This window comes from Coturnix japonica, chromosome 2, assembly GCF_054131305.1.
Source record: "Coturnix japonica strain WE chromosome 2, WE-NBRP24, whole genome shotgun sequence".
Taxonomy (NCBI): Eukaryota; Metazoa; Chordata; class Aves; order Galliformes; family Phasianidae; genus Coturnix; species Coturnix japonica.
The window spans coordinates 43,186,378-43,258,466 of NC_140664.1; the positions used below are offsets into that span (position 1 = coordinate 43,186,378).

General features: G+C 39.7%; 1 protein-coding gene and 1 long non-coding RNA gene across 5 annotated transcripts; one reads left to right on the forward strand and one right to left on the reverse strand.

The window, feature by feature from the left end:
* Positions 1 to 796: 796 nt before the first annotated feature.
* Positions 797 to 46,125, reverse strand: YES1 (YES proto-oncogene 1, Src family tyrosine kinase). 4 transcript variants are annotated; one of them, XM_015855336.3, is made up of 12 exons: positions 45,940 to 46,125; positions 13,540 to 13,812; positions 10,636 to 10,735; positions 9,655 to 9,753; positions 7,477 to 7,580; positions 6,946 to 7,095; positions 6,621 to 6,776; positions 6,170 to 6,349; positions 5,112 to 5,188; positions 4,614 to 4,767; positions 3,875 to 4,006; positions 797 to 3,103 (listed from the first exon to the last, which is right to left on the reverse strand). In XM_015855336.3, the coding sequence occupies exons 2-12, from the start codon at positions 13,802 to 13,804 to the stop codon at positions 2,895 to 2,897; spliced, it is 1,626 nt and encodes a 541-aa protein (XP_015710822.1). In that variant the 5' UTR covers positions 13,805 to 13,812; positions 45,940 to 46,125; the 3' UTR covers positions 797 to 2,894. The 4 variants fall into 4 exon arrangements, with proteins under 4 accessions (XP_015710822.1, XP_085395750.1, XP_085395748.1 ...); XM_085539624.1 differs by lacking the exon at positions 45,940 to 46,125 and adding an exon at positions 45,628 to 45,875; XM_085539622.1 differs by lacking the exon at positions 45,940 to 46,125 and adding an exon at positions 44,283 to 44,508.
* A 166-nt stretch (positions 46,126 to 46,291) lies between these two features.
* Positions 46,292 to 59,199, forward strand: LOC107310043 (uncharacterized). The gene is made up of 2 exons (XR_001553446.3): positions 46,292 to 46,402; positions 58,677 to 59,199. It is a non-coding gene; the product is annotated as an uncharacterized LOC107310043 (long non-coding RNA).
* Positions 59,200 to 72,089: the final 12,890 nt, after the last annotated feature.

Below are 72,089 nucleotides of genomic sequence, written 5' to 3' on the forward strand. Positions count from 1 at the left end.
AAAGAGCAGACATGGTAACGGTGGGACGGACAACAGGGAGATTACCAGAAATTACAGTTGTTACCATCAAAATAGAAAACATTAATTACATTACAGGACATACTTAAAATATACAGTAAATGTTGCAGGTCACAGAATCGGTATAAATGTTCTTAGTGCTCTGTTATGAGTCATTACTGAAACGAAACCAGCTGCTGACAGCACCAGCTGCCTCATCTATGGTGGCACTGCACGTGAACTTCAGCATCTGTGATCCAAGTTGTACTGGCCTATGAGACAGATAACATTCAATGAAATTGAGATGAAACACCAGCTACCACAAGAACAGACTTATAAAATTCCCTGAAAGAATTGCGCAGGAGCCACCAGAGGCTGCCAACAGCAGATAAAAGAGGGGGGAGAGGCCCCTGCCCCACAGCCCAGCTGCCAGTTGGGAGCCCACTTTGGAAGTTCTCTCCTGAGAACCCCAAGCCTGTCTGTCCATCCAGCTGTTATATGAGACTTAAAATACGTCCAAACAAAATTGTTCTGGCCAATTCCTGCCAAGGACTTCTGAACTGTACTAGAAAATATCTCCCATTTGACACCAATAGTTCATAACACATCGCAAAGTCAGCATCTTTAAAGTACACTAGAACAGTTGACAGAGGTTAAAAATACATCCCAAAGTCATCGAGACAGCTACAGCTTCTAAGTTCAGCGTCCCCTTTTATCCCACTCCTTTCCCCTCAATACGAAGACCACTCTGCTTCTGTTCCCCCCCTCTTGATGTCTCCTCCCCTCCCAAATAAGCAGATGCAATCAAGGAGAAATTTATTTCGAACCAATTCTGCAAAACAGTTCAACAATGCCATACTTTATAAAAATACTTAGTTACATAATTAGACTTATTACTATTTTTTATATAAAAAGTGTGAACGTGAGTTTTAAATTCTGTTAGGGTTAAGAACCACATCATCAAGATCTTCAGGTGAAACAAATAAGTTTTCATAAACATACAAACTCTTTTGGAGAAGCCTTATAATACACAACCATTTACAATGAACGCGTTCATTAAGTTAGTGTTTTATTCCTTTACTATACAAGTGTTATTACAAGGAACTGTTCCATTCTGTAATTAAAATCCAAACAACGCCAGTGTCATTCCTGGCATTTTTGTTATCACTGTATTAATACATAAACTCACATAATTGTGTTATTTATTTTAAAATACTTAGAAAAATTAAAATTCCATCATATATATATATATTTAATTTTTTGTTGGTTTTCGTGGTTTGTTTTTTTTTTGTTTCTTTGTTTTGTTTTTCTTACATAAAGCCCTTTTAAAACGTGATAACCACAGATGTGCAGGTGACGAGCGATGACGACGGAGAATGAAAAACGATGGCACCGTTCTTACACGGATCTGTTTGGTAGCTGGATTCAACTGAGTATAAACTCATTTAGTACCAGAACTACATCACCAGCTTCTCTGAAGATCATTTTTGTTGGATAGCTTTATAATGCTAATATAAATTCAAACCTGACCGTTACGTATGAGTTTAGTGTTTCAAAATTAAAGGATATAAGCTCGACAAGAAATTCAAAAACGTCATGCAAGTCGCTGGATAAAAGACACGATGTTATTGCTTGATATGTCAGTAGCCAAAGAAAATGAATTTGGATGTAGTGTGGAGCTGGGCCGACTGCCAGCAGATTTCAATGTTGCTATATTCGGACAATATTAAATACATTTTCTCCCTTTAGCTTTTAAGTTTTCACATTTTCTTTTGTTTATTTTTAGTTAAATAATTCGGCAGGAAGGGCGCTAAGAGGGAAGAGCAACTGTGTCTAGGGTGTCTTAATAGTCGAGAAAAGCAAAAGTGCAATCAAATCCCTGAACTAGTGACAACTAACGTTTGTGGCACCCACCCTTACTAAGACACATGAGCCACATACAACAGTACCAAATCTGTCTCTGCAAAAAGGACTAAGAAGTGTCCATTTACCAGCTCCAGCCTAGCTCTCGCGGTGAGCTTTGTTCAGGTAGTCTTTCTACTTAGGAGCTCACTGTAGGATTGGAACTTCCAATTTTTAAAGGATTTTCTTCCCCGATTGTATCACATAATTTCAAGTCCAAATATCTCCACTTTATCACATATTTTTATAAAATATGACCTCATTTTCTAGTTACCTTCATTATTCTTAATTAGCTATGCAGAAAGAAAAAAAGAATCTCTCATGCTACTTTCCAGTTATAATAATACAAGTATTAGCACAGTGCGTTATGCTAATTTCACTATTGAGGTGTACCATTCAGATCAAGTTTGTCACTCATTGTTCCAATTTCTCTTTTAAACTGCCTACCCTCATTCAGTCCATGCAAGAGGAAGCTTGAAGATCAAGACTAAGCATCAAATATGGTTGTACCATATTTGGTGGGGGGGCACATAATTTTGGACACAGGAAGTTTGATAGAACTGGAATGGAATTGCTTGGTCCCACAAAGTTCTTCTGCTTTAAAAACATCCTCCCTCGAGATCACTTTAATTCCAGACAATTCCCTCTTTCATCAGATGATTAAATGTTGGACAAATAAAGGATATGAAACGTTGTTTTTTTCTGCTACCGTTCACACCAACACTCATTTTACTACCTCACGTTTTCAGTAAGCTTCCTTTTGGACCCTGAAACAAGTTGGGAAATAGGAAATAAAATACAGACATGTCATTGGTAAATTAGATTATAACACCTGAAAAGTGGTTTTGTGCAACTGTATTATGAAATTCCAGTTTGTCATTAAGAGCATGCAAAGTAGCGAAGATTTTCTTTCCTTTGATTCCTTACAGACCTCCGGAATTCTTTGCAAGTCTTTTACATTTGGCAGATTTGTGCATGTTATATAGACTTCTGGCTTATAAATTGTCCCCAGGCTGGTACTGTGGTTCTGTAGCAGTAAAGTAGTCCTCCAGGAAAGACTGTATATATTCAAATGTTGGTCTCTCATCAGGGTCCTTCTTCCAACATAGTTTCATTAACTCATGGAGAGATTCCGGGCAGCCCTGTGGGCAAGGCATCCTATATCCACGTTCCACTTGTTCCAGAACTTCCCGATTCACCATTCCTAATAAAAAGAAAGCATCTTAACTTTGAATGACATTATACAAAGAACAGATAGACAAGGTTTTTCAAGGGTACCGCAATATTGTTCACCATGCGCATGTGAATCTATTATATCAGCACTTGAATGAATTTTTTTAAATCTTGGATTAAATACATTTCCTAATAAATATTTCACTGCACTGGATAATTCCTCACTACTTGGTTCTCCAGTTTTATAGTTACTTGTCTGTTTTGTTATAGAACATTTACCAGCATCTTGGGCTCGTTCTTTCAAAAAGAAAGACTTAAGCACAAATACCTTTTGCCTCCCTTGGGTTCTATTCCATTTGGAATAAGGCCAAGAAAAAGGCATTATATGCCTAGCATGACTTCCTTACAATTCTACTCATGGCAAAATATCCAGTAGGGCACGTTACATACGTTTAGGTTTGAAAAATTGGTCTGGTACGTTCTCTCTAGGATGTTTACTGGGAAACTATAAAGTGGAAATGTCAAGAACAGATAGGTAGGAAAACATAAGAACACCCACTAATCTGAAAAGAACTATCAGTCACATTCACAAATGCTATCACTTTAAAATACTTCAAAAATCATATAACAGTCACCCTGTAAATAAAACAAGTATCTTTGTGAACAAAGGAACCAGTGAAGCGTGACCAGGTTTTTACCTCTGCTTATCTACTGTGGGCTCTGGATGGAAGTAAGAAAAGTCCAAAAAGGTAATTTGAGAAGCACAGAATACCACAAAGAGAAGATAACATTTTCCTCTTACCTGGATACGGCACTCTCCCCTTTGTTACCAGCTCCGTCAGTAAAATTCCAAACGACCACACGTCTGACTTGATTGTAAACCGACCATACAACGCTGCTTCTGGAGCGGTCCATTTAATTGGAAACTTAGCTCCTGCAAACATTAAAAAGACAGATATCTGACTTCCCCTTTCTTCACGCATCATTTGCTTACGCTTTAAAATATTTTAAATACAAGAGTACTGCTCTCAAGTATTTTTTACAGTTTGCTTTGTTGGCCAAATTCAACGCGGTTAAGTGAAGGGTAGTTAAACACTGGAATAGGCTCCCCAGGGAGGTTGTTGAGTCGCCATCCCTGGATGTGTTTAAGAGCCGTTTGGATGTGGTGCTCAGAGATATGATTTAGCAGAGGGTTGTTAGTTAGGGTACTATGGTTAGGCTGCAGTTGGACTTGATGATCTTTGAGGTCTTTTCTAACCTGAGTAATTCTATGATTTCAAATGGGAAATCAAACTGGAGCAGTCTATAACTTTTGGAAGCAGGTAAAACCTCTGAGATTCGTAAATACGGTTCAAAATGTGGGGTAATTTTCAGAAAGCAAAAACCTGCACTTAGGCAGAATGACATCCAAAAATAGCTGCAAAAGGACACATGATCTTTATTCATACAGACAGAATATAATGACCTTCTGCTAAATGTAATAGTTCTAAATAATCTTAAGGTAACTGGACTTACTTATTCAGTAAATAAATCAGACTTACCTTGCCTTGCAGTGTATTCATTGTCCTCTATTAACCTTGCTAGACCAAAGTCTGCTATTTTACATACAAGATTGTCTCCTACAAGAATGTTGGCTGCCCGGAGATCCCTGTGGATGTAGTTCATTCTTTCAATGTAAGCCATGCCATCAGCAATCTTAAAAATAAAGTTTTATTAAAGTTACTTCTCAGGACTGCGTACATTTATCCCAAGCATTAAACTATATCCTGTTATTTAGTTCCATTCTCACTGTGTAAGTACAGGAAGCAGAGCATAACAAGAACTTGCTGCACTGGTAAGCACCTGCCTGGATCTCCATTATCTAATTTCTAACTTTGGTGATTTCTTTTCAATGAATTGCAAAGTTACAACAGAAAATCTAAGAAAGAACAGCATACAATAGTCAGAGCGTTCAATATTTATACTTAGTTGGTATCTGATATAGCTTTAAGTCTCCTCTCTAAATACAAAAGACAGTTTTCTTGTCTTATATGAAGTACCTGAGCAGCCATGTCCACCAGCTGTGGGAGTTTTAAGAACTTCCCTTCTCCTTCTTTCAGGAAGTCTAGTAAGCTGCCTGTAAAAGACAACACAATTCAGTGAAGAACTACAGAAAAGCACACATTAACCTGACCTGAAAACACAGACATGAGGCTTTTTTCTCCCCTAGGCGTTAGTTAATGCATTCAGCTCCCAGTACCTGAGTTTGAAAAACCCTCATTTCCCAGAACACAACTCAATGAGTATGTCTCCAGTTGACTGTGCCCTGGTACTCACTGCAAGTTATGGCCAAGCATTTTGATATTTATTTTAGTAATACTGCCATTTGAGGACTATATGCCTGAGGATTTTTGCCTGATATTCCTGGTATCCTGCTTCTTCTTACTTCTGATATGCTTATAGTGCTTATTTCCACACTCAGCCTGAATCTCTAAGTCTCCATGTCAGGAGCAGGGGAAAGGGAAAAAGAGCAAGGGAAGAAGGGTGAAGGACTGAAATCAAGGATACGTAAAGGCTAGATTCTGCTATTTTAAAAAGCCAACCTTAAAAATATATATATTATTATAGAAAAGAAAACCAAAATGAATAAACAAAATTAAACAAAAAACAAAAACAAACAAAAAACAAAACAAAAAGAAAAACAAACAAACAACAACAACAAAAAAAAAACCAACACAGAAATCAACTGATTCTGTTGTCATTCATGAGCACAACCTATCTACAAGGCAAGCATGTTAGTTAAAGCGGTACTCCCAGCTACCACACCCAATTTAAATGTACCAGGCACTACTCACTAAAAATAAAGGGAAAAAAACTATCAACCATGTACTTGGAAGATGAGCAAGGGTGACACAGATGTGCAGAAAAATCATGTCTCCACCCATGATCTAAATCAGAACTGCTTCAAGTAGGTCAACCGTTGCTCATTTTAATTTAATCAGAATTATCATTTATACTTCAGCTTCTTTAAACCTAACATTAATTAAACATATCATTTGTTGCTGCAATCTTAAATAATCTTCTAAATGTACCGTATTTGGACCACTCTGTCACACACCTTTTGTCATGAATTCAGTGACTATGTAGATTGGTTCCTCAGAAACAACGGCATACAGTGGAACAAGCTTGTCATGTCGTAATTTCTTCATGATCTGAGCCTCCTGAAGAAAAGCTTCAGGCATCATTGTACCAGGTTTAAGTGTCTTGATTGCTACTTTTGTGGTTCCATTCCAGGTTCCTAGAGAAGCGAATAAAATATTACTCCCCACTACAAAATTAGGGATTTTCTCCTAGAAGTTTTGGGTTTTTTCTTCTGTTTTTTTATGTAACAGAATAATCAAAATCATTAACTGCATTGAACATTATTCTTAACTTTTTGTGTCTAAATTTAATTGGCATCTTTTTTCTTCGGTTATTTATGATATCATATTTAAAGATTCTGAAAATGACTTGAAATACTACTAAAACATTCACAGAGATAACTGAAAGGTATCACGTTAAGCTCTTACCCATCCATACTTCACCAAAACATCCTTGGCCCAACTTAACTTCCAGCCTCAAAGACTCTCTAGGAATTTCCCAGGCATCTTTTGCTAGTCCCTGTGTTTGTGGTTTCACTGTGGGACACACAGTTGTTAGCTTATGACACAGTCCATCAGCATGCTCTGGAAAATGGAAAAAATAAGCTTCAGAGATAAACAGTTGTAATGCTACAGCAAATGTAACATCCTCATGTTGATAAAAGAACTATTACATTTACTGTTAATTTGAAAAATGGGCTACACGTGATGTTTTTCTTCCTCATCATATGTCCAAGGCAGAATTTAGGCTTACCTCTGTAGTGCTTCACCAGCTTCTGTAGAGATTCAAATTGTGCTCTGGTTGTGATATAGTATCCACCATTGTCAAGTTTTCTGATTTTGTAGTGTTTCACATTATCACCTCTGACCTCATCCCAGTCACGTATGGAAAGGGAGTAAGCACCTAGAAAATAAGTCATGTGCTGCTTCACCAAAAATGTAAAAGCACGGAATCATACACCCATAGAATAGGCTGGGTTGGAAGGCACCTCAAAGCCCACCCAGTCGCACCCTGCGCCATGGGCAGGGCCACCCCCCAGCAGCTCAGCTGCCCAGGGCCCCATCCAACCTGGCCTTGAGGGTCTCCAGGGATGGGGCACCACAGCTTCTATGGGCAGCTGTGCCAGCGCCTCACCTCCACAAAGCACAAGCAACACATCTCCCCCAGTGTTGTTATAGAATTATGTGTGTGCACATGTGTATGTATAACAGATATAAATATGGCCATCCTGCTCACCTTTGCAGGGGTGGGAGAAGAAGAAGAGACAGACAGTGATACACATACCTTTAGTGGTTTCGCTCTCTCTTACTAAGAAAATACCACGCTGGTTCCCAGGATTTAAAAGTAGTCTTTCTGCATCCTTCCTTCCCATTTTACCAAAATACCACCTAGAAGTCAAAGGAAATATGTCTAAATAAAATCTGCCCATACTTCAATAGTCATAAGGTCTGGAAATCTCAAGCACTGACCAGACTACTAATAATACAAAGCAGTTACAGATGAACAAAAGTAATGATATCCATATAATCAGAAGATTAAAATGACCTATTTCTACACGACTAATTTCTGTTGTTAGCAAAATACTTAAGAGGCTTCTGTCTGAAAATATTTTGTATGGTTCAACAATAGGTATAAACAACATTAATCACTGGAAGGAATACACTCCTTATGGTAAAGAAGTTCATAGGTCAAACTAAATCAGATGGCAGTGAAATTGTTGGTAGTATTCTCAAAACATTGCAGCAACCCCATATGTTTTCTTTAAGAAATTTCAGCCATATGTTAAAGAACAGCATTTAACACAGAGGAGGTGTGTGGCAATATCATGGGATTACAGGTTCATTCAGACTGGAAGAGTCAATGGGGTATCTCTGGTGCAGCCTCTCATTGCAGGCAGTGCAGCTGTGAGATCAGACCTGGATGCTGGGAGTTGTCCAGTCCCCTTGAAAACCCTAAAAGACAGATACTACACGGTGTCCAGGCCCTGTGACTCTGATAGGCTGCCTATCCTCAAGGTGAAAGGCTTTATCTTACTTTCAGTTGGAACCTCCCCATTGTACCTTCAGCTGTGCCTCATCCTTCAGTAGAGGGAGCACTTTTTTCTGACATTCATGTAGAAACACTCCTGCAGTAGTGAACGTACTTCCTCCATCTTTGTTGTGTCCTTCTAATATTGACAAATACACAGATGTTTTAACACACCTGCTGTTTTTCTTGCCTAAATTCTTTCAGAAAAGGGATTTCTACACCCCAAAGAGTTGACCAACAGACAGCATAGACCATTTTAATGTCTAGACTTCGCAATAAAACATTTCCTAAATATATTTTGATTATGTGTCTTGGAAGTCATAGAATGGCGTAAAGTGTAAATTTCCAACATTTTAATTTGGGACTGTTGTAGCATCAAACAGATCCAGCATTATAAGTGTTGGAAGTTGGCAAAAATGTAGGTAAGAAGGGATCATTTTGCTGACACGCAATCAGAATGGCCTGTGTGATCACTTAGGGATTTAAAACATATCTTTACATTTTATTGTGTTTTCAATTTGACTGCTGAAGTTGACCTGCATATTTAGAATTGATCAAGAGACTATACATATACCTGAGACAACCTGGACGTAAAAAGCAAATCTGAATCCCACTAATTACTTCACATGAAAATGCCTCTTCCCAGCACTATGTAAATTTACAAATTATACTCTAAAGTGTTATTTTATAAAATAATAGTGGGATTAACTTGTTCTTTTATGTGCTTTAAACGTTTATAGTATAGCAGCATTCAAAAGCCACAAGGATAATATAGATCCTATCTCAAGCAGCTTGCAATATCAAAGTCCTCAGGCTTAGGAAAGACCACTTAAAGAAAATCCTTCAATTATAAGAGCAGATGAAATGCAAGGGCCTGCATTGTATATAATAACAGCAGGCCTTTTTTAAATAGCAAAGGCCCAGGTGAGAGCAGCAGCAACATGCCATGCTCTCAGCTTGAAATTCAGGAAACATCCTGGAAATTGGGCAGTTTTCCCAGAAGTGCAGTAGAAAATACAAAAGAGCCCAGATAACGTATCAGGGAATTGCTTATTGGCAGAACTATGCCAGTGTAGCACATGAAAGGCCTAGAGTAGAGGATGCGCAAACCCTTAATTAAAGACCATGCATTTTTGCTCTTCATGAAATACAGAGCATATCTTCCAGTTCTCGTCTTCATTGCTGCACTGTTCCATCCTTTCTCCCTTAGCTACACATAGCAAGCAAGCATAAAGCATTTGCAGAAGCAGCCACCTCACATCTACTAACACTTATACCTTTGACAACACCCACATAGCATTCCTATCCTTTAATTAGTGGTATAATTCTACTTCACCCTTAAATGCTACGTGCAGTAACTGAAGTGAACGTTATTACAGGGCACTAAATGCAGAATAGATAATAAGAACAGATTGACAGGATGCAATGTCTTACTCTTCCGCTTGAATGGAGTCTGCAGGAGCTACATAATTGCTTGGGATGTAGCCTGTTTTTCCTGTAGCAATGGATCTTGCTTCCCACCAGTCGCCTTCCCTGCAATGTAAGATCGATTACCTCTTCCACACATGAGCAATACATCAGTCCTAAACTGCTGAAGCATCTTCACATAATATTGCATTCTAATTGAGAACGCAACAACTATAATTTGCGCTGCAGCTGAACATATTTCTTCTTTTCACTATAAACAATGTGAGTGCCTTGCCTTTTAGAGGAAATTTTAAAGGGTTTTTTTGTTGTTTAAAGTAAGGAATTTATATATACAAAATGCAAACTTGCAACAAAACATTTTACAGTGGAGATGTATGACAGACTTCCCAGTTCTCCAGTCTTAATCTGCCTCAGTCCTATCATTTTGCCTGTATGATGACAGTAAGCAACACTCAAAGCTAATAAAGTGAGCTAATAAAATTAGAGACCTGGATGAGTGAAAACTGCTCTGTCTATGTATTAGAATACTGACATCAGCTTTTGGCTGTGCTGAATCTTCACGGTGAAAAAATACTTTCCCCTTTTCTAGGTTTCTATAAATCAGGGCATAAGATCAGAATAGTGCTGCAACTAAACCAGAAAATCAAACATGCATCCCTGATGGATGTGGAAACCTGTAACACTCAGAGCATGACAGACTGTGCTTTCCCCCCTCTGCTATTCTTCACTGTAGAAGGGAATGAAAGGATGCAGCTTTGGGATTCCCTAGACACTACATCTTGACATCTGCCCCCAAACATGACCTCAGCCCCAAAGCATCATCTAACCAGTATCACTATTTCAGCCCCCATCTGTGTCGAGTCTCTCATTCAAGAAAAAAATTCCAACCACTCTTTACTGAAACATGACACTTAGATTTCAAGGAGTGCTGAGGATCTATTTATTCCCAGCAACACCCCAGAGAAGCTTGTGAACAAGAACACTTACGTGTTGTTTATTATCTGGAACCGTTCACCTTTCTTAAATGAAAGGTCATCTGTAGTTCTAGCTTCATAATCATATAAGGCCACGAATACAGTAACACCACCTTGAAAAAGAAAATAAAAACAAAAAGATACAGCTTTAATGCTGCAGAACTTGATTTAAGTACCGCCCTTTGAAAACAACTCATCAATTTTAATTCAGAAACAACTGAAGGCTTCGGGTTCAAACTGCTGGGAGTCTCCAAAAACTTCAAAACAAACTGCACAATATCTGGAAAGATACTAATATAGAAACAAGAGAAATATCCATTTCTCCTGAAAGTGTAACACTAATTAGAATAATGAACCAAAGCATTCAGGTGCAAGTCATTAAATAAGAAAACCATCATTGATTATCAGTGTTTGTGCATTCCTTACTATTTTTCAAGAAACAATTGATAAAACTCGCATACAATCCTTCCCAAAATTTGATTTCAACACTTTGGGTACCGTACAAACCATTTTCACTCAGAAATGTGATTTATTCTGTAGTGCAGAACAGTAAAATGCTTCAGGTGAACAGCACCAGCACAGGATATTTTAAACAAGGAGACACAACTCAAATGAATTTTGAAGTCTCTTGTTGATGTTTTCTTAGTGAATCACCAACTCACTTGTTCAAGCTTCGTGAATCACCAACTCAAGCTACCTGGGGTCAAAACACTTCTCCTTCAAGAGGATCCTCTCATTAGAGCAGAGTTTTCACTCTCTAATCAAGGACTGGCTCTGGAGAGAACTTTCCTTTGCTGTTCAGTAGGAGAACTAGAGGGCAGGAGTGCAAACACAGCTTCAAATACGTCCATTTTCTGTTCTCAGTTTCACTGCAGTTCTGTGAATTTGTAATGTCTGATGACAATAGAATGGATAGTACAGGAGCAGAGTGGATTTAACTCAGATTTCTTTTCCAGTTCTGCTCCAGAGGACTAAAGATGGTCCAACTCTTTTTCAGCATCACTACAGCTATGATGACAACAGTATCATCCTTTTGTAAGATATCACTGATGGACTGGGTAAGGACTATGGACACTTACGACATGTTTGACATGTTTTCTCTCACAAAACAAAGGGCCTCAGATCCTGACTCAGTGTTTATTTGTGACAAACACTGAAAGCTTACAGCCAGATGAAGTTTCCCATTTAATCCATTCAAAAAACCACGCAATTCTCATTGATCTAAAAATGAGAAGTGGATTTATTGAACAACTGCTGGTGCATTTTTGTTTAAAAAGTGTTTGTGTTTGAGGATGAACAGCTTCCTGGTTTTACAGAGCAAGGAGGAACAGTTATATAAACAGTATCTTTTTACCTGACCATAAAATGATGGGGGCAAGTCAACCTGCCCAAATCCACACCTATGAGGTTCAAGACCTATTTTTCATGAGAAATCTCTCCTATTGAATCTGAGCCAAGACATCACATGCTTAATGACAAGGATCAACAGGGACAGGCAAGAGATCAGCCCTTCTGATCTTGGCAGAAAAGGATTTACAGTAGCTGAGGGGGTAGCATTCCTGGTGTCTGCTAATACCCAGGAGGGCCTGCACATAGTGCAAGAGATTCCAACGTGAACAAAGAACCCGGTCAAATGAGAGGCAATACACAGAGGTTTCTTAAAAGAGATGAAGATTTCTGTAAGCACACAAAACTTTACTTGGTAGAGCTAATGAACAAAAAGAAAGGCTGCCATCACTTCACTTTTGCATGTGCTCATCCAACACCGGGTTTCAGATGGGTTTAAAAAATCTGAGATGGGATGGTTACTCATTTTCACTATTTGTTTTTTACTGAATTTCCAAAAAGGAACATGAGGTAATCAGCACCTGACAGTTCACATTTGCTTTTCTGAATTTCTTAATGTCGAAGCCACAGCAGATTTTTATAGACCTCAAATTAGTTGTGTTTAAAAGCTTTCAAATTCCACGGTAGTGAAGTAAATATTTAAACAGTGTAATTGTGCTAACACTAGAGTTTTGTGGGAAAACTAGAAGGCTGATACAGAATTATCTGCCACATTTTGTGAAGTGCCCATACAAGGTTTCTTCTCCTCTTTTCTGAACCTCCCAAATAAAAGAAAATCAGTTTCCTCTCAAAAAGATCCAGCAAAAGTAAGTGAACTACTGGGATCAGCCACGTGCACAGGAACAATCTTTTTTTATGTTTTAGGGTTTTTATAGAAAGGCACATTTGTGACATCAAATATGTATATTGCTTTAAAATGCTGCATCTTCAGAGACTATATGTCAGCCAAGACAGCCTCTGCATTTTGTAAATTCTACTTTTTTTCAACTTAGACTTTAATATGACCATCAACAGAGAGAATTCTGCTTTTATTTAACACATCTTGTTTGTCTATCAGATTACACAGCACATACTGATAACCTGATTATCTTTGTAATTGAACAGATTCCACACTGCCTTGATGCAAATAACTCACAGTTAATAAAAATAGTCTGAAAGTCAGTTTAAATCACAGTATGAGTTTCCTAAATTTGAGATGCTTTTCATTTTGCCTCTTTCTCTAAATGTGTACAGCCATTGTTCCATGCGCATCCCATCAAGAACAATGAATGTCTAATAATTTTATCACCTATTCCCATTATCTCCTTTAACACGTCAAACACCTCTGTGTTACGGTCCTAAAAAACACAAAAGCCAAAAAACCCAGCCCCCAAGCTCCATTCACTAGTAGGTATTGGCTGAATTATTATCTCAGTAGAAAAGATAATGAAAACCAAAAGGCAATTTATTTTAAATTCCCACTTCTGTGTGGCAAGGGGTAGTAGCATTCTTTTCATCTTCTTATTTTTAAATATGACTGTGAAGCTTACAAATGAATAATAGTACGAGAAGAATCGTATGTAATACTCACCTGTTAAAGTACTAGGATATGGACTTGGCACAGCTGAAAATGAAGATGATGCTCCTCCAAAGGGTGTCATTCCTGAGGGCCCTCCAAAAGGAGTCATGGAATGACTGTTAAAATTAACTGCTGATCCCTTTATTGCCGGTGACTGTGTTGCTTGGCTGGAGTCTGACCCGTAATGGCTGACGTGGGAACTAATAGGTTCTGGAGTGTTATCAGTCCTGTATTTCATGGCTGGACCTTTATCTTCTTTGCTTTTAATGCACCCCATGGTTGCTTCTGTGAAAATGAGAGGAAAAAATGAGTTCATCTGGATGCTTCATCTTCTGATAGTTAAACACAGAAGATTCCCTACCACAATTGCTGAGAACACTCATTTACTGTAAAAAAAAAAAACACAACACCAACAAAACAATAAAAATCTCCACCAATTGCTATTGCCTGCAGATTACAGATTCCAATGAAAAAGGTTTCTGGAATAAGATCTAAGCTATTCCCAGACTAGAGAGGATGCTATTATTTTTTCCTACCACAACACAGACAAACAACGCATTCGGGTTTTTCTTCCACCCATCCCATCTCCATCTCCTTGCCGGACACGGTAAACAAACAAACAGGCAAAAACCAAACAGCCGGGAAACAGAGGAGGAAGACACTGAAAACTTCTCCACCAGGAAAGTTGGGAAAGACTAGGAATTCCAAACAGAGGTGTCTGTACTTGTCAAAGTACAGAGCCATATAAGACATGATGTGAAGGAAACAAGTGGTGCATCTCTGCTTGCTTTTTTAAGCAATAAAGACCTGTGCTGCGGGTGGCTTTACAACTAAGAATATCTTTAAAGACAGATGTAGGGAAGCCTCCATCCATTTTCAGCTCCCCTAATGCAATTCACAAATGAACCGTTACAATCATTGCTGCAGGACAGGATTAAGTTCCAGAGTTGAAACAGAATTAGAAGAATGTTTACAATAGTAATTACAACATCCAGCAGCTTGGAAACTGAACTGCACTCTGAATGGTGCCATCTTATGGCCCTGAGAGCCCAAGATGGCCACAAACTTCCATTACAGGCAGACTATGAGAGCTGTTTACTGCAGGAACACCTCTTACCTGCTGACAACCATCAGAGAGGAGAGAGTCACAAGCAATTATAATTACCACATCTTAAGAAGTCACCACCTGTCACTTATCAGGTGGTGACAACTGATAGCAGGCATTTTCTAGCTTGCTCCAGCTGGGAAACAAATCAGAACAAGTAGAGGAGCCCGTTTCAGATGTAACACTAGCCCGATGTGAAAATTCCTAAGTTCTTAAGGGGAAAATAGCACCATAACACCCCAAAAACCTACTTTAACTTCAGCATCTCCATACTAATTCAACAATTGCATTGATTCTTTAACTATAAGTTAGGAAAACTGTTTCCAATTGCAAATCAATCCACACACCCCTCTCCTTTCAGTCCTGTCTTATCTTGTTAACTATTAGATATAGAAATCTGTATTTCCTTAGGAGTCTCAAATCAGAGTTCTTGGAAATAAAAACATCCACAGCTATTGATGTACCATACAATAGTTAAAATTAACAATATTCACTCGTCATTTCAGTACTATAATGCCCGACAGACGATTACTGGTGTGGAAACAAGAAGCAAGAAAATTAAGTAACTGCATTTTTACAAATCTCATCTCAGAGAAGGCACACCTTATTCAGTTGTTTACTACATCTCATGTTATTTCTGGCAACTTATTTTATCAACAACTCATCACTATCAATAGGATTCAAATACACATGTGAGGAATGCACCCCGTCAACACAGAATCATTAAGGTTGGAAAATACCTCTAAGATCATCCAGTCCAACCATCAACCCACCACCACCGATATCACCCAATAACCACATCCCTCAGTGCCACATCCACGCGGTTCCTGAACACCTCCAGGGTTGGTGACTCCACCACCTCCCTGGGCAGCCTGTGCCAATGCTTCCAAAATCCTTTGGAAAAGAGGTTTTTCCTAATATCCAGCCTAAACCTCCCCTGGTACGACTTGAGGCCATTACCTCTTGACCTATGACTGTATTACTGTGTACCTGAGAGAAAAAGCCTTCAATCTATAGTAGAAATGCTAGTTATTGACAATGCAAGTGGATCAAACACACAAAACACATCCTTTTCCACTGCAAAACAGATGCTGTAACTTGAAGCACAATTTTCTGGCCACTTTGCTGCTTTTTGTGAACTCCTGCCTTACTCTGAGGCCTATTTCTTTGATTCTCTTTAAACAACTGTAGTCAAAGTTTTGTTATGAACAATAAATATGAGTCCAAAACCCCTGTGAAAATAAGTTTGCTAACAGCAGTGATTCCCTACCTTTGGTTAAAAATTAAGCATCATGAGTGATTCAAAAGTACTTATGTTAATAAGTAGATTAGAAGGAAAAAGTAAGAACATTCAACCACTTCCATCACAAACGTTTCCTCTGTCATTTCTGGTATTTGGTTAACTTGTAACAGACTGATAAGACTTGAAAGAAGCAATTTTTCCAGACCCATGGTAATTGACAATGCCACCAGATGACGCAATTATAACTAATATCACCTGTTATGTGGCTAGCAGCAAAAAGTTTCCATTGGTGAACTTCACTGCAGTAAAAGTCCTTACTGAAGATGATGAATTCATTCTAGAGAAATATAGTTTGCCTCTCTTAAGGTAATCTTCTTTCTGGGGTTAAAGAGATTAACAGCAGAGATTCAATCAGCTCTTCAAGGAGGCATTCAGAAACAGGCAGACAAAAACTTAAACATTCTTCTACTCTGATAACTGCATGCCCACAAAACAAAATTGCAGAAGCACAACACTTAGCTTTTGAAAGTCGAAAGCATAGGCGGAAAATTCCAATAAAGACTGTGTTTGAATTTAAGTGTAGGAAAGACAAGGAAGATAACGTAAGGGTGAGCAGCAGGGAAGAGAAAAATGACTGCCCACACCATTGGAAGGGAAAAAAAAAGGGGGTTATTACTACTTAGTCCTGCAATATATTACTGGATCAAAGAAAAAATCCTAAGCAGCTGGTAGTGATGCTGGATTTGGTTATTGTGGTACTGCATTTGTTATTAAAAATTCTCATAACTCAAATAACTTACAACTATTTTCATCACCCTTTGATCAGCAACAAAACGTTCAAGAACAACTTTCTGCCATAACATTCATGGATCTTTCCGAAGCACCAAACTCATTTTAGAAATGGACATAAAGATGAGAAGTTCTTGTTGGCTTTGCAGAAGTCAGTCTACTGACTGAAACAAGCGCTGACCAAAGTAAGTCACTCAGAATCCACAGATCCATTCCCATTAGTTAAGTGATTGTAGATCACAGAACAACTTTGGTAGCTTATTCTTCCTTTGAAACAAATACTTTCCTGTTGTATGTGATTAATGCGCTAGCATGTTTGGTGGGGTGGTTAGGAGTTGGCTTGTTGGAGGACTATCAGGAAGCCATGCTCCGAATGGCATGGAGTAAAACCACAGATGTCTTTCCCTGCTTTCTAGATAGAAGCTATCCTGTAGCAGAACATTTCCAAGAGGTAGTAGCTAAAATGATTACTGGATGAAGGTTAGCAGGATGCCCACAAGAATTAAGAGAACAATAAGCATACTCAAGAAAGAAACTGTCATCAAATAAGTGATTAGGGACATTATCTTGATTTGTGACATTTGGAGAAGTCATAGAAAAGGGCAAAAGTTCATCATGGTTCAGTACTCTACAAACCCTGCAGACAATGATACAGGCACCTTCAGAAGCCCTCTGTCAAACACAGCTACAAGAGTCTTCTTATTCTTCCAACTCAGTTTTAGAGCAGAGCACTAGATCATGTGGAGAACACTGTTCAAAGCATCAAAAACTATGGTTTATAAGGTGTTTTTTTTTTCTGCTTTCATTTCAGAAGGATGACTTACCCAGCCTAAGAAAAGCGAGCTTTCCCTCAAAAGACACAATATCTTATGATACTGACAAACTGTTCCCTTGGGGTGTATCTAGCCTGGTCCACCCCTTCCAGAGACTTTGGTACGACGTGGGAATCTGCTTCTTTGTCAAATGTCTTTACTCTTTATGGTTGATAGATATGGAAGTTACTTATTCAGTGGTTCCTTGTGACACTGCTTCTCAAAGTACTTCATGGAAGGTCTCTTAATGGCATGAAGGAACATCACATGGATAATGAACCAACAACGCAACATGCCTCAGAACTGTGTAGTCTTCCTGTTCTCCCATATTCTACCCATTGGAATCAGGAGTTTGAAGGGCAGAGGTTGGGCTCAGAAACCCTGAGGACCTTATGCTGAGATAGCCTCATGGTTCTTTCACTTATTGTCACTGATTTAATAAAAAAAACTCCACCAGGGAAAAAAAAACCAAACAACACCCAAACCAATAAAACAACAACAAAAAAACAATTTTTCCTCTTGGAGCAAAACTGAAGGCATTCTGATCTCTTTTATTATGATCCATCACTTACTTCCTCAGATATCCTCTGGAGATTTCACCACAGTGTAAGGCAGCTGCACAGAGAGGTTCCAGTCTGCCCCAAAGGAAAAGATGCTCTAGGGAGTTGTTCTTTCTAGGTTCTAAATCCAAGTAAAATCTCTTTCTAGAGGAATAAAGCAAGACTGTAAATATCTTTACACCTAAAACAGAGAAACAAACAACCCTATGCTATGTAATCTGTAAAAGAATTTGAGATTCACAAACTGTCAATACCAGAAAACTGAAGATTCCCACTGCTACTTTATTTCTCAGCATTAGCAACAAAGTTTCTACTGATTAAACTAGCATGTTCACTACCGAAATGTGAAAAATGCTTTGCAAAGAAGGGTCCTCTTATATTTCAAACAGTTCTGATTTGAAGTTATTAAAATTTCATGCAGTAATGATTACAAGATATTCTGCAGAAAGTTCACTAATGGATCTATTAGCTAACAGCTGACTATTTGCTTAAACAAGTGCAGAGCTGACTCCGTATGTCACTGGAGACACTCAACCAGTGCTGGTTCTTTGTATACCAGGCAAACAATGCAGGGCATTCAACAGACAGGTGGTTTCAGATGGTAGTATCTAAAACTCATTAATTAGAAATGACATAGACCAAAAGAAAGGAAGATGACCAGAAAAGAAGCTTCTGGTCAACACTGTGGGGGAGTTGGACTAGATGACCTTTAAAGGTCCCTTCCAACTCTATGGATTCTATGATTCTATGATTCTACTATAACATCTAACTAATTAATTCCCTTCATCTTTAAAAAGATGCTCCGGTATGAAAATATATCGATGATTTATTTTATTTTTTAATACAAAGCAATTTGCCAGGTTCGTAAAGGAAAATGAACTAAAGAATGACCCCAACTCTCTTGTGTTCTTTGCACAGCATACACAATTTTCATTCTCAAATTATGTACTTCTTACCGTGCAATAGTTTATCTTTTATGGGCTGTCATAACTTGCAACATTTCCTTATTTCACAACCTATGACATTTAAAAAGATGATGTTCCACTGGATTCAGTTTTATAATTAGCAATAACATTAGCATAACGAGACCTTAGAGAGTCTGTATGATTATGCATTTAAAGTGCAACTGACATGACCTTGTAATTAATGATCTAATAAGAAGCGAAAAGTGAAGATAAAGAAAGAAGTATAAAAAAAAAGGCACTGAAGCAACGACTTAGGTTATTTGAAATTCGGTGTTTGCTAAGCTTCTAAGTGTAATTCTACCCAGAAAAATAACTATTAGACCTTAGGCGGCTCACGTGCTATAATATGTTTAAAGAAATACTGTCCTGTATAGCCATTATAATTTTTTTTTTTTTTTTGAAATCCTAATGCTTCTACAGATCAAATCATGTTTTCAGTGGTGACTATAAATATGTATCTATACTGGGTTAGATGTGGGAGACTTAACCAGATGTATCAGACTTCCAAGATACTATCAGTGAAGGACACCGAGGGTTTCATAGAATCATAGAATCACCAAGGTTGGAAAAGACCTAAAAGATCATCCAGTCCAACCATTCACCTATTACCAATAGCTCCCACTAAACCATGTCCCTCAACACAACATCCAATTGTTCCTTGAACACCCCCATGGTTGGTGACTCCACCACCTCCCTGGGCAGTGCATTCCAGTGTCTGACCACCCTTTCTGAGAAGTAATACTTCCTAATGTCCAGCCTGAATCTCCCCTGCCGCAGTTTGAAACCATTCCCTCTAGTCCTATCACTAACGACACGAGAGAAGAGGCCAACCCCCAGCTCACTACAACCTCCCTTCAGAAAGTTATAGAGTGCAATAAGGTCTCCCCTGAGCCTCCTCTTCTCCAGGCTGAACATTCCCAGGGTTTCCAGTCGTCCTATTTGAATGGTCTCAGACAAAGGTTTCTTTCAACACCTACTGTTGCTCCTGAACAGAGAGGCAGGAGGTGGAGCTGCTCCAAAGGGCAGTACTACCCTCACCTCAAACCATACCATGCTCTGTCATCCAACTACAGGGCCTCATTGGGTGGTTGGCTTACAGAGGTAAAACAAACAAACAAAAAATAACTGCAATGAAAATTTCTAGTAAACAAAATGGAAACAAGGATTGTCAGTGATGTAATGCCCAGAAAGACATAAGCAGTCTCAATTTTCTCTCTTGTCACACCTGTTTTGTCTGGATTAAACATGTAGGATATCCTCTCGCTCCCTGCATACTTGGGACGGTGAAATCTGTAGAGGTGGTCTCTCCTTTTAAGGAAAGGCAAAAGTTTCAGGAGCATAGAGGATAAAACGATTGAATCATGCATGACACATAGCCTGCTCTGCAAAACATATACTCATAAAATGATGTTTACTTATAATTATTGTTTTGCCTACATTAGCTGAGATAGACTGTTTACTTTGACCACCTGTTGTACAACAATACAGAAAAGAAAGATGGCTTCTCCAATCAAACCAGTACATGCTCAAGAAAAGCAGACTGGAGATGGAAGACAACAAGCATGCGTAACTTTTAATGACTCCTCTAACCAAGGATGATTTAGTTCAGTATCCTGTCTTCAGCACTGGCCTCAGCCTTAAATCAAGAGCTCCTCATTCACCACAGGCCTGGGCAAAGACTCTTCTGACAACAAATCTGGCTGTCTTTCTGAGCAACCAGTGCCAGATGCTTTGGAAGAAGACAGCAGCAGGATAAGCACAGTCTGAAACACCCCAGCCTACAATGACCCACTCAGGAATTCCAGTCAGAGACTAAAAGTCCTGCAGGTGCGAACCAGATAACAAATCTAACCTAATATATGTTATGTTGATGAAAAACATGGATAAGATTTCCATTCCAGCATGTCTTTGCTTGAAATACTTTAAATTGCCTGGTTAAACAGGAATAACCATATCCAAGAAAACATTATTACAATAACAATACAGATTTAAAAATCACAACTTTCTGTTTTGGACAAGGTTTCTGAATCCTTGTGTGCCATAGCTAAGAGCTGGACTTGAGGGTAGCACCCCTTTAGTTTGAAGAACCTCAGCATGGCTTCTCATCTAAGTTGCTCATGCACCTGATGAAGCACAAATCCATCACCAGCCTTCTTGCCCTCCAGCTGCCTTGTATGCAAAGTAACTGCATAAACGAAAGGAGATGCTGGGAGGAAAACCAAACAGCCCAAACCCATGTTCACTAGGCACACAGTCTAGTTGGGTCAACTGAACAAGCCAGAAGGAGCTGTTCAGAAACTACAGAGCAGAGGAAAAAAAAAGTCATATTTAAGTGTTTAAACTTCATTTTAAAAACCTCCAAATTGCTGAACGTAACTATTATTTTAGGAAAGTTTATAATCCTATTTTATCCTCAATTTTTACTGAAGTCAGCATAGTTCATATCCAGGAAGAGTGAAAAATAAGTATATTTCAATACATCCAACAAAACAAATCTGCCAACAAACCTAAGGCAGATGATGCAAAATGGATACACAGCACTGACAGATTAATTTTCTTTATTCCAATGGTCCAGATCACGAGGGAGAGATTAACTAAAATATCAGAATTGCAAAAGCAATTTTACATGCTGAAATATATAATACGTGCACATAAAGCTATATTTAAACGTGGAGCTATAATGTCAAGCATTACAATCTGAAGCCTTTACCACACAAAGAAATTTTCTCTGACAACAGACGGTACCAGACTAAACAACCAATACATTGTCTAGACAGCATTATTGCTGCTCCATTGTCTCTAACATTTAAGTGTACAGTCAATAAATAAAGCAGAAAAGGACAATTCAGTGCAATAGCTATTTATACTTTGCAATTTGTAACTAATTAGAATTATCTTGAAAACAGGAAGCCTGATATACTCAAGAAGTGTGCCCAAAAGATTGTGTCAGATTACAGAGCGATGCATGTCACAACTTGTCAAGCTATCTGTTCTATTTCAGACAGGATTTCTGAACTGCTTTATAAATAGATTTTCATTGAGTCTTATTTGGAAAAGAACAAAAAGAATGCCTGGTATCACGTAATGCTTCTAGATATACCATTTGCAACCATTTTATCCCTGCGTATTATTTCTACTAAAGATGCCTCCAGAAGGTATTTCAAATGTAACGTTTAAATATTGTTTACTAACAGAATGGTTCTGTTCTCAGCATGAAGCCGGCAAACTGCCTTCCCAAGGGACATCTGCTTTGGAGAACAAGCAAAGAAAAGCTTATGAAATACAACTCTTTGCAGCGCTTTTGTTCTGACAAGTTCTATGAAAATATAAATGTCCTTTTTTTTCCAGAGATTAATTATGAAATACATATGAAAAAACAGGCCACAAAATTCGCAAGCTCACAGAAATTCAGAGATCCTGAAGTTCATGTGAATCTATAGCATTTTTTTTATATCAGCTGGGCATGCAGTTGAAGTGACAATTACGTTTTAAGATGAACAGAGGAATTCAGTATTAGTAAGAGTCCAGCTGCAATTGCAGCTCCTTTAGTGACTCCTTTAGTCACTGTTAGTCAGCTTAAGATATTAAAGAAAAGAACAGTCGTGGCAATGTAAAACCGAACAACAACAACAAAAAATGCTATAACACATGACCATAACATCTATCTATATTATAACACAGAAATCATGCTAAGGGATCACATGGAACAGATTTAGGTGATTTGGTGCGTGCTTCAGACACACCTGCTTTGCAGAGATGATTTTTCACAACTACCATTTGCCAAACGTCACTCTAAGATGAAAGTAAATTCCCCTTTATTCTCAGGCTTTTTTTATCCTCTAACACAATTGACACAATTAGCATCTTAACAAAAATCAGTAATTAGAGTATCTCAATCCAATTACTGATAAAATGTTGCAGCTCGCTTATTGAAAAACCATATGCCCAGATCTCCTTCAGCAATTAGTTCTTTGCTCAACGCCAGAAATCTCAGTAAGCCAGCTGGAAAACATCAACCTTTTGACTAAAACAAAAAGTCAAAGCATGTATAAACAGTTAAAACCATACACTTACACAGCTCTTAATGGTTCAATAACTTCTGTTTTCCTTTGCGCATAAAATACAAGTAAAGAATACAATTATACCATAGAGGAATTCAAAATTAAACAACAAAAAACATAAGCTGACACCTGCTAAATAATACCCTCATTTAAAGGGATGAGCTGCATGATGTTTTAACTAAACAAGAATTACAACCCTAATAGCTATCACTACTGCTGTTCTATTACTTTCTATACTGACAGATATAATAGTCGTCATAGGAAAGAAGACCAGAAGAAATTATTTTAATTAGCTAGTCAGTCATCTTGCAAAATAGAGGCCATAGGGCTGTCCTAAATCAATTCCTCTCTTTCTGTCTTTTTGAAAGTATACACATGCTCAAATTCATTCCATTTCAAAACAACTTGCTGGTCAAAGTCCACCCACACTGGACAAGCCCTAAATTTTAAATACAGTAACCACTAAAATAGATGCCTCCTATTTGCCCTGCGTTCGACTCAAGGCACAACTTTTACTGAAAGCCCCATCGCCACCGAGTTCTCTTTGTATGTATGGACCTGGACGCCTTGCTCTGGGTGGCCCTACTGGAGCAGTGGTTGGAGCAGATGGATCCTGAGGTCCCTTCTCAGCCCAGCCATGGCTGTGTGTGGTTCACAGATCTAACCTTTCCTCTGCTAAGTGCAATGCAGTCTCACCTGAATGCACTCACTCATCAATCTCATCCTCTCTGAGTCCCTGCATTTATTTCAGTATCTCCCTTAACAGGGATCACCAGGCATGGAGATGGCACTCTGGGTAGGAAATATTCTTCATTCTTCAGTGAGATTGGAGTATTTATTTCAGCTGCAGTAACTGTCCCTTACGATTCTCAGGGACTCCTCAGCATTACTCTACAACAGAAACTCCCTCATCTTGAGAAGAGCCCTCATCCCTCTTACCAGAGGCATATCGTACTTTGCTGGATTAAACAGCCACAGACTCTTAACTAATCCAGATTATTCTAATCATGGGGCTGTGAGGCAGATTTAGAAAAATCATTCACTCATCCAAAGGCAAAGACAACAGGACATGGTAGAGTGGAGCTTTACCATCGCCCTACCCAGGGCTCCTTACGTGTACCTCCAATAATATTTAACTGCCCCAATCAGAACCCATTCTACAAGAGGTTGGCACTGTTTTACAACATGCTTGGAGGTAAGGCACACAGCAGCTCTAATTCCTGAGCTTCTGCAGGAGGAAGACAGCTCTGCTGCACCTCAATACCTTTTGTTCTGAAGGTGGGCACTCCAAAAATGATGAGGACTGCTCTGAAAGTAATGCTTCTTATTTTATGATGTCGGTCCATGACATCAGCAGCAAATGCTGGTTGTATGGCAGTAGAGGTTGGACCTTCTGCCACTATTCCATTACATTTTGTTCCGTGTTACAGAAGGTAGAAGAGAAGCAGTCTGACAAAATGGTGTCTGACATGGAAGTGCGCATGAAGCAAAGGTGTGTCACTGAATTTCCCCAGGTGGAAAAAATGTCACCCTCTGACATTCATGGACACTGTATGTTTGTAGAGAACAACCAGTGGATGTGAGCACAGTGAGGCAGTGAGTGGTGCATTCAGCAGTGGTGACAGCAACACTGGGTCACCTCTGCTGGTACAGGTTCTTATGAGTGCAGCATGCAGGCTCCTGTTTGTTGCTGGCAAAAATGTAGAGCTCATGGTAGCAACCATAGAAAAATAGTGTTTTGCGGCAGAGAATTTTCTCTATCAAACAGTGTTATTGTGCTCTTTGTATTGTTTGTATTTTCCATGGAAATAAACGGGAGACATTACCTTTGGAGTCTCCTACATATTTGTGAGCCTGCTCCAAAATGATCTTAATTCTTTGCTTCCAAAAGCAATGTGATGTTTTCCTCTCATTTCATGCTGATCCTTTTAACTAAGGAATCAAAATACTCAACTCTTTCCAGCTCCAGAGTAGCAATTAGAGTGGCATGTATGGGATTTACCAAGCCTGCAATGACGGCGTGTAATGAAAAACCACAGAGCATTCATTTCCCATTTCTTGTTGGCTTTCCTTTAGATGCCTCTTCTGCTGATTTCTCCCTTGTAAGCTCATAAAGTGACTTAGAAAAAAAAAAAAAAAAAAAGAAAAAAGAAAAAAAAAAACAAAAAAGGAGGGCAAACATTTTCTGAGGAGCATCTCCTATGATGGGAAATTTTATCAAAATGTAACTAAAAAAACCCCAAACACCTGCTGAAGTCTTCAGGCGTACTCTAAGGATACATTAAACAATACATACAAATACATACATATTTTCTGTTGATCCCTTTAAAGAGTTTTCCACACTAGGCCAGAGGTGTGCCCTCTAATTTAGCATTTTCCAGCTCAGATTGCTCACCAAGCTGACAACAAAATCCAAGCGTGAGCTGCCCAGCAACACGTACTACACATTATCAGTCACTGGTTTCCTAAGCGAACGAAACTGATAACTTGGTAAGTCAGCTAAGGTACAAAAGAAAAGAGGAATAGATGAGAGAGTGATGAGGACAGTGAAGAGGTACAACTGGAATGAGATGGGTTCTCATTAGAAAAGGAACCAGAAAGAATATTAGTAAGCAACAAACAAAGAAAAGAGGAAAATAAAAGGTTTATTTAAAGGTATTTCACATGGGTGAATACCGTTCACCTACAATAAGGTACACTGAAGCACAAGGATATCCTTGAATTTTTATCAGTAGATTCAGATAGTTAACACTGTTCTAAACAAGCAACCAAAATGCCTTCACCATTTGGTATTTTCAATCATAACTTGCTTTTAGAAGTACACAATGTATATGTTAACATTAACTTCTGCTTATAATAACTGTTATTCGGTAGCAAATTTTTTCTCACTCCTAACCAGTAAATAGAGCTTCTAGTAATACCCTTTTGACTCAAAGAGTATAACCAGAAGAATGGCCAACTTTCATTTTAATGAAATGCTATGTGTGGAAACATTGATGGGTGAGGGGAAAATGACCAGGATTCAGTACAAATATGTAATACAAGTATACATGCCAAACAACCTATTCCTAGTAACTTCCAGCAGTTATTTACATTTTGGTCTAAAATTTGGTTTAAATTCTGAGTAACAATAAAGGAAACGAACAACATTTGAAAAGAATGAATGCTGCCTAAAGTAGAAAGATTGTGATGACAGAACTCTTAATCTTCATACAAAAGCGGCATGCTGGAAAGAGCTGTAATATGCATCCGCAAAGCAGTTGAGAAGCTCCCACTGAAAATTTCTGTAAAAGCGAGTGTTTATTAAAATCAAGTTAAAAAAAAACACAAGCATTTAAAATAACTTTTCATGTTCACAGAAAACATGAGGTAGAGATGGAGACTTTGTTTAATGTCTTACCTCGAGGTGGGGAGAATGGTATTTTAAGTCCTTTTATGTGGTTTTCCTACCCATTTCAGTGTTCCAGTACTTACACTGATGTAAACTAGTGGTTTACAAATACTCAAATCTTCTAAACATCAGAAATGCCTCAAGTCCTTACCCAGTTTTATAAGCTCCAGGCTTCTCTGCAATCTCTCAAGCAGAGTGAACGCAATGCTATCATCCCACAGGTTAGCTGTAATAAGTAATTCTGAATATTTTTTAACAGCTTCTTCTAGTCTGAACAATAAATGAGTCTGCTGAAAAGCAAGTTCTGTTGTTTGGTGAACAGTGCCAGAATCCACTGCTACTCACTTAGCATAATAGCAACATTGATAACCCTGCAGCTGAGCAGAAGTAGAACCTTCAGCCACCAGAGGAAGGTTGGCATAGATCAGTGGCAAAGACTGTAAGATTGATGCAGCACAGCACTGAACCCCAAACACTCCATAACAAAATGAACAAACAAACGAGAACAACCCTGAAGGGAATAATTTCCTTGAAACTGTCTAAGAAGAAGGAACAAGAAGCGCTTCCTGTTTCTACAAAATGCTGGTTGTGACCCAGCATGAAGAACGAATATTTCCTCCAGGTGAAGTCCCAGTCGATATTAGGTGGAAATATCAGTAGTTGCTCCTCATTTCACAAGGAGTCTACGTAAAATCTGTATATCTCCCAGCTTCCCTATTCCCTATAACCTTTCAGATTTGTTTTCATCTGAGCTGTCTCCCTCGTGTTTGTATCTGTTGCTTTAAAATCCAGATAAAGGAAGCTGAGGAATACACATGTATCTAGGTGTATGTAACTTGAGATTATATTCTGAGTTGTCTTCTTCTACCAAACTGCTTTTCTAGAACATTAAGGCTGATAGAGAAAATGAAAAATAGTAACTTTAATGGAAGGACAAAAACAACAAAACAACCTTGACGTAACTCTATCAGCCTTCGATATAGCTGAATATAAGCGTAATGAATAGGATACAAGAGCAGAAGCATACAGTAACAAGATTGTAATAATTCTCCTCCATAGATGTAATGATAGCAACTAGCAGTAGGATTTGATCACTGTGATCAAGAAGATAAAGTTGCCACAAATTATGACATAAAAAGAATTCCCTAAAAGAGATAAAAATAAAAGGAGATAGCTGCCAAAAGGCATCATGATCTATAAATAAGAAAAAAGAATGGGGTGGGGAAGAAGAGACATGAGGGGATTGAGAGTTTTCAAGCATGACAGAGCAAGTAAGCACTGCAAAGCATTAGAAGTTCTTTAAAAGGATGTAAGCCTTTCTGAGTGTCAATCTCATACAAACAGAAACAAAACTTACGGAAGGTATCTTCATGCCTATCTTTCAGTAAGGAAACTCTGCAGGCTACAACACCTGTACAAGGGCTTCCTGTGCAACCAGCACAGAGACATGGGCTGCTCCGGAAGAGGAACTCCCTTAAGGACATCTAAAGATTCTTTTCTTTCCATACTTAATAAAGTTTTCAGCATTAAAAATAAATTGTCTCCTATGCCTTGCTCTTGTCATTATGCTGGTCAAAATAATTCAGAAAACCAACCAAACCAGTTGGTAGCAAGACTGCTCAGATTGCCTAATTGTAGGTACCTAACTCTGCAAAGCTGTGTGAATATACCCCGCTCCTCAACTTTCAAATCTGCAATAAAAGCACAACAGATCTTATTTCTCTCCAATCCAAAGAGATCCCACAGAAGGAGCTCACACTCAGGCAGCTAAAGCTGGCATGCACCAACCAAACTGCCACCTGACAGCTAATGATGAAGTTCATAGTATCATCATAGTCATAGTATCATAGTATCATAGTCTCGTGCGGGTTGGAAGGGACCTTAGAGATCATCGAGTCCAACCCCCGGGATTCGAGCCTCCTGTGTAGCAGAGCAGCATCCCTACCACTGCACTACCAGGGCACACAAGTTCATGTTGCATTGTATGCTTAATGGGTACCATCTACTACTGAATCAAAGAATTAGGCTAGAAAACTTTCCTTTCAAAAAGGTGAGAAGCAGCACTACTCTAAATCGGCACATGGGATTAGCATTAGCTTAAGTTATATGTAAACCTTAGAAATCACTACTATTTTCTCTTTACACAATGGGACGAGAACTATTCATAGAAAAAATAAGCATTTCTTTCAAATAAAACCCCCATACATCTGGTACAAACATCTGCTGAATACATAGTAATTATTTGAAGATACTGTATTCACATACAGAAACCTATTCAGAAGACTGCATCTTCATAAAAATACACATAACTGGAAGAATATGCATTACGAAGATTATTAACTATCTAAAGTCTGCCTGAATTTCAAGACTTTTTCTAAGTCAAACAGGGACCTGAGATTCAAAATCACTAATGTAGCAAGGTACACTATTAAACCAAAAGAACGAATTAAGATTGTGCAGCTGCCACATTAACAAAAGGAAGAGGACAGCTATTTTAAATAGCAATCACTTGTTTCAAATAGCACAAATCTTCTCAAACACAGTACTTCTATCCAGCATATAGTATGTTTTAATATTATTCCTCCATTTACAAGTAGAGAGCTCTCTCTAGCCACTGCAGAAACAAAGAAGTATATTTTTTCATCAATAAACTGGTCACATACAACACAGAGGCACAAGGGTGCTGAGTATGTCTGTGGGAAGGAACAGAAATACAAAAACACTGCAAAGGAGTCTGCAAGGAAAGCAGGAACAGACAGCCTACAGACAGCCCAGGCCATGCATCTGTTTTACCAGTACCCACTCAGAAATGCCTCTTTCCTAAAACACCTCTTTCCCTAAAGGGCCCCTATTGCATGGAATACAAGACAGATGTGACTAGAAGAACATCCCTTAAATGACCTAAAAAAATTCCATGCAATAGTAACAGGACAAAGTCATACAAAATTAATCCTTGATCTGACAAGTACTGCCCTGCCCTGAGATTGAATATTTTGACAGCAAATACAAGGTGACACAAAGCGAAGTACATGTAGCCTGTGGCCCTAGAACACCTCATAAATAGGTAAGTGCCCCATTTTTGAGCTAAAGTTTGTGTGCTACTAATAGAAAAGGATTCAGTAAACAGAAATTTAATAATGATAAATGAATTCTTTTTAAAAGTAATATTACATGATCAAGCTTTACAACAAAGGAACGCTTGTACTGAGCAAGAGAAAAAGGTCCATTCAAATACTCAGTCAAAGCAACCAATACTGATACCTAGAGAAGCACGTAAAAACACAATAAATACATAATAGTACCTCCCTGCAATACTCCTTGAGCTTCCAATAGTTTTCAGAAGTAGGATTTCCTGAACAAGAAGCAGGTATTTGCATTTGATGATTTTCCTTCCTTGAAATGGCAGTTTCCCTTGATACTGATTTTCATTGTTTAGCCTCCTGAAATTCCTGAGGCAAGAAATTCTATAGCTTAATTACACGTTCTTTCGAGAACCACCTCCTTTTGTCTGTTTTCAATTCATCAGCTGCTAGTTTCATTAGATACCTCTTAGTGTGAGTGCATTAAAAAAGATGGTGAATAAACACTCCCCAATTATGCCTCCTTTGCTACCGATCATTTTACAGCATTCTGCCACACCATTTTTCAGCCACCACTTCACCCAAAAGAATTCCCGCTGCTCCTCTTACAGAAATTGCTTCCAATTGGTTTCATATTTGCTCTTCATTAAAACTTCAACCGTGTTCTTTCTGAACTTATGTTTGATTTCAGTTTTAGCTTTTTTTCTTCTCTTTTCTTTTTTAAGTCCTTGCAGTCCGCCCATTTCACTCAGCACTCTATGCTCACAGTATGCTATGATGGAAGGGATCACTGGAGGACAAGAAGCAGAAGGGACGAAGTCCATCAGTGATACCTCTCCAATTCTAACAGGAGTGTCTGTCAAGGCAGGGATACAAGGAAGCAAACAGTGGTCCCTACTCTCTAAGTAAGTGACCACACAGCAGTCTCTGTATCTACCTATCAATAAACTGTGAGCTCACCTTTTTTCCATATCCTTTATCAACGCGAACACTCTTTGTTAGCATAATCATGGAGAATTGTTTTCTGTGTTTCCTCTCTATTTACTCCAACTTGCCATTTTTTTTATACTTTAGTCATTAATTTAAATGTATGAAGTTCCTTTCCCATGGCTGCCTGGTTTCTTCAAAGCTCTCTGGAGGGGGATACTTGCCAAGTAACTGTTGGAAACCCAAATAAACTATTACTGTCAGTTTTTACTTCTTCATGTTTTTGCTGACACCTTCAAAAAACTCTGAAGAGATAGCAAAGCAACATCCTTTCATAGCAGGCTCTTTGCTCTTTCTCAATAAATCATGTTTATCCACATTATCTTCACTATTATTTCTACTGATTTTCTTGGCACAGGTTTCAACCTTCGCAATTCTTAGTTCCTCACATTTCTCCTGAAGCCTGTTTAAACTAACCAAACAAAAAAATCAGTGTTAAATACAGATTAAGACAGAACAGATCATGCATAAAGGAATTTGTATCTTAACTAGATTATACCTAACACAGGTTAGGGTATGACGTGCTGGAGAGGAGCTCTACAAGTAGGGTCTGGCTATGCTGATGGACGTCAGGGTGGTCACGAGACAGCAGTGCGCCCTTGTGACCAAGAAGGCCAACAATATCCTGGGGTAAATAGACTAGAGCATAGCCAGCAGGTCAAGGGAGGTGAACCTCCCCCTCTGCTCTGCCCTGCTGAGGCCACATCTGGAGTGCTGCGTTCAGTTCTGGGCTCCCTAGTTCAAGAAAGACAGAGAGCTCCTGAACGAGTCCAGTGGAGGCCCACAAAGGTGTTTACGAGCATGGAGCACCTCCCTTATGAAGAAAGGCTGAGAGAAGACCCGACTGAGGTGGGTTGTTAGCAATGCTTACAAATACCTCAAGGGTGGGGGTCAAGCGGATGGGGCCAGGCACTTACCAGTGGTTTCCAGCAGCTCCCTTTGGAACAAGGGGCAATGCCATAAACTAGAACAAAGGATGCTTCATGCGAATGGGAGAAAACTTTACTTTGAGGGCAATAAAGCATGGGAACAGGCTACCTAGAGAGGTTGTGGAGTCTCCTTCTTCAGAGACATTCAAGATCCACCTGGATGTTTTCCTGTGTAATCTACACTAGGGAATCTGCTCTTGCAGGCAGGTTGGAGTAGATGATTCCCAGAGGTCCCTTCCAACTCCTAAGATTCCGTGATTGTGTGATTCTTTGTTGCTTCCTGTGTACAGCACAATGGTTTCTGGTTTGTTTGCAGTTCTGAAAGAGAGATTTCTAGGGCGCTAAGTGTAAATGCAAGCCACTAGAAACAGATGTGAATGCTTTTATTTTCCTTAGCCAGTTCAAGCAGTATCCTTCAAAAGACTGGTACGTGGTAAAGATTTATTTCAACAGTAATACTACAAAGATTTAATTGCATCAAAAGGATTCTCTTATCTTCTCAGTCTGCAAATTATAGTTCCACAAATATGTCCTGCTGTGCAGTAGTAGCTATTCAACTGTTTAACAGTTGTTGTAATTAACAGAAAATGCAAATGAGCTAGTGAAAATGCAGTTATTCATTTGTAAATGAGATACTGTTCAAAGGGAAGTTTAACATCTTGCTGGAAGACTGGAATTGAGACCTTCTGCAAGAAACTATAACCAAAGACAAGGCATGAGATAAGGACTATACCAAGCCAGCTTTTAATATACACAAGTAAATTATTTTTATCCTCACTGATTTTACAAGGTGTCTAAATTTCCCTCTAAATTTCATGTTGAATTTCACTTAATTTTTCTTCAGCTTAGCACTGACCATCATTTTCTACTCATAAGTCCAAAAAGAGTTGAAAATGAGTCCCATCATACTGAACTGATCAGTTGCCTTTCCTTGATGCAAGCTCTAAGGCTTCACCGGGTTTGCCTGTGGCAAGCTTCATTGTGATCATGTTTCTACTGATAAATACAATGATGCATATAAATCCACATGCGGCCATTTCAGTCTGACTTTGCCCTCAGTCTCTGTATTTTTCATTATTGAACAGAAGTTTGCAGTTCTAGCACCAATGGAACTGTATGGATTCAGGATGTTTAGTCAAGCATATGGAAGAAAACAGACAAACAAAACCCTTTTTCACCATGGTAAAGAGATAATTGGAACAAGTGCACTGTTCACATTCCAAGTTTTTAAAGCATTTTGAAAAGAGACCCTATCACAGATGTTGAAATATCATCTTTCCAAACATAAGATGAAAATATTTCCCTGACCTCTGCCAACATGGATTCATGAGGGAAAACTCCTTTTTAAGGAACTTAATTTCCTTTAATGACAACGTTACCAACATAGTTGACCAAACGGGGCAAATGGGGTTATGTTAGGCTGGCAGCAGGTCACTAGTGGAGTTCCACAAGTTCTCGTTACCATTTTCATCAGTGACCTGGATGCAAGCCTTGAAGGAATTTTGCAGACAATAATAAATTGAGAGGGACTATTGATTCCCTCAAAGGTAGGGAGACCTCGCAGAGTGATCTTGACACATTAAAGCACATCACCAATTGCAGGACTGCTTAACAAGTGCTAGATTCTATACCTATCACAAAGCAACCCTGGACTGACAGGAGGATGGAAGGTTGGACAGCAGCCCAGCAGAAAGAGATTTGGATTTAGGGTTGACAGCAAGTTGAACCTGAGTCAGTAGTGTACTCAGGCAGCCAAAAGGTCTAACTGCACCCCAAGATTCATCAGGTCCAGCACTGCTACCAGGTGATGGGAGGAGTTGCCCCATTGTTTTCTGTGCTATGCGGCCTCATCTTGATCACTGCATGAAGGTCCGGGTGCCACAATATAAGAAGGACATAAAACTAACAGACTGTTTAAGGGAGAGCTAAAAAGACAGTAAAGGATCAAAAGGACAGAGCATGCACAGTGTGGCTGAAGTCCCAGGGTTTGCTCAGCCCAGAGTAAAGGAGGCTGGGGGGGAAGTGGGGGTTCATAGGGAGCAGAGGGGCAGCACTGAGTTCTGCTCTCTGGTGATAGTGACAGGACCACAGGGAACACCATGAAGCTGCACCAGGGGAGGGTCACATTGTGTGTTAGGAAGAGGTTTTTAACTAGAGGACAGTGAGCATGGAACAGGCTGCCCAGAGCTGTGGTCATGGTCCCTGGCTGCTGGAGTTCAAGGAGCATTAGACAGTGCTCTCAGATATAGGGTTTGAATGGTCCTGCATGGAGCTAGAGGCTGAACTCTATAATCCCTGTGGACCCCTTTTGATACAGGGCATTCTATAATTTTATGCCTTAAAAGCCTCTGGTGCTGCTCAGCCTTTCATGCAGCTCCAGCTGTGGTCTCATGAATACAGAGAAAAGGGGAAGGACCACCTCTCTAAATCTGCACTCAATCGTTTGCCTAATGCAGCCAAGAATAGTCTTCTTTGCTGCAAAGGCATGGTGCTTACTCATGTTGCACATCTAATAACTGGGATGTACTTGAAGCAACTAAGAATCTCAAGTCACTCCTTAAACAAACTACTTATTCCAGCTACACATTGATATAAACAAGGCTTCCTTTTTCTCTGACAAACAGATCTAAATTTGCAGTAACGTTGTTGCAGCTGTAGTGGCTGAATGAACTCAGAGAAGCAAGAAAAATACTCTCTACAACCCCCCAAACATTACTGATTGTTGGGAACAATCAGCTGATGTTGGTACATCAGCTCTGCAAGTCTTGCAGTAATGTGCAGGTGTCCAACTTCTTGACTTGCCTGGACCACACTGAGTGAAGAGGAATCGTCTTGGGTTGCACATACGTAGGTTGTTCCAGAAGTAATACCTCCCATTTATTCCCAAGGGAAATACAATCAATACAAAGAGCACGATAACACTATTTGATTGAGCAAATTCTCTGTCACAATACACTGTTCTTCCACATTGTCACCACCATTAGCATTTTCACTAGTGATTAACAAGAGTCTGCACGCTGTGCTCATAAAAATCTGTGCCAGTGGAGGTGATCCACTGCTGTGGAAGGAGCTCGCAGCACACCAAGGTTCAGTTGGTGCTGAGGGCTGGGCCGCAGCTGGTTGGACATGCCTGCAGTAATGGCAGCCTGCAGTTGTGGTTTTATACCATATTACACAACTGACTAAGTGCTTCAAACACAAGCTGTGGCATTACACTGAACTAGAAGAGCAGATTACAACATGAATCCTGACTTCTTTCAACAATTTAGTGATGTATTGCCAAAAAAAAAAAAAAACAAAACAAAACCAACAAAAAAACAACTCCATTTTAAAAGCCATGTTGTACACTTGGCCAGGGCATGTCTACTATGCTTCTGATAGACCAAGAACGATTACCTAACAATAGTTTCTAGGATATTAATAGTCACTGCAGTGAACTGGTTGACTAAAATACTTTAAACAAATTTGGACACATTCCCAATAAGATTATACCAATTTCCAGGCAGCTGAAACCTTAGGCCAACACTAGTTGACAGCATCCATTTAAAAACTCTTTCACACTTGTGCAAAGTTAAATCAACTTGGCACTCTTTCTGGTAGCCAATTGTCTCCTTAAAGTATGAGCCCTATTCATTCCATTGAATTGCTGCATTAAGGGGACAGTTGGCTGGCATGGGGAGGTTTGGGCTGACTGACAATGTGCTTTAGTCACAAAGAAGTTGCAGCAAGAGTTTCTAAAAACCAAAAAAGCAGTTTAAGACTGTGAATAAACGAAGCTAGCTGAAGACAACAAAAGTACAGGATGTTTCCGGGAAGAAGTTCGCGGTTCAATAAACTTCCTATCTATGACTAATCCTAAAGCCCCTTTTCTGTTTTGCTTTGTATATTTAGTACCTCAAACACTCTGCTGAATCTTAGTTTATCGCTTAACTCCACACCAGCTAAATACTGCAACAGGGGTTAGGATTTGTGGAATTTTTATTTTTGCAAAGCTGCAGAAGCTTAAATAGGTAAGATCTGCATTCTTCCCATTGAGGGGATTTTATTTTGCGTGTGAAATGTTAATAAAAGAATGTTGAAAAGCATTTAAGCACTCATTCTACAATTATTCTAAGGAGATTACAATGTTCCAACCACTCTTCCTTTTGTGAAACTTCAATGATACAATACAAGAAAGCCACGGAGTGCTCAGGTCAAAAGAGTCCTGGAGACTGTTGAATTTATTCATGATCCCAACAGATACTAAAAGCATTGAAAGAAAAATTTGATACACTACATTGACATATGATATATTTTACAACAAGTGTAACACGGATTACATAAGTAATCACTGTACTTGAGTTGAATTTTCAACCGATGATACTTCCCTCTTTGTGTACACAGTGCAGATACCATTGTGTAGAGCACACACACACACACAAAAAGATGCCAAAGAAGCTACTGTGTACTGTAGAAGTCAACGAATTAAGTCAAGTCAACGAATTAAGAGTGGCTTAAACATTTGCTAACAGACTGGGAAGTGGTCAAGTTTTCCCCTCTTGATTCCCATGTCATAAACACAAAATAGTTCATAAACAGGTTCTGGCTTTCAAGTGGTAGAAGGATTAGTGCTGTAAAGTATTGGAAGTCAAAAGTAAGTGACATCTTAAACTACTCAATGTAGTGAAAAAGTACCAACCTTACTATCTAACCAGAAAAAGGTAAAAGCTTCTTTGATTCAACTGCTAAATCAGCCTAGCTGTATGGGACAGCAGATCCTATTTCACTGCTTGTAAAGGACGGCCACACTTCTTTGTCTTCATTTTATACTCCAGCAAAGTCTACTCTCAGAACAGTTGCCAGAACTCATCCCTGTGGACCTTCTATGTAAAGCTAATCCAGCTCCCCCCAAAGTCAAGAGGAATCCTGAAATTCAGGAAAAACAGCAGAACTAAAATATCCATGGATGAAAAACACACCGAATCACAAGGTTGGAAAGGACCTATAAGATCATCTAGTCCAACCGACCTTCCTTTACCATACCTACAGGAAACCCCTAAACCATATCTCTTAGCTCTCTACCCAGATGCTGATTCACATTTTTCTACTTCCTAAATATCTGGAAAAAACAAAAACAAAAAAACAACAAATGATTCAATGAACAATTCAACAGTGGAAAAAAAAGTCATATTTCTATTTCAGTTTAAAGCACATAGAGTTACTTAACACTGCAAAGTTTAAAAAAATAATCGTCTCATTTGAATTTCTGACAGTACAACTGTATCATTTAATGCATCCTGCCTTGTCTTTCTAGTTTCACAAGAACTGATTTAAAAAAACAAATAAACAAATAAAACAGAAAACCCATCAAGTCTAGGCACTAGATTAAGAGAAGCAACTGATTAACCACAGGGTTTCCAAGCTGCAATAACTCATGCAGCAAGAACACTTAGAACCTTCCCCACTTTCCATCAGTACAGTTAGGGTTTCCTTAGAAATCTCCACGCTGTCGTTAGCTCAGTAGCCCAAACATTTTGGCAGCTTACTTAATGATGAGTCTTACTGAATTATGAGTCTGAATGATTTGACTCAGATAACTAAATTACTTGGTCACTTGTGTATACTATACAACATCTAATGCAGTAACGTTAACTTTTGAGTATTCACATAAGACCAAAAGGAAAGTACAATAGACCTGTACAGACCAATTCAGTCATATACTAGCTGGCTACATGCCGTGTTATAGTGAAAAATTACCTCTCTCGTGGCATTTTTTGCAACCATCACCTTCTACAACCTTATCTGAAAGTTAACATACTTATAACTTGCACATTAAAATATAACACAGGTTATTTACAAGAGTTTCAAGCACAATTTGTTTCCTTAAAACACTGTTTTGAGGGTAGACTTTGCTGGAATGAAGACAAAGAAGCGTGGCCTTCCTTTACAAGCCTCTGAACATAATATTTGGGGAAAAAAACAAACCCAAACAACCTACCTTGTGAGTAAATTGGGATTTCATTGTTTAACAAATGTATACATACCTTAAAGGAGCCACGAGAACACTTTATTATTGCATTAAACAACACACACAAAATCCATGCCACTGGCAAAAAGCGAGCAAGATTAGCATCAACTCTAGCATGTAGTTCCAGTCTACATATTTCACTGACTAGGAAGACTCAACCTCATTCTCTTGGAAAAGAACTAAGAAGCAGATGTCCAAAACTAAGCTAATGTAATTACTTAAAACAACAACATACAATCAAGATGTCATGTTTGTTAACATAAGTCAGTTTACAGAGTGCCCTGTTTCAATATGGTTTTCCGGGTAGACATCGGTTGTAAATAGTACTATGTACTATGTACTATGGTTAGGCTGCGGTTGGACTTGATGAACTTCAAGGTCCTTTCCAACCTGGGTAATTCTATGATTCTATTCAGACAGTATAACAGATTTACGCCAAAGGTAGAACAAATGTAATCCAAAAAGTACAAGCTTTGTAATAACAAGTCTCACATTCCTTAGGAAGTAAGTTTTCATCTACAAACTACCATTCCTCTCTTTTTTTGTGTATCATGATAGCCTGAATCAATCAGTTCTACGGGTGTCTACAGCATGAGCTAAGAAATACTTCCTAAAATGAAAAAGGAGCTTGATATCTTTAGCAAATTATATAATATATAAAAATAGCTTGCTGAATAATTATACAGTGATAAGAGTAACCTGAATCACTATGATTTATGAATAGTGTTCTAACCTGCAAAGCTGTATTTAAAATACAGTATGGAACTGTACTTAAAAAAGAAATGCATGCATAACCATATTACTATTGCATCTTAGCCTCCATTGCTCTAAACACAAGTCAGTGTTTTATTTGCCTTATTTCAGGAGTTAAAAACCGTGTCCTTGCACCTTGCTCATTCATTTAAAAAACTCAGAACGAAAAAAGAAAATCCATACCCTTATTTTTCCCACCCCTTGGAATATTACTACAATTCCCACTTACATTTCAGGCTTGAAAAAATGTGGCCACTGCAAAAAGCAATTTCACTCAGGACAATTTCCACTGACAAGCAGTAACAGCTCAGAAATTGTCTTGGTTTTTCCTAATCTTCTCTTTCCTTCATCTATAATCTACTTTTTTTTTTTTTTTTTTTTACCCCAGAAGTAACAGTATTTTACCCTATACCACATACATTCTAAATTAGAGTATTTAATTTTACCAGGAGGAAAGAATTAAATACGGGTGTTCACAACGAGAGTAAAATATTTCTCTTTCTCTGTCCAATACGTGTTTTTCAGTTAGGTACAGATAATCTGATCTGAACAGCACCATCATAATCTTCAATAATCTTTTAAAGAAATCTTGAGCAATCAACATCAAAGTCAGCTAGACAAATCCCTTTCTCTCTTTGCTATCAGGACTTTCTAATTACATTAATACACAGTCTACCTAGAATGTATAGGGGGGATGGAGAGAAACAAAAAACCAAACAAGCGGAAAGCATACATCACATACTTCAGAAACCAGAAAGCACTGGTGTGCTTTAAGATACCACTGCTGGAAGAAAACCTGAATACTCTGTATTTGAAACAGAATCTGAACCATCATCTGGTGTTGAAAGAACCTTCTGAAATTTCCTCCCTTAATTGAAGTTCCTAAACTTTTACTTGAGACATTATTATTTCTCAAGTCAAGATAAATTCTCAATAATAATAACAATGATGATATTTTTGGTTTAATTAGTCTTCTGGTCTGATTCACAACAGCTGTTCTTTCAGTAGGCTTTACTGAGTATGAGCATCAAAGAGGAAAAGCACTGTTAAGATTTAAGGTAAAAACAAACCAAAACAAAAACCAACAAATCCAAGCTTTCCATTCTTACGCAGTACAAAACAGCCTTCTTATAGTCGTGATGGAGAACTCACCTTGGTTGGTCATCACTCAAAGAATGGCCTTCATCACACGGATGTTGCGTAAGCCTTACTTAAATTTGCATTAGGAAACAAAATAACCTGTATTTTCATTTGTCACTTAAACACTGCAAGACTTTCTGTTTAGTGAAACTACCCAGAGGCACATAAGTTACACTGTTACTTACGCTTTCAGCTTTGTTACAGGTGCAGACTTATGTTGGTTATGGTTAGGTGCAGCTTATATTTGGCTATGAAGAAACATGAGCTACTTCAACTGAAATCAGAGCTAAGCAGTAAAAATGAATGCTGTATACTGTAAAAACATGTAAACAAACAAAAATTCAACCAGAAGTAGTAAAACATTTTGCCCAAACATTCTCTTTTCTGACAAAAATAATTTAGTGAAAAGAGACATGAAGCACTCAATACCATATGCTTTCTTTCCATTCCCTCTCACCTTTACTTAGTTCTTATGTGAATAAAAACCATGTCATTAAGGAATTTTAGAATTCAAAGTTTATTACAAGGTTTGGTGCAGATTTTTCATTTTTAAGTTGTATAAAACAGCAGTTTGGAGATCAGCCTGAACATATTTCAGACCTACAACATGACCCTTAATTCTGCCTCTCACAAACTAACCTTGAGAAACTTTGTTCTGAAGCACAGTAATTTTTGTCTGTTGACTAAGCATTTAGATAAGGTTTTAATCACAAACTGCAGACATTCAGAAAAATAGTAATTAGAATCAAAGTAAAGAAAGGAGACACAAGAAAACTGAAAGATATTATTATATCTACTACTACTATTACTATTTGGAATAGGCTCCCCAGGGAGGTGGTTGAATCGCCATCCCTGGTTGTGTTTAAGAGCTGTTTGGATGTGGTGCTCAGGGATATGATTTAGCTGAGGGTTTTTAGTGTTAGGGTACTGGTTAGTCTGCGGTTTGACTTGATGATCTTCAAGGTCTTTTCCAACCTGAGTAATTCTGTGATTCCATATCTGATTTAAAATACTTCATAGTAAACTACAGACCTTTTTGATATTCAGATCTCCTTTCTGACACACAACAGCCTTTTCAAACTAACTTTTCTTTTGGCTAATCTGTGGGGAAAAAAAACCCACTAACCAAACAACAGTAAACAGGCAAATGTATATTCTGAATACCAGAACATTGCTTATACATTAATTTTGTATTTATTTTACAGTGAAGCTCGTTTTAAGGAAAGTGTTACATGCTTCTCCATTCTGATGCACACATCGGTAAATAGCATCTACTAAAAGAACACCTGCTAGGAATCAGTCCAAAAGACCACCTAAACCAAATAATCCTAAGTCCATCACCAGCTTCCAGAGTCCAAGACAGGAAACAATATAGGCCATAAGAATCAAGAAGTCCTGCACCACAGAAAGCACTGCCAGCAACTTCCAGTTTCTGGACTTTGAGGACAAAAGAGAATTTCTAGTTTCTGGACATTCCTGACAAAAGAGAATTGTTGTTGAACCTGGTTCAAGGTTGGTTCGACACAAGGCAAACAGAAATATGAAGAGTACAGAAAGGTAGAGAAATGTGTACACAAGAGCTTGGGAGGCTTCTTATTCATTATTACTCTGTGGCTACAAGAGTAGGTCATGATTTTAATTTCCAATAAAATGTTCTTGAAAAGCAAGAGAATGCTACACATAATTCAGGCTTATTTTTTCTTTGTCAATCTTCAAGCATAAACATTAATTTTGTTATCTAACCATGCTTAAAAATAATTTATTAACAAAGAATTGTTCAGTATTAATTTATGTCTTCACCTGGCTGACTGCCAAAGCAGTATAATGCTGCACAATTGCAATACACAAGAGATTCATAACACCCTCTAATTACTCTTTAAATTCCCTCACATAAACACCGTCTTTTCCTACAATTGCAAGGATATGGGGGAAAATATCAAAACCTTTAGCACAGGTCTGTATTTCATTCCTGATACTGCACTTCACAGCGCAGAAGCATCAGAAGGTCTACTGAACTAAAGGAAAGCATTCAGAGCTCGACTGAACACAAACATGTCCTCTTCTACTACCACTGTTTTGCTGTGGGTCCATCGATCCTGGTAAGCATACCTGAGACCTGAGTGTATTCATGCTCTGCCATTCACACCACGAGTAAAACACTTGCACTGTCTCATTTTTACAACATCAGAAGATGCTTTGGGCATTTACGAACAAAGGAAATGAACCTCACTGAAGTCTTCCAATAGAAAGACTGACTTTAAACATCACATTAACACTACAAAACACCTCTGGAAGTTTCCCCAGAAACACGATAAAGGCCCTGACCTACACAGATTGACTCACACAAGTGTATTTACTCAACAACTTCACTGTCAATGAAAGCAAATGAAGTAATCTACTTTTCTAAGCCTAGTTTACCTCAATCGAAAATCTGAACAGAGTGGCTCAAAGCTTCTGAAGAGTCTTTTAACTTCTTCAGATTTCTCTAGACTTCTGGTGTGAAGAAAACCACAGAAACATGCATCTTAAGCCACAGAAGTTTCACTTCCTCCTGAAGTACCCATTTGAACGGCAGCCTATTTCAAGTTCAGTAGCACCATCCGAATTCACGACTTACGTCAACATTTGAGACACTAATAGGTATCAGTATCGATTACATCTTACACAATACTACTAAAATAGCATTAGTCCCACAAAACTAAGAAGACAAAATAGAGTCAAGACCTGCCAAATACATCATCTAATTCCATATGCAGCAACCTAGAGTACTCAAGGAGCTAAAAAAGAGATAATGTCAGTCTGAGGTTTTAGCGGTCATTACTTCCTCTGCACTCTTGTGCTATATCCTGTAACATTATCTAAGACTAGGGTCTAGAAAAAATCATAACAAAACCCCAGCCTCAGTGCTAATGGTCAAATAGCTGATCCTCTACTCATTGAGGATCTCTACTGCAGCACCCAGCTTAGCTGCAGGGCTCAGATAAAAGCCAAGGGGGAAAGTCCTCAGCTCAGGCACATGTTGTAGCTGAGCACAGCTTTGGTTTATCAGCCTTCAAACAGTGAGATCCAGTGCATCACATAGGTGTCTGCCTGAAGTGACAACAGAAAGGGATGGTTGGTATTTTCATTCTTATTTCCAGCTATTCTTCTCATTTAAAGAATGTGTACTTAAATCTGGAGAGAAGAAAACTCACACACAAGCAATAACTTTTGCTCACTCTAGCCCTACCATTACTATCATTTCTATCTCCAATCTTGCAATCAGCCACGTGTGTTAACTTTACCCAAGGGTGCAGTCCCTCTCGCTTCTGTAACTTGCCTTGGTGCTGATTTCTGCTTTGATGCATTGGTGCTTCTAAGAACAAATCCTGATCCCTTGGGTAGAAAAGGCAGTAAGAATGACCTCCTAAAAACTAAAATTAAACCTGTCCTACAGTTCAATGACAGCATCTTCTCAGTGATACTTTTTCTCTTCAGCATACAAAGGCAACTTGACCAGTTTGCTACAAAAATCTGGAAACTGATAACATGATTTGGAATACTACAGCTCTAAATCATTGCTCTGAACACAGCCCAGAATCGTAGCAACTGAGAGAAGTTGCCATATGGTAACTGTAAAGCAGTTTGTATTCAAAAAGTATTATTTTCTTAAAAAAAGTGGTGGCTACATCATAAAATCCACCACTGTAAAACAGCACCTTATTTGTTCTTCAAGAACAGGTATGTTGGGCCAGGGTAGGTTTAGGCTGGACATTAGGAAACATTTATTTACAGAAAGGGTAGTAAAACACTGGAATAGGCTCCCCAGGGAGGTGGTTGAATCACCATCCCTGGATGTGTTTAAGAGCCGTTTGGATGTGGTGCTCAGGGATATGATTTAGCAGAGGGTTGTTAGAGTTAGGGTACTATGGTTAGGCTGCGGTTGGACTTGATGATCTTTGAGGTCTTTTCCAACCTGGGTAATTCTATGATTCTCTGATTCTAAGAACAAAACCACAATAAATACAGAGAATGAGCTATCTTCTCACAGCCCAAGGTTGGTCCTCCAGGTCAAAAATTAAGCCCTATTTTTTAGTTTCAGAAGCCACATTTCTCTCTCAGCACTGAGTCTATTCTGTCAACTAATAGAGGACTTCGGTGCTAGAAGCACAACACCTTTCAGAAGTGCTTCTCAGAAGCCTGACTATGCATGGAAGGTGTCCCGTTCACAGAAGGTTGTTAAATATGACACAGCACAATAAGTTCTGGAAGTATTATTTGTGCTAATACTGACATCAGTTTTAAAATTAACATAAAGGTAGCTTACTCAAACTGTGTTCAAAGAAGGAAGGAAAACAGCTTGATCCGCATAGCAGATAAAGATGAAAGAATGTGTTTCTTTTAACTAAAGGCCTGAACATGAGGAATTATCTGCTGAAAACATATCGCTTTTGTCCATGGGCGGAGCACACAGGAAAGTAAAACTGTGCAGCTCACATGTTCCTAAAGCAAACTTTGGCCACAAGAACCAACACGGATGTGCACATCCCTGTCATGTGACAACAGGCATTTATCAGCGAACACAGCAGCAAAGATTAAGTATGATTTTATGATATTTCTCTATTTCAAACAAACTGGCAATCCCGATACACTTCTAATATCATTCCATTGTTTCATTTACTACCTAACAGTTCCCTGGATACATTAGAAACAAATCAATCAATCAAAAACCCTCTTCATATTATGAAATACAGATCAAAGCTAATCTGGGGCTCACTTTCATTCCAAATAGCAATACCAAGGTCCAAAAATTAGAGAGTTTTTAATAACTGCACAAGTAGCCCTGAGAGCAGGCAAAACCAGGGAAGTCTGATTTCCTGCATCGGTTTCCAGCTTAAGAGAAATGATTATGTGAACTCTCTGGCGTACGGGTTAAGAGCTCTTTCCTACCTACCTTCCTTAATTCCAATAGAATTCCATAGAAATATTCCAACCTGGGAGACCTCTGCTGCCAAATGTGTTTGAGATTGGCTGACAGCTGGAAGACTTACATACAAGAGGGAGCGACAGGCACGCAGATGTTGTGGTTGCACTTGAGCTGCTCTTCCTGAGGAAATAAAGCTAACAAAACCCGTGGAATAAAATAATCATAGGGAAGTAATGCTACCAACCATAGCCACAGTCTCACGTTCAGTATCGTGTTTTTTTGTCCTCTGAAATCCAGCACAGACCCTCTCAGCACTGCTCCCTCTGTTCATCACACAACGGGTACCTTATTCTGAGATTAACCCTCAAGCCCCGGCTGTACAGAGCATCCATGCGCATGTTCAGTAGGAACATCCTAGAGCTAAATTCACAAACATGCATAGGAAAAACAGGCGCGAGTGTGAGGCTTTCCTGCTTGACCTACTGTAGGGAACCTGCTTTAGCAGGGGGTTGGGCCCAATGATTTTCAGAGGTCCCTTCCAACCCTATGATTCTGTATTCTGTTTTGTCAGCTGGAAAGGAACAATTCTTACTCTTCTATCAAATCCGCAGTAACACTGAATTATGGCAATGTTGTACTTCACACACTGCAAACGTAACTGACAACACAACTTAATGGTAAACCCCTCTTCCCAGTTATACCTTTCAAAAATGAAAGAGAAGGCTCCAAAGTAAACTTTTGTATCTCGTTTCCTTGACTAAAGGTCAACTTTGCTTGCAAAACTTGCCTGAAATTTCATTCAGTTGTCTATGAACTATGAAGAGAAATACAACACACTTCCCTTGGCTACGCGCTCTATGTTCTAAACCACTTGGGGACCATCCTGCCCATTTTGGTACATTCAAATATCTGTTTGTAACTAATGTTACCCTCTGCCTTGGCTTAAATGCAGCAGGTAGGCCTGGAGAAACCTCCTCAGCCTCTGAGAGGATCAGATACATTTACACCCCAGTTATTCCCGATACAAAGTGGCACATACGTGCCACATCAGACGTCTGGAAGGTCCCATCTTGAAACACATGCAATAAACTCACGTACTTAATGCCATGTAAGAGAGAGGGGAAAAAAATAATGCGCCAGCCGTTCTCCTGCACATAACTTCACACGGAGAAAGAAAGTAGCACTACAGGAATGGGACTTTCCTTCCCTCCCCCCCACATAAACCGCCAGGAATACGAGGGGGATTGACGAAGTGTTATGATGGCATATTTAAATTAATGACTCAGAAATTTAAAGCAGTCGCCTTGCTGCTAGGTGGAGCGATACAGAGCCGAGAACCGAACGAAAAAACAGCACATAACGACACACGTACGGCCGAGCGAGAGCCGAAAGGGGGAACGCGTTTCCTGCGCTGTTCCAGCAGCGCCCGGAGCCGGAGCGGCCATGGCCGAGCCCCCCGCGGGGAGAGGCCGGGGGCGGGCAGAAAGTTGCCGAGAAACTTTGTGCGAAGGGACCGAGGTCCCCTCCCCGGGGTGGGGGCGAAGCGGGCGGCCCCGCGGGGAGAGGCCGAGGGCGGGCGCGGGCGGCCGGGGCCTAGCGCTCAGCCGGGCGCCGCCGCCGCCGCCATCGCGGCCGCCTCTCCCGCGGGGCGGGGGGGGGGACGGGGCCGCGGCCGGGTGCTCACCTGCCCGTCCTCGCCGGCGCGGGTGGGAGAAGGAGGGGGAGAGGGAAGGAAGCGGGGCCCCCCCCGCTCCTCCCGGAGCCGCGGCGACCCGGGGAGGGAAGGGGGGGAGGAGGGGAAGGGAGGAGGGAAAAGGAGCAGGAGGAGGGAGCCGGGCGCTCCGGTGCGTGCGAGGAGCCGGAGCCTGGCGGCGGGAGGAGGAGACTCCCCGCCCCTACGGCCAGGCTCTACGGCGGGCACCTCCGGCCCCTCCTCCACCGCTCCCCGCCTCTCTCCGCTGCCCGCGGGCGCCCGGGTGAGGCTTGGCGAAGCTCCCCGCCCGATCAGAGGCCGCGGGGAGGAGCCGGGCGGACCCCTCCTCGGCGGCGCCGCGCACCGAGACAACATGGTGGCGGCCACGAGATGAGGGGCAGCTCCACATCGGGGCGGCCTTCGGGCTGCCTTCCCCCTGCTTGACGCCGTTCAGGTGTGTGGCTTCAGCTCTAAGCTCTTCTGCCTGCCGTGGGAAAGGCGTGGAGAAATTATAACCACGCAGGCTTGGTGTGTGATATAGGTTTGAGTCAGACAGGGACATCCCGCTGGTCTCAGTGGCAGAGGTCAGCGTCGGGTGTTTGAAAAAGGAAAGTTGGGTTTGTGTCACGATGGACTTCAAGATAAAGGCTCTTCAAGTGTCTTCTGAGGCCATCTTTCAGAAGTCAGGCCAGTTAATCAAAATATCCAGGCTGAATCACCTGGCCTTGGGCATCTGAGATTGCGTAGTAGGAAATTTTTCTGCTCCGAAACAGTGGTGAGGCATTGGAACAGGCTGTCCAGGGAGGTGGTGGAGTCACTGTGCCTGGAGATGGTTGAGAAATGTGTAAAGGTGGCATTGAGTGACATGGTTAGTGGGCATGGTGGGGATGGGGTCACAGTTAGATGTTCTTAGTGTTCTTTTCTAGCCTTAATGATACTGAGTGACTGCAGGAAGGATTGAGAGAAAAACACCCCGAGGAACCCAGATTATTAAAGTTTACACAGTCAGATTGGTGGCTGTCATTCAGGATTAGCTTAGTTTTCAGCTCATTAATAGCTAGATTTATGTCTCTTGCACCTTTATTTGGTGTGAAGGCTGACTGATAATTGTATTGGTCCATAATGAGAATCTAATACAATGTATACTTACTCTTTAAAACAATCAAGCAGGAGATTCCATTTCTAGGCAATGATGGAGAGTAAAACCATTTGTCTTTTAGCTGAAGTCAAATACAAGTATTTGCTTTTACAAGACCATAAATACACTAGGCAGTTAACAGTTTTATATATAAAAAATAATTTAAAATAATAACACAAAAGCATTTCAGGTTGTGATGCTCCTTACCATAAATAATACTCATGTAACCCTGTTAGAGTGGTGGAGTTTATCATTTTCCTGTCCTGTTAGGAGCCTAAATCACATTATTGCGGAATTGATTTTTAATTTAGAAATCAACAACGAGTTTTACAAATTGATCTGGGTGATGAATTATTTAACCAAGGAGCAGTCAGAGCTCTAGGTCTGGTCACTGCTTCCCAGCACAGTCAGGGCTTGCAGCAGTTCTCCAAGCTTATATGGCTGACCTCCACTATTGCTTGTGTTTTCCTTTCCTGTACATGGGCAAACACTGTCAGACAGTTAAGTTTATGGCAGAAAGTAAAACTTGGGTATCTGAAAAGCAGACTAAGCCTTAAGCACATTATTCTCATTGTGTTTCACGGCTACTCATTGTTCTTTAAGAAATGTATCAGCTTTGGGCTAAAGCTGTATGGTTAGAAGCATATTGGCTCTTGCCAGCTGTCAGTGTAACTCAATGCCTAGGTTTCAGGCCTGAAGTGAATGGGATTTTTCTTGGCATCTGGCTGTGCCCACGTGATGCCAAAAGGTTCCTTGGGATTCTCAGTCCATTCTACCCCTCTGATTGTTTTATCTCCCAGACACCAATATAGGGAGTGTGCGTTGGACTTCTGAAAGACTCAGCAGTTATCTGTGGCCTTCTCTGTGCATTTATGCTATTGACTGTCCAGATGTACCACCAGAAACAGTACTAAGACTCCACTGGTGATCAACTTCTATTGTTAGTGAATCACAGAATCGTATGGGTTGGGTGACATCTAGAGATCATCTATTCCAACCCCTCTGCTAAAGCAGGTTCCTTGAAGTAGATGATTACACAAGAAAGGATCCAACTGGGTCTTGAATATCTCCAGAGAAGGAGACTCCACAACCTCTTTTGGCAGCTTTGTTCCAGTGCTGTCACCCCCACAGTAAAGAAATTCCTCCTGTTTGCTTGTGTTCCAGTTTGTGCTTGTCGCCCCTTGTTCTGAAGGGAGTGGCATGCTTAATTTCAAGCCCCGTGTGATTAAAATAGTACATCAATTTGGGAGAAGATGCAATGACCAGTCTGCTAGTTGGCAACAATCTCAGCCCCACACCATATCACCTGGATGGGAAAGAATGGATTAGGGCCTTGAGTCGTGAAGGCCAGGCATGCGTTCCCTGTGGTGGAAAAACTGGCCACTTCTTAAGTTGTCTTGCACTTGTTCCTGACAGTCTCAGCCTTCCTTGTTTTTATAATGCCACGTCAAACAGGTGATTTAAACCTATCAAGCTGCTGGTTTCTCGTTCCCTTTATTTCTGTGCTGAAGAGGCCTTGGGATTGTCATTGCCACCTTCTGCCTGTGAGTCAGCCTGTAGCCTGCTGCTACATTTCACCTAGGTAAAGCTCTGTTATGCTACTGCTCTGCTGCTATTGAGTGGGTTCTAAGATCTGCTGCAGTGCTGCGTGTGCCATAGGCCATAAGTTGGGCTTAGCCCCTTACTGTTCATTCAAGGGAGCAGCTGTATTTGAATTGATTCCTAAAGAAGGTGATCATTTCGAATCCCCCCTGTGGCGCAAGTGGTAGAAGTGCTGCTCTGCTACACAGGAGGCTTGAATCCCGGGGGTTGGACTCAATGATCTCTAAGGTCCCTTCCAACCTGCACCAGACTGTGATACTGTGATACTGTGATCATTTATATTTATGCAGTTCTAAATGCACTTTTGTTTTTGGTTCAAATTACCCAGTGCTTGGTAGGATAAAGATCTTAATATGCCAAAGAAAGTATTTTTAGTGGGAACAAAGTTGTAAGAGCAGAATGAAGGAAGGAACAGGAATAGAGGTGTAGGCAATCTGGGGTATTTCAGGCACTGATATGGGTGCAGAGATTTGTGATTGAGGAACTCAGGTCTTGTATCCTGAGACTTGAGGAAAGCAGGACTTGTATCCTGAGATTTTACAGGAGGTGGACAGGGATTTTCTGCAGGGCTTTAACAGTGTGTGCTGACAGTTAATGTATGGTACACATAGTAAGCCTGTAGAAAATTGGAAACATTGAGACATTCTTGAAAATAATTGGGATTGTTTTCCAGAAAATCAGAATAAAAAATAAAATGTTGGAATGGCTCATGGGCCTCTGCAAAGAACTTTTAAAAGATACCTTTACCTACACCCATCCTTTCTTTATGAGAAATAAGTGGTAGTCAAGGCCTCACCTTATTTTCAGAAGTGTGGAAAATACTGGCCTTTTAGGAAGGTGTCTTCCAAAACTCATGGGCAAAGTTGCCATTGCTTATTGTACACTGTGATCAAATTATACAAAGCAGTTCTTCTTGGCTTAGTATTTGTTATGTGCTTACTTTTTAAGTGCTTTGATAAATATTTTTGTTTTGTCATGTTAATTTATTTGAGTAAAGCAATTAATAAAGCCACTGATTTTTAAAAGTCAAACATTTTACTTGGCTGTGAAGCAAATGATGTATGAATCCATTAGTTCAGTGAAGAAGCAGTGTTAAGTCACTGGGTGGTGGATCTCATTTTTTTTCTTATTATGAAGCAAGAATTCTATTTAAACTTTATGTTAAGCTTCTATAGGTTTTCTTCAGAAATGCCTTATTTTGCCATACAATGTTTCTACTCATCATGGCTGGGATCCGTGTATTTGGTACTCACTTCTATCTGAAAGATTAAGTATTCCATTCGTACTCAAATGCAAATAGCATTTCCCTGTGATCATGTGAAACATGACTAACTACTTGCACGTTATACTTTTAGCAAGTGTGTGGAGGCTTTGAAAAACAAACAGCAACTAACACAACATTGGTTCAGACATTATTTGGGAAATCATTTAAAGTTACTTCTGATTTCATGTTATACTCTGTCTTGGAAAATGCCACGCTTCTAAACTTGTTGCTATTTACATTTGTGTCACATCCACTTATATCAGACACGCTGGATTACACTGTATAATGGAAGCCGTATTGCTGTACTCTAATCTTTATCTCTTTATATCCGATCTGCTTTGAATTGCACATGAGTATTGTTTATGGTTACTTAAAATAACTACTGCTTTTATTTCAAGGGCAGTGTTATGTATGGTGAACAGTTAACACTCAGCCCTACTTTGGCAGCAGCTACAAATCCTGTATCCTCGGTTCCTGCATAAAAGCTGCAGAGATCCAGATCTTTCATTTAAGTTTCTCATTTGAAAAAATCTGAAGCCTGTGAAATTGTAGATGTGAAGAAAACTGTAATGCATTTTTTGAACCACTGTTCTCTTCTGAGGGATCTGGAACTTACACTCTACCTCACAAAGCAGGTCATGTGCTCTTGCTCAAAAGGGAAAGGAACAAACAGCAAGAGAAAAAGAAATACGTGTTAAAGCTGACCTGAACTACTTTTAGTTTTGACATCATTGCTTGAGTCATTCAGAGCCTTTTAAAGACTTCTCACTTCACTTACCAGCCTGTGTAACAGAACAGTTTCTACTGCCTTTGGGAGATTTGCACATCTCCGTATTGGCTACACTTATTAAGTTGTTGTTGTACATTGTGCTGACTGCCTAAGATATTACTGTGGAAGAAACTCTTAATATTATCAGATATGAAATCCAAGTGAATACAACATTTAGAGAGATTTCTTAGGGGATTCCACTCCAAATTCAGTTATCTCCCAGCACACACCAACATTTAGCTGTTGGATATACATGCTATCACAGAGCTTTTAATGTGACTTCATAAGTGAAGTGAAGCAGAATCTAGCAACTTCCTTTTTACAAAGACATGGCAATTATGTGCATTGTCTTATTATAGCTGGACCAGCTTTCCTAAGGAGCCTCTCCCCCACCATCCCATCATCCCTGCTGTTTCTCTTCTTCCTCATTGCTGGCTGGTACTTCCTCTACTCTTAGTGTATTCTGTTCTTCTGAGCTTCTCCCCAGCTGAAGATGCTCAACTTCTTCAGACCTGTAGCAGAATCACAGAATTGTAGGGGTTGGAAGGGACCTCTAGAGATCATCGAGTCCAACCCCCTGCCAAAGCAGGCTCCCTACACCGTGTCGCACAGGTAGGCGTCCAGTCAGGTCTTGAATATCTCCAGAGAAGGAGACTCCACCACCTCCCTGGGCAGCCTGTTCCAGTGCCCTTTGTTGTGTGTTAATCCCTAATAGATGTGAAGTTTCCATGCTAGATAGTTATTATGGCCCCAGTGTTTTGAGGATAATTGTCTGGGCACCAGAAAGATTTCCCTCTTCATTTCAATGAATGTGTTGATGTTTATTAAATTGGGAATAGTTCCAGGAACAAAATTATTCTACAATCTGGGATGCCAGACAAATCCTTAGAGTGGAGCTTCGATCAGGATGGGGCTGCTCACTGTTGTCTTCAGCATTACAGGTGAACACAAACATTATGTACCATCTAGAGATCTCAGAAAACTGGGCAGCCATCAGATGTGTTTTTTCTTTTCTTGGCAAGCCCTGAACCTTTGTTGTTTATCCTCCATCTTCTGTTTTCTAGTCACTGTTCCTTCAGCTGGAGGTTGCAGTCCCCTCAGGTCTGTCAGCATAACTACAACTATCTTTTTTTTTTTTTCCCTGTACTTTTACAGTTCTGCCAACACAATCACAGCCAGTTTGAGTCTCCTAACAGTTTTCTAAAAACTGAGATTTGGTCGGTATGATTTTGCTAGGGAATGGCATATATACTGTTGTGCTCACTGCTCTGAGGAAAGAGTTTACCACATGTGGAGGAGACTGATGTCACCTTACTTAACCTCAGCTGCAGCCAGAACTTTCTGAATTTTCCTACAGTTCAGATGTTAGAAAAGCCCAGTGTGACTGCAGTAATATAGAAGAGACAGCAGTGGTGGCAAGGAGGGAGAAAACAATGGCTATGATTTCCTGACCTGTGTCACTTGGCCCTGCATGGATCACTTCCAGCCTTGCTTCAGATAAATAACCCTTTGTTCTTTTCTTTCTACCTGCTCAGCTCCACTGAAGCAGCTGCAGCCTCTTTTTTTCTCCCCTAAGGGTGAACAGAGCGTCAGGAGTGAGCCAGCCCAGGTAACAAAAGCAGAGAGGAGGCACTTGTGGAAAACTCACTGTTAAAATGTAAACAAAAAAAAAACCCTAATACAGTAAGAGGTGGAAGAAGCCTGGATTTAATGAAAGCAGCCTTGCCACTAGATAATGCTTTTAAATATTACTAGTAAGAGTTCTTCTTCAATTTCTTGTGCTGAGGTTGTTCTTGGCAATCATCTGCTTCACTGCTGGGACACTTGCACTGTGAAATCTGCTGTTCTCTCATGTTAAAATAAAGTAACTTTGCCAGCGAATCTACAGAGAGGCACCTCGACCTCCAGACTGGGAGCAATCATTTGAGATTTAGCAAGTCTCCCATGCTGATGTCAAGGATTTGTTTTTTGTGGTATCTCTTAATAATACGCCCACATTTGACCTGGTGGTGAGTAAGTCTCTGCACAGCCTCACTTTGCATGTAGGGGCTTAGCTCATCTAAGCTGAGTTCTCCCCAAACTATCTGCATATCCTCCCACAAGCCCTGCTTGCCAAGCAGCCTGGAGATGCTCCGCTCCAAGGCTTCAAAGGAGAAGCCAGCATTTCTTTGCAATTAGGTAGAAATGTACAGCTGGGATGGACCTCCCACTGTGCAGCGATCATTGTGGGAAAGTATCAGTGGCCTTTCCCTTCTCCACGCATGGCTTAAAAAGAACAGAAAAGTACAAGGATGAATAAATGAGGAAGACTCTCTTTCCATGTTGCTCTTCTCTTGTTCTGCAGGCTGCTGCTTTGTCCTGCTCTGTCATTAGCACACTTCTTGAAGAGCTGGCTCTCAAGTGGGGAAACAAGCAGAGCAAAACCCAGCCTGAGCCCCCTGCACAGATGTTTATGCTGGGGATACATCATAGCTTTTTGGAACTTCTAATGCTTGTATTCTTCAAAAGGCAAGAAAAAACTGCTACATTTAGCAGAAAACTCTCTATATACCATGAACATAAAACTGAAAGCTATAAAAATGCCAAACTTTATTTATTTGTTTTTTATTTTATTTTATTTTATTTTATTTTATTTTATTTTATTTTATTTTATTTTATTTTTTAATGGAGAGCTTGTATCAACATGTGTTTCTCTGAATTTGGAGTTTCTCTTCAAAAATGGAGCTGACAGGTATTCCTTTATTTCCCTTAAGTACATAATTAATTGATCCTGTTGGTTTGGAGAACTGCAAAACTGTTTTCAGTTTTTTAAAATTTTCAGTCTTTTAAAAAATAGTATCTTACTTCGCTATTTCCTCTTAGCCCCCCCGTTTCTTTAAATAGTCTGTAACAGCCCGATAATTTATGTGAGATATTTCATTGTTCATAGAATTAACTAATTGTACAACAAAAGAATGCATTTGTCATTCTCATAATGGTATAAAATTAATGACATGGAGACAAATACGGGTAAAGAAAATAAGAGAATTACAAAATCAGAAATACATAGCATTAAAGGTTACATTAATGTTGCTTCCCTCTGCTTGTTTTTCCTTTCACTTTTGGTTAGAAAGGGATCTTCCAAAGCATAGGAATTTGCTTATACTATTCCCAGTTCTTTGAAAACAGAGTGTGTGAAAATCAGCCTGTTCCACACTGTCCCGTATTTTTGCTTTTGTTTTCTAGTGGGGAAGAAAAATAAAATACAGAAAGCTCAAAAATCTTTGGGTTTTGAAATGTGGGCTTGGGACATCTTTGGTGGATCATCCTAACACAGCTAGAAGGGACTCTATTGTTCTTTATGGAAAATATAATCCATCCAGGGACCCCAGATGACAGGGCAAATGAGGGGCCTAAACCGTGACAAACTCCTGATGAGTAATGACAAACCATCCTGAAGCAAAACATTTTGATTTGCTTGGACAGTTCAAAACATTTTGAATTCTCTTTTGTTTTCCCACAGGGACATTACATTGTTTTGGCATAACCAACTTTTTCCTGTGGAAAAATAAAATAAAATAAAATAAATTTTGCAGAAACCACTTTTCTACTAAAAAACATGAACAGAAAATTCTGGAGCAGCAATAAAGAGAAGATGTCAAGCCAGAACCACGCACATTTGAAAGTATTCTCCCTAGAGAACATTAGGAATACTTCAACCTGGCAATGAGAATTTTATATCAACTCCATATTTTACACTAGTATAAAGGTAAATATATATTTCATAGACGGTGAATGTAACATGATGAAATCCATGTGACACGGCTTGATACATTTCAACACATTTAAAATATGATGTTTCACAGAGGCCTTCAAAAGCTGTTCTCTTTTTTCTTCAAAAAAGTCAAAGTCTTGTGGAAAACTTAGGCCTTTGAAATGAAAAACTACACTTGAGATTTCACAACTGTGAACTTTTTAACAAACTGACTGGTGCTTGTGAGAAAAATAACAGTCTATAGAGCAGAGGTCTTGAGCACTTTCCCTATAGGGACAGGCTGAGAGAAATGGGGCTTTTCAGCCTGGAGAAGGGCCCAGGAGGCCCTTATAGCAGCCTTCTAGTATCTGAAGGGGGCCTACAGGAAAGCTGGAAAAGCACTTTTTATAAGGGTACGTAGCAAAAGGATTAGGGGAAATGGCTTTAAACTGCAAGAGGGTAGGTTTAGAGCAGATATTAGGAAGTAATTTACTGTGAGGGAGGTGAGACACTGAACCAGGCTACCAAGTGAGGTTGTGGATGCCCCCTCTCTGGAAGCGTTCAAGGCCAGGCTGGATGGGGCTGTGAGCAACCTGGTCTAGAGGGAGGTGTACCTGCCTATAGCAGGGGGGTGGAATGAGGTGATCTTAAATGTTCCTTCCAACACAAACCATTCTATGAAGTTTTTAGAAAAAAAAAACTTTGCTATTTCTTAATCGGAAACATACTGCTACTTTCAGTTCTATAAAAAAGGGACACAGAACTTTTTAAAAGCTAAGCATGATGTATCTTCCTGAAGTCTTAGGTCAGTGGTAGTTAGCTAACCTGCCAGGCCCTTGCATAGCTTTGAGTCCCTGTTGGCACCTAGAGGATGCAAAATCAAAGAGAAAGCCTTCTGCTTTCTAGAATTGGCAGCAAGCTTGATGTCTGTGTTTCAGGGGAACTTCTTTGCTAAATGTGGCAAAGTTTGCCCTGGCTTCTTCTGTATTATGGCAGGCTTCATCTGGACAGTGGTAAGCAGAGGACGAAGCCTGTTGACTCCCATAACCCCAGTTAATCTTGTGCTTTGCCTAGGGTAATAAACAGATAACTCGCTGAGTTTAAAAACAGAACTGACCACCAGAGCTGTCTGTTGAGCTCAGAATATCGTCACCACTCAGATTTCACTGATGTGTGAATCCTGACCCAAGCATCCCATGCAGATCACAAAACACTGAGAGTTGGGGAGTCCTCAGCTTTGGGTGGTGTAGGCTGAAGGGAATGGCAGGTCCAAAGAGCAGAGCAACAAACTGGATCAGGAATCTGCCTGGTATTTGTCAATAACCGCCTGTCGGCACATGGATCATGTATCAGCTGTACTGTACAATCACTTGTCTGGTTCTTGCAGGCATACATCTTTTCTTTTGTTCTTTGTGTGCATAGTTTTCAAACTGGGCATATAGTCTCCATGGCGAGTCTGTTGGGTGCTTTCATTCCAGGAGCCATTGTAACATAAATAAACCTTGCTAATCAGACATGAAAGACAATCCTGACAATTCTGGGCTTCATCACATCCAGCTGTTGAAGCCCATCGTCACTGCAGACTTGTGCTGGTGAATGCAGAAAATGCTCTACTTGGTTTGTGATGTTTCTGACAATGACTGTGAAGTCCAATTAAAAAGGATGAGTGCATTTCATAGCTGAGTGCTTCAGTTTGGAGCACTTATGAGTCTTTACTCGGCCAGAGAAAACAATTTACAAATGATTTCAGAGGTACTTTAAGTATATTAGTTTTTTTAAGCCAGCATCACCTGACCAACAAGTGTTGTTTATTAATACATTCAGTGTGTTTCAATACAACTTTCCTCGCCTTTTGCTGTTCTCGAGGAGATTTATTTTTTCTACGATTGCTTTTATTAGTCATTTCTGTAGGCAGCGGGGCAGCTGCTGCAGTCACCCATTTGTTTCTTGCGGTCGGCTCTAGACTTAACAAAATGCAACTGCACCCTCTTGTGGTAGCCGATAAGTGGATTATTTGGGTTTCATAGTTTATTTTGTTCTGAACTAGAGAAATAAAAACAAATAGCAGAAGTGTCCTGAGGCCACACAGCAACAAAGCTTCCTGGAGGACTTCAAAAACGAAGCTTCATTGTAGGAATGTTGGAGCTCCGTCAGGCTTTGAAGACAAACTCCTGTGGGGAAGAGCTTCAAAGGCACTGTGGGAGACCTTTGTGCTCTTCGTTTTTGAGGGGATTCCTATCGTAATATATTCTTCAAGAAAAGCAGAGTTGGTATGGCTATATGCATAGGAATGGTACATTTACAACTAAGCATAAGGACAATAATTCAGCATTAGTATCTAGCGTTGACATGAAAACTAGCTTATGTTCATTATCTGCACGTGAAAATCCACAAACTATCTGTTCCTCTCATATGCTCTAATGGAAGTAAAGTTCTTGCATGCAAATATGCTTGTGAAGAGCATAGGTTAGACTGTACATTAAAGGTTCAATTTTGAATACTTGTAAATCACAGAATCACAGAATTGTAGGGATTGGAAGGGACCTCTAGAGATCATCGAGTCCAACCCAATCTCAACATGTCTTTGTGACTCTTGTGAGCACTTAAAATGAATGCTTTTAAATCTGTGAATGCATTTATATACTGATCTCAGAGGTGCAGAGGCAAGAACTCCTTCAACTCATGAAGCAAGTGCATTGGCATGTCTGTCTTCCACCCTGCAGTACAGGGAATCAGAGAGATGTGTTCAATACTTCCCTTGCTTAAGGGTTTTAAACGTTGTATACACATTGGAATGTGAATCTTATCGGGAGCAGTTGAGGGAACTGGAATTGTTCAATTCGGAAATGAGGAGGCCCAGGGGAGACCTTACTGCTCTATACAACTCTCTGAAAGGAAGCTGTGGTGAGATGGAGGTTGACCTCTTCTCCTTTGTAGCTAGTGGTAGAACAAGAGGGAATGGCCTGAAGTTGTACCAGGGGAGGTTCAGGTTGGATATTAGGGAAAAATTATTCTCAGAAAGAGTAGTGATGCATTGGCACAGGCTGCCCAGGGAGGTGGTGGAGTCACGGTCCCTGGAGGTGTTTAAGAACTGAATAGATGTGGCACTGAGGAACATGGGTTAGTGGGCATGGTGGGAGTGGGGGTTATGGCTGGACTGGATGACCTTAGTGGCTTTTCCAAATTTAATGATTCAGTGATTCATTTTCCTGCCAAAGAACTCCAAACACACACACACACACTCTTTTATTCCTTTTTATTTGTTGCACTGTAAATGTGAAAACAAGGAGCTTTTCCATGAGATAAAATAAAAGAAATATAGGAATACATTTTTTGGAATAATTCTTCATGTCCTCCATGAGCAGAGACAGTCACTAAGAATAAGGGAAATTATACCAATAAAACAACCAAGTATTTCTGGAAACATCACTTTCTGCAAATAAATGTTAAATAAAGAATAGCAAAAAAATAGTATAATTTAAACTGAGTAAGTATCCAAATGAATTATGCTCCCCATAATGTGGTTTTAATGAAGCACAGCAAGGGTAGTCTTTCTCAGAGCACGGAATTAACATAGAGCCTGCTGTAGTGCCAGTTACAAGTCTGGAACAATTTGTCTTAGTCTCTGCCAATAGTTTATGTGTATATATATACATATATATATATATATATATAAAAGAGAGCTATTACACAGCAGTGTGACTCTCTACTCTATGTAGAATGTCGTGAGGTGAGGTGAGCTGGTTTGCCTCTTTATGCCTGGACTTGTTCATTGTATACCACAGATCTCTGCACACGGCTGGGCCGGGTGGTAGCCTTTAAGATGCTGGTCTGGAAGTCACATTTAGGGAGATGTGGGCAGATATTCATGTTGCCTTGCCCTTGAAGGAGTTGCTGAAACTCTCTGGAACCATTATGTTATTAAAAATTCATGTTTCTCCTAGTTTCTGTCATGTTCTTCTCTGTACCTTAAAGGGCCCTCCCCCATCTTCAGTTAGTATTCATTTCTGCTGTCAGCAATATGGGAGTTTACAACATTTTTATGCCTCCCAGCTGTCTGCCCTTTCCCTGCATGGTGTCCTTCTGTGTGCTCAGGACAGACAGCTATTGCTGTAGGTCTTGCACCACAGCCAGCTCTGTTCAACTTGAGCTGTCACCAAACAAACAAACAGGCCCAGTGCTCTCATGACTGTTGACATCATTTCCCTATGTCTTTCCACAGGGCATGCAAGAGTGTGCAGGAGGATGGGCAAAAAGAGGAGCAAGGGCCTCCTGTATGTGAAGGCTGTCTCCTGGATCTCAAGGTGGATTGCTCTTTGTCTCCAAAAGCAGCAGGGCTCCCAGTCATGTGAGCTTATTCTTTCTCCAGGATGAGTGTGGATGTGAAGCTTATACGGGTACATCCTTTCAAGCTAATTACATCACAACAAGTGCTTTGGCTCCAATCCTACACAGCCCTGCCCAGAGCCTGAACCAGCCTGCTGCTTCTCCTGGGTGCCTGCCACAGAGGTTACCTCCCTGTGAGATCCTGGCATGCTCCCAGTCCTCTGCAGTCCAGGCTTCTTCCAAGTTCACATACCCAGAACTCACTGCTGTGGCTGTGCCTGATGTCTCTACATTAGTTCACCTGGTTTTTGCCTTGGGGAAAGGAGCATGTCCAATCTCTTTTAAAATAAACATTGCTGAAATCCAAGATTCAACTACATATTACAACTCCTTTGTGGCTAATAAATAATGAAAACCTGTGTTCAGCTCCTACTATCGATCCCTCCACTTGATAATCCTGAGCATTTATTCAATATAGTACCCCATCACTGGCCCACACTCATCACATACTCTAAACCTAATGCACTTTCTAAAACAGCTTGGATCAGAAGTAAGTTTTAAGATGCACCGAGGCTGGGAAATGCAGGAAGCAGAAATGTTCAGTCTTTTCCACTCAGAACACACAACCTGAGTTCTAGAATAGTTACAGAGCAATGGCCTGCATTTCTCCCCACTTATCATAAAAAAAACACTGTGCCTTTGCCATTCTTCCTCATAAACCTTCTGGCCTTGGAAAATCATAAAGGAAAACAGATTATCCCTTTTACTTGAATCTTACCAATCCAGCTTTAACATTAATTTTAGATCCCCACTCGTGCTGCAATTAACTGTGGGTCATTGGGTGCTCAGCACTGGGCTTTGCAGTATGCAACAGTCAAAAGATCTAGCTTTCAGCTCATATATCCTGAAACTCTAAGTTGAATATTAACTATTTTCATCTAGAGGTATCTTTCCCAGATCTTATGTGAGTCTCTCAGCTCTCCAAGAAGGTCCAACATAACATGGTTCCTTCCAGGGACTGGGAGTGAATGTGACTCACTGGTTCCTGCACTGCTAGAAATTTTAGCCCTAATTGTAATTCAGCTGCATCACAAGCCCTATATCACCATCTCTATTCTTCTAAACACTCTCCCACTGTAACTCCAGCATTTCTCATAGATGCTACAGGACCCTGATAAATCTATTAATTACTTGCTATCACAGAAATGGGACAATTGATGAAGAACAGCACTACGAAAGGTTTGTGGTAGCAGAACAGAGTAAGTTCTGAGGATAGTGTTAGTTTGGTATAAAGAACTGGATTCAGAAAAAGGAGGCATGAAAATCAGAATAGCATAGGATATGGGGCCTTGCAACAAAGTTTGGAGTTACAGCTATAGGTCTAGGTAGAAAAGGTTGATCTAGAAAGGTAACAGAGGATAAAGGTGCTAGTCACAACTGCTGGTTAAACTCTGAGCTGTGATTAAAGCTAGGATGGGAATATGGAGCAATCCAGGGCTCAGGAGAGCTGGAGAGTCTGATGATTGCTGGATCCAAGGGACACCCAGTGTGAGGATGTGGACTGACACTGATGAGGGAAAAAAAAATATCCCACTGTTTCCAACAGCTCACGTTGGGATGAATTGGTGGGATATACATAAGTTCTGTTTTTGGATTAGGGTTAAGACTAGAGTTCAGTTCATGGGAATCTGGAGAATTCAGGAAAATCCAGGTCTTCCAAGACTTCTAAGGCTTTGGTGAGTAATGAAACAAAAGTAGGTTGAATTTATTTTCAGGTTAGCAAAAGCTTGATAGAAAAAAATTGGACTTATATCAAGGGTTTGAAATTAGGTTGGATTCCAGAGAAATGGGAACTGAAGGGTTCAACTTACTGCTGAATTCTGCAAGACATACAGGAAAACATGATCAGTGCTGGCAAATAATTTATGGCTCATTCAGGGCATGATGGTTAAGTGAAAGAACTAGTCGACTGAGAGCTAAATCTCTCAGTTTACTTCAATTTAAGTACAGAAGCTGATTTCAAGCAAAGAAATGGTTCATGCACAGTTACACATTTGTGTTTAAGATTAAATACAGCAGGACTCAACTTCTTGCTTCTTTGGTAGCAAAAGAGTTTGGTTTCTTGATGAATATGATAACTTTAGATGCTAAGCTGTAAGGAGTATTAGAATTGTTGAAGAATATTTTGTTTAGTCTAGTGTTCTAGTTTCCTTCTGTATCAGCTCTAACAAGGCAGGAGTTTCCTCATGGGAGTTCTGATACATTATTTTTTGCAGCTGATTAGATTGATTAGAGATTAGATTGGACAAAGCCAATTTTGATGAGTTTAAAGCAGTGCTCTGAGTGGGCATACTTTGTGACCCCATAGATAAATAATACTTGTATTCTAAGATTCTGGCCAGATTTCTGGTAAGCTGGCTAAGACTAGTAGAACAAACAATGCACTTAGAATCATTAAGTTTGGAAAAGACCTCTAAGATCATCTACTTCAGCTATCAGCCCATCATCACCATGACCACTGACCCATGTCCTTCAATGCCACATCTATTATGGTTCTTGAACATTTATAAGGATGATGATACCACCCTGAGCAGCCTGCTCCAGTGCTTCACTACTCTTTCAGAGAATAAATTTTTCCTAACATCCAACCTGAACTTCCCCTGGCACAACTAGAGGCTATTGCCTCTTGTCCCATTGCTAGTTACACAAGAGAGGAGGCTGACTCCCACCTCACCATAACCTCCTTTCAGGGAGTTGTAGAGAGTGATAAGGTCTTCCCAGAGCCTCCTCTTCTCCAGACTGAACAATCCCAGTTCCCTCAGCTACTTCTCATAAGACCTGTGCTCCACTTATGCCTGTTTAAAAGTGTTTGTGGAGATCAAGTATCAACAAGCATTTTCAGGATCCCATACAGGAAGGATGTACACACACAGACATATATTTGTGTATATGTACACACACACAGACACATACATTCAATTGTATGGGCTCTCAGAAAATCAAGGAATTAAGGCTTCGCTGTGGGAAGATTTCAGAAAACTGGAATACTTCAGCAACCAGTTTTGGCAGACAGTGGTTACCAGTCCATTGAGTTCTAACTAATTCCAGTAGTTACATCGCAGAACTCAGACAGTAGGACTTAGCAATTTATTTATATGTTTTCCAAAGTTAATGGGAAATTGAAATGCATTTGCCCATCTTTCCAAGCATTCCATGTTACATTTCCTTTTAACAATGATTCATGATTGATAAGTATCATACATAAATAATAAATTGCATAATGCATGTTGCATAGAGGAATGCAGTCATCCATGCACTTATACAACATTTTGCTGACTTGGTTTGGTATTTATAGAAAATGTAAGAGGCCATTCCGAGTTGTTTAATCAACATTTCAAGAATAGAAAACTACAAAACTGTTTTGAACAATTATAATATTTAACAATAAACTTCAGAGGTATGTATTCAATTTCACCTGAAAACTACAAACCTGTGTATTACACTACAAAATACCCCCTGGTTTCACTCAGCCTTCTTGTGTATCTTTTTTCAGCAGCCACTACACTTTTTTTTCTTTTTTTTTTTTTCACTTGCCTTTACCAGGTGACCCAAGTGTTGGGTCCTGCACTTTGGTCACAACAACCCCAGGCAACCCTACAGGCTTGAGGAGGTGTGGCTGGAAAGCTGCCTGATGGAATGAGTCCTTGGTGTGCCAATGAACAGTGGGCTGAATATGAGCCAGCAGTGTGCCCAGGTAGCCAAGAAGCCCAATGGCATCCTGGCTTGTATCAAGAATGGTGTGGTGAGCAGGACTAGGGAAGTCATCCTGCCCCTGTACTCAGCATTGGTGAGGCCTCACCTTGAGTACTGTGTTCAGTTTTGGGAACCTCAGCACAGGAAAGACACGGAAGTACTGGAACAGGTCCAGAGAAGGGCAACAAGGCTTGTGAAGGCCTTGGAGAATCAGCCCTATGAGGAGAGGCTGAGAGAGCTGTTTAGTCTGGGGAAAAGGAGGCTGAGGGGAGACCTTATTGCTCTCTTCCAGTTCCTGAAAGGTGCTTACAGTGAGAGTGGGGCAGGTCTCTTCTCACTGGTGACAGGTGACAGGATGAGGGGAAATGGCCTCAAGTTGCACCAAGGTAAGATTAGGCTGGACGTTAGGAAACACTTCTTTAAAGAAAGGGTAGTTAAACACTGGAATAGGCTTCCCAGGGAGGTGGTTGAATTGCCATCCCTGAATGTGATTAGTTTGGATGTGGTGCTCAGAGGGTTTAGCAGAGGGTTGTTAGAGTTAGGGTACTATGGTTAGGCTGCAGTTGGACTTGATGATCTTTGAGGTCTTTTCCAACCTGGGTAATTCTATGATTCTATGACTTTATCCAGCAGCAGCTGATCATGCAGATTACACAGCTGTCTGACCTACCCCAGGGGAACTGCTCAGGACAGGAAACACTGCTGAAGAAAGAGTAACTTTCCATAACAAGGAATGTAACCTGCAAAGGGCCTTTCTGGAGTTATACTCTTCTCCTTTTCATCTCAGGAGGCACTTTTGCCTTATCATTACCTGTCCATGATGTAGTTGACTTACAGAGCTAAACAGCAGACAGACACATAGAAGAGAGGGGGCCCTTTGGTATCTTTAAATTGGGAGTCAGAAGATTATTGCTAGGATATGTGCTCTGAGAAGTTCCAGAGTACGGGCTTGTGAAGGAGAAGCAACAGTTTCAACTCCAGCCTTGAGATTTATACAGCAGGATACCACTCCTATCAGCTGCTCATTTTTCAGGACTCCTTCTCAGAACTTGCTGGCTGGGGAGCAAGTTACCTTGCTACTAAAGGTAACAGCTTTGACACTGGTTTCAGGAGGAAATTTCAGATACCTCTGCAGTCCAGTTGATCTGGTATGGTGTTGGTAGTGCAGGGACCAGGTTTTTCTCCCTTCCTCTCTCTCTGGTTTCCTTCAGCCCTATGATTTCACCTGTCAATGTGTAGGATTCGATTAGCACTACTAATTAGCATCACTTTTTTTTTTTTTTTTTTTTTGCATGCTTCTTTGCTTCACGAGCTGCAAATCCAAATTATAAATATCAATTGGACAAGGCACTTAAAAAAGTGCATCTTTTAATAAAATACACTTTCCATTTTAAAAACTTGTTTCGGTTCTAGTTTCTTCCACAGTAGGCAAATTGATGAGAACAAAAATAAATGTTTTGTCAGGAGATTTCTAAAGATTTATCCGGTTTCTTTAAAAAAAATCCCCCAAACATCAAGCTGCAAAACTATCAGCATATGTGAAGGTATTCATTTTTTAAACTAAAGTGCACTAAATTATTGAATACAAGATTGTTTAGATGGAAAGTTGGAGAAACAAGTATTCTCATGTGTGCTGACTAGCCTTAGCGTCAAAGTGGTCAATTCAGTTACAAGTTACAGTCAATTACTTTCCTGAAGGGAGAAACTATGCTAGAAACAAAGCAGACCAAGCGCAAGCCTGTTCGTTAATGCAGTATTAGCACATGGATGAAGAAACATATTAGCTGAAACACTGGCTACATGCTGAGGGCCTGGTTGCATGCAAAAGCAAGCAATGAGAGCAGACTGCATTCAGCACCCAGCCACCATGGGCACAAACAATGACGAGTACTGGGCTGGGGCAAAAACAACTAATAAAAGAAGAGCTGAATGCTCTCTGTGTTCTCACAAACTTACTCGGGCCTGCTCTTGAAATTTCTGTCAGTGTTCAAAATGCTGTGGTTCAAGGAAATTCTTGTGTCTGTGCAAATTTTCTTTTGCACAGGGGTGAATCAGTTATTTTTACTGGGCACTTGTAAAAGGAGCTGAACCTTGGTGCCGGGTTTGTGCACTGTGCAATGCATACCCCTTCTTCAGAATGCAGTCATTTGCTATTTCCGTGGTTTTCATGAGACATCTAGTGGTGAAAAAGCAAAATCACAGAGCATGCAGAGACCTGCCTGTGTGAGGAATGGGCTCTTTCTCCTGTGACGTCTGTGAAGGCTGGTGAATAGAATTAAATCCAGTTAGCAGCCGATCAATGAGTGGTGTTCCCCAGGGGTGCGCCGATCTTGTTTAAGGGCTTTACTGGTCACCTGGAAGAGAAGGTTGAGTGCACATTCATTAAGTGTGCAGATGACGCCAAGTTTGGGGGAAGTGTCAATCTTAGACTGAAGTATATTCATGAAGTAGGGCAGACTACCTGCATTGGGCCAGGAAGAAGTTTTGAGGCTATGGAGACAGTAAGGGGACTTTTTCAGCCTCCTGTGTAGGGAGGAGCTCTCCTCAGATGCTTCCCGGATGAGGTGATGCCTCACTCATGCCATGTTGCATTCTCCCTTCAGCATGGGGTACAAATGCAGTGTGCTGCAGAGCATGGGAAGTGAAGCACAATGAAAGAGTGTGCATTCATATTTCATTTCATTACTGTGTGGTTTTTCATGTAACTCTTCCCTCCTGAAGATGGACACCACCCAGCCAATTCTCCTGAATCTCGTGAAATACTATTTTTATAGTGCCAGTACCAGATACAGTAGGGCACTGAGAAAGCCCATTTAAAAACAGATAACAGATAATCTATTTTTTAAACAGATTAAACAATAGATTAAGAGAACATAGGAGAAAGCAAGAAGGAGGGTATGAACAACACAGGGAAGCAGAAAGACAGAGTGGTTTTAAGCATTTTTATGACTAGCTATAGGCATCTGTCTCTTTGATTATAATTACAATCATTACTAAATTATATAATAGCATTTCTCAGCTGGCCTGGCCTTCCACTGTGGCAGGTGCCATTGAGATACACACAGAAAATGACAGTACTTGTTTCAAAGAGACTATCAGCTAGGAGACAAAAATAAATGAGAAAAATAAGTGGATTGTGGAGGGGTGATGGGAGACACTGCAACAGTAATATGAGGATGGGTGCAATTCTAAACTTGTCACCATATACCATGTTGTGCTATTAAAAAACCTTGTGAGAAATGGGAGAAATAATGAGTGTCCATGCTAGATGCATTGGGAACAAAACAAGTAGTAAAAGGTAAATCCTAGAAAATAGGTAACAAAGTATGAGCTGACTACAGAAGCCATTCAATAGAAGCTATCTCAGGCAAAGCATTCTGGTAATGAGACCTTATAGCAACCATTTGCCCCCAAGCTCCTGTTATCTACCTGATAATCTGATTCTTGCAAGTGTGCGATGAGAAAAATTATGGCCTTCCAGACCCTTTAAAGTCACACTTTATTAACAGAGCCTTGCAAAAGATGGAAATTCCATCTGGCAATGCAGTGGGCACTTATTAGCAACGGCAGCAGCAGAAACTTCACAAGTTCTATGCAGAACAGTATTTCATAAATGATTAGTGTCAGGTCGACCTGGATATTTCATTTTGAAACGTGACCATTTTAGATTTTACAGTCAATTATAAAATTAAATGAAAGCTCTTTAAAAATGAGCAAACAAACAAACAAAAGTATGCATAAGAATGTTTCCACGTGTCAATATTTCTTTCTGTTCCCCTTTGTTGAAGGAAATTACTGAAAAAAACAGGCCATTCTGCATATGTCTCAATGGTAATGAATGTGGATTCTCTATTCCAACATTGTTTTTCTAACAAGCTCTATTAACTGTCTCTCACTGGACTTCTAGAGCTAAATTTTGTCCCCTTCCTTGAAAATTGAAACAATTAATTCTTGGCCCAGCAGTATACAGTTGTAACACACTGGCTCAAAAGAGCAAAAGAGAGCAGCCCCTCCACAGTTGAATGCAAAATACTCATGTGGGAGCCAGTGCTTCTCTGGCAAGGTCTCCTGTTGGAGTGAGGCTGGGGAAATGGCACAAATATGGATGAGTTCATCTAATTTCCTTGGAGCATGCCGTGCTAGATAAATCTGATGATATAAAACTTTACTGTATTTGCCTCTATTGCTTGCTGAAACAGCTGGGAATGGCTGATTTAATAGGAAAATCCTTACAAATGAAAATTTGGTTCTTTTGTAGTTTTCTTGGGGATATGGGCTCCAGCAGAGAATGAACCAAGGCCTGAAGGCATTTCTTAACATGTTGGCCATGGTCAGTCTTTCTTCTGACCATAGATATAGATGACTTAATACTTCAGGAAGGCATTTTCAGCCTTCATTTTTATCTACCCAATCAGACAGATCCACATAAACACTGACTCTTCTAAGGATTCCTTATAAACTGTTAGAAGGGTATTCCCGTGTATCAGCAATGCCTTCTTGTGCTCTAAAATGTCACACTCATCAGCACAGAGCAGACACAACATGTTATTCTGACGTAAAAACTGAGGATTAGCTCTGTGCCATTGGTGTATAATTTTTCAGTACATAACTTTCTTTGTAAAGGGAAATAGTCCCTGTAGCAGTGAAATTGTCCCTTAATCTTCTATAGGAAACCATATGAATAGAGCAAACAATGATGCATAAAATCCGTATTCCATTTGCAAAAATAATGTTTCATTTAAAGAAAAATACTTAGTTTGTGACATAAGCAAAATGAATAGAGAAACACAACACTTCACATAAAATGTTATTATAAATTGTGCAATTTAGGTATTCGTACTGCAGTTAATTTTGCAATGCATATATATGGATGTAAGTTGAGTATTTAAGACAAATATCACAGAGTAATTAAGTGGGATAACAATGTCCCCCCTTTTTATGGTAGTAATTAACACATAACTTAGTACTGTGTAAATATTTCTATGTAAATATTACAGACTACAATGCTGACTGAATTTTGCTTCTGAGCAGGCGTCGGTAAGAATGCTAATCCTAATCAGACAACATGCTCATCTCTTCCTCTTGCCTATAAGGGGAGTGTAGCCAAGATCAGCGTGGAAGACTTGGACACTGTCTGCTCTGTTATTTCCCATCCTCCTTGGTAACAACACTGTAGTTTAAGTTTAATCTGCTTGGCAATTGATTCTGAGCATATCTGCCTTCAGGCCTCTGCAGGAAGTTTGGCATCAGCTTTTGCGTTATCCAGCCTTCAAGTTGCACTGTGGGCTCTGGTTAGAACTGAGTGATAAGCCAGTAATGCTAATAATATGCAGATGAAGAATTTAGTTGTCATCCACAGAGGGCAATTATGTATTGCCCCGTATACCAGATCATCACAGCAAAGGGATGGAACAGGCAGCCGTTCCGGTTTGAGAAAAGTGTTGAACTTTGAAATTCCAGTCACACTAAAGATCCCTTTGAAATAAGATGAAGAGGGGGAAAAAAAAAAGCTCATAGACCAGCCTAGAATAGACACTTGATTAGGCACAACTCCTAATTAAGCTGTGGAACTTGTTTCACATATCTAATGGAAGTCAAAGGTATAAATCTGCTCAAAATGCAATTAGACACATTCACAGGGAAAAGTCAAACGAGGACAGAACATCAGAATAAGGATACACTTATTATCTCAATAATTCCTTAAGACACAGACACCCAGAAGCTATAAGTAGATGAGGAGAAAGCATCAATATAGATGTGCCGTATTCTGTCATTCTTTCCCAAGCTTCTGCTAGCACCTGCTGGTAGAGGTAGGCAAGCAGTTTTAACAGAACACTGCTCTGAGACAGTACAGCAATTGTATACTCATACATCCCCATCTCTGTTTTTTTACAACACTGAGGCCCTGTAGTCCCAGGAACTTCAGTCTGGATATCCTATGCTTTATGTGGGTACAGAAAAGATCCAAGTTAATTATTGATATTTTGTCTGAAAAATAGACTATTGAAAGACTAGCTTCTGGTAACATTAAACATGGTTTAAGTACATTTGACCCCCACAGATCAATTGCTGTTTTCAGGAATCAAATACCACATGTGACATAAAAGCATTCCCACAGGAAATCTATTCTTCTCTACCCGAATGTCATTATCTAAAAGTGGATAAAGATTATTTGCATAGAGAACTTGAAGTAGATATTTTTCAGCTATTAGAATGCCACTGGGATTAGCACATTCAGAAGAGATGAATTCTTCTTCCTTTTATTTTTCTCTTAAATGGCTGAAAAATTCATCCTATCACTCTGGATTTTATTTCATTTTTTCCTTTTTTTTTTTTTTTTGCAGGTAAGAGTCAGCAAAATTTTCTGTTTTTCACAGTTTTGTTATAATGCAAAAGTATCAAGGCCAATCATTCTTTTAGGAGTGGGAAAAAGAAAACATGTTTTTGTTCCTTTTGTTTTTGTTTTTGTTGTTGTTTTGGACTGCTGCTGGGAGTCATGCTGAAGAAAACATATATGTTTTGATACTATGTAAGAAATATGGATATCATTAATAACTCTAAGGTGAAAAAATATACCTTTCTCTTAGCAGTAATAGAAACAAAAATCATTGAAATCAAATGTGATAAGGACCTCAATAAATCATCTAATCTAATTTTTTTGGTGAAAGGCATCAAGTGTGCCTCAGCCAATGGCAAAGATGTTTGTCAAATGATTCCTAAATGCCTCAAAAGGAGATCCCTCAGCATTTCTTTGCATCTTGACCAGTCCTTTGCATACCTCACTTTGCTAACCCTTGGTGGCCAGTTCTGCTGCAGCCTTACTGGGACAGGAGTTAGTGGCCCCATGGCTGACATGAGGGCCTGGGACCTGAGCAGGTTGAGGGGACCCCCAGTGTCTGAGGCAGGGATAGACAGTGCTGGTGGTGCAGGGCTGGGAGACTTCAAGCTTTCCCACCTCTACAGCATGCTCAGCTGTGCTTCTGGTCTAAAAGATGGTGGATGAACTAGGTTTGCCCTGAGATTTTTAAGACTGAGATGGTCCTCAGTCACAAATAAGACTCTTTTATCTTAGTTTTGTGAGATGGAAGGCCCAGTTTTGCCAAGAGAGGAAATGCAGTCCCTTTTGGTGCAGTTATCAATGAATCAATGTGTCATGGTTTTGCAACCCCGAAGGTCATTAGGATCACTTGTTCAAAAGCTCTTCGTATGGGCCTCAAGATATGGAAAGGTGAAAAATGTTGTGCTGGTAGGATGTACTTATAGCCATGTTTTGTCTGAGGAAAGTCAACATCCAGTAGCGCGAAAAGCCAAAGCAGCTTTTGGAAATGGGTTGACATCGTATATCACAAGCACACCTATAAGCATGACACATCATTGTTTGAAAACTCTCATACACAGCCTCATCCCCATGTATTTTCATGAAAAACTGATGAAATTAAGGTTGAATGGTCTTCGGATGGAAAGGAGTGAGCTCATCAAATGTTTCTCCATTGCCTGGATATATATATTTTTTGGTTGTACCAGACTTCTTTCAAGGTTTTTTTTGTATATTTGGGATATGCCACAAGAAAGAAAAAAGAAGTTTTCTGTTCCAGAATATTTTCAGACCAAACACAGTGGCTTATCTGTTTCTTTGTCAAAACAAAGTGAAATTTGGTCAGACTGTAACTAATTTGGTTTGATATTTGGTAAAAAATGCTGAAAAAGTGAAATTTGAACAACTGAATTTTCCCTTTTGGTGTGAAAGAACAAAAATTTAAAAATATGGATCAAAATGGCCAAAAAAAGAGGCATGGTTCTTCCTTGCCCTCTGATATGGGTCTGAATCACAGTCCTCCATTTGCTATTAAAACAGGCGGATGGAAGTCATTGTGACTGCACTGATACAACTCTTCAGATGAAAGCAGAACCAAAAACTTGGTTCTGAAATTTCCAAAAAGGTACAAATCAGGGTGAAGCACTGTGCACTGTCAGCTGATAATTACTATTTCTTTTTTTTTTTTTTTTTTGCTTTCATCTCTGCCTTCTTTAATCAAAATGAACTGGGAATTGTCTAAACTCCAAGCTTGTTGTTCACATTTACTTGAAAATAAATATCTTGCCTTTAGAGACTATTATATGTCTGCAAAGAAGATGTTTTGTTTTTTTTTTTGTTGTTGTTGTTTGTTTTTTTTTCCTCACAACACAAAAGCAATTTACCAGAATAAGATTATTATTATTTCTTTTATTTTTTTTTTCCTGGAACTGTGGTACTTAATCATTTCTAAACCAATGTGGGAAAGAACTGTCGTATGTCCTCTGCTTTGTAAAGAACCATTAAGCTTTGGGCCTATTAGCTTGTGTTTGGAGGTTTCGTTTATTGCTTTTTGTAGTTATATAATGAAATATTTATTGAAAAAGAAGCAACCGTTAAATCTCTTCCATCAGTAAACAAGCATCTCTTCCACCTTGTGAAAATGGAGGATGGACTGATCTGCAGTAAGGCAACAGTGGATACATGTGTTTGCTGAACACATTTTGTCTGAAGAGTGAGACATCTGCTCTTCCTCTCAGATTTCCTCAAGGAATTCCTCTTTTAAGCTATCACAGTTTTATTTTCTGCCAAGGATTTTATTTATCGCTCTGACATGTTCAAAATTGCTAACCTGTGGTTCATCCAAGCTGTATGAAAGTAACTGTGGGATCTGAAAGATTCTGTACATGGTTTTCAGTCTTAAAGATTGCAAGCATCTGTTTTCCCATCAGTATGTGCACAACTTGCATAAGGAGTTCTCTTGTGTCTTTTCTTGTTTGGTACGTGAAGAATTAATTTGCTCATAGTTTCTGGTTTCCTATTAGGCACTTTTATTTCAAGATTCTTTACAATTTTATATGTTACTTTCATTCTTACAATACCTGATGGTGCAACAATATTTTATAGGGTTTTACAGTTTAATTAATATAAACCAGTTAGATTTAGAATAATACTGACTTCTGGCAGTTCAGATGCTTAGGAGAGTCCCAGAGGCTTTCTGTGCATGCCAACATCAAATTATTTCTATAATAATGGGTAATGATTTATCTTTTCTACATGCTGTTTTTTCTTTAGGTCGTTGAACAAATTGGTTTCCAGCGAGTTATTATGAGAGTGATTATCAAAAGGATTCAGTTCCCACCTACAAGAAGATAATGATTTTCAAGACCTTAGGAACTCGCCTCTGCAGTACGTTGTACCAGATTTTCAAGCAAACTCAACATCTGATGCCGGGTCCTCAAAAACTTGAATAGCTTTTCTGATGCCTAAATTGGAAGTGGGTATTGCTATGAGTCTATCCATATGCACCTTTTCTGTGACATTAGGTTCTCAAATTACAATGTGTACTCACGGATGAAAGATAATATACAATGTTAACTTAAACACATTCAAAATAAATACAAATATATTTTTCCCATACATGGGAATCACCTACAGCTCTGAGAGTCTAAGTCTGTATTTCATCTGATGGGTTTCTCACACAAAAATTAATAGACTTGGAAAGGCAACATACCTGCTTCAACCTGATCTCTAAAAGAACTG

Bases quoted from the DNA above. Each gene is read 5' to 3' on its own strand.
- YES1 (XM_085539624.1), bottom strand. From the start codon at position 45,700: ATGGCCGCTCCGGCTCCGGGCGCTGCTGGAACAGCGCAGGAAACGCGT. The intron at 6,777-6,945 runs GTAAGCCTAAAT...TCCATTTTCCAG, and splicing joins GCTGGTGAAGCACTACAGAG to AGCATGCTGATGGACTGTGT. The intron at 4,768-5,111 runs GTACTTCATATA...TTTATTTTTAAG, and splicing joins TGGTGGACATGGCTGCTCAG to ATTGCTGATGGCATGGCTTA.